Source organism: Globicephala melas, chromosome 11 (assembly GCF_963455315.2).
Source record: "Globicephala melas chromosome 11, mGloMel1.2, whole genome shotgun sequence".
In the NCBI taxonomy this organism is placed as follows: Eukaryota; Metazoa; Chordata; class Mammalia; order Artiodactyla; family Delphinidae; genus Globicephala; species Globicephala melas.
In genome coordinates this window covers 10,868,904-10,940,992 of record NC_083324.2, presented here as the reverse complement: position 1 = coordinate 10,940,992, position 72,089 = coordinate 10,868,904, and positions in this window count along the sequence as shown.

Below are 72,089 nucleotides of genomic sequence, written 5' to 3'. Positions count from 1 at the left end.
CTTTAGAAACATCTATTCAGGTTCTTGGCCCATTAAAAAACAAAATCATGTTTTTTTTTTTTTGCTATTGGGTTGTACGAGTTCCTCATATATTTTGGGTATTAACCTCTAGTCAGATACATAGTTTGCAAATATTTTCTCCCATTTTGTACGTTTTCTTTGCATTTTGTTGATTGCTTTGCTCTGCAAAAGTCATTTCAGTTTTTGAAACTTTTCAGGATTTCGAATTAAGAATTTTGGCCCTGTGTTTCCTGAGTTAAAGGCATCTTTTTGTGCTCCCATGGTCTTTTGCACACATCTTTATCATGGCCCTCGACCCACTGACTTGAGTCTATGTGCATATACTGCTTATGTCTTTTTGTAATAGACTGTAAGCAACTATGTTCTAATCTCTTTTGTCCCCCCCTCAGTGCCTACTGATTAGGTGTTTATTGAATTAATGAATAATACATCAGGTGATTTAGATGTTTAGGAGAGAAGCACTGGTACAAGTTAGATGGGGAAAATTGTTAGGATCAGCTTATGTGTTTATACCAATGTTTCTCAACTTCTGCACTTTGGACGTTTTGGTCCAGGAAGGTCTTTGATGTGGGGGCTGTCCTGTACGTTGTAGGATGTTTAGCGACATCCTTGGCCTCTGCTCACTGGATTCCTGTAGCATCCTTCCCTAATCTCTACCATGTGATAATCAGAAACATCTCCAAACATGGCAACGTGGTTCTGGGGGAGAAAAATCATCACCAGTTCAGAGCTGCTGGTATTCACCATCTTGGCCTTGAGAGTGGTGCGCCCCTGGGTTAAAATATGATTCTGTCATTTATGAGTTGGGCAAGTCAACCTGTAAGATCGTCTAGTGTCCCACTTGTAAAATGGGGAAAATCATAGTATATACGTCCTAAACTGACGCTGAGGACCACACTGAGAACCTGTTAAGCCTCCTGGAAGACAGTGAGAGCTCGGCAATCCGCAGCACTGAGGAGGAAAGTGAGTGGCTCTTGATCTAAAGCTGTATCTTCTTATCTCTCACACATACCTGTGTGTCTGTCTCTGTATATGTCTCTGGGTTTCTGTATCTATGTCTTTCTGTTCCTCTGTCTCTATCCTCCCTGTCTGTCTCACTGTTTCCCCGTGTCTCTCTCTGTCCATATCTATTTCTATGTTATCTTTAATTCTTAGTCTCTCTGTGTCTTTCTGTCCATATCTATGTCTATGCTATCTCTAAGTCTCTGTGTCTCTGCTTCTCTCTCTCTCTTTTTTGAGGGAGAGACCACATTCACACAACTTGTATTATAGTATATTGTTATAATTGTTCTCTTTTATTATTATTATTGTTACTCTCTTACTGTGCCTAATTTATAAGTTAAACTTTATCATAGGTATGTATGTATAGAAAAAAACATAATCTATCAATAAATAGGGTTCAGTACTCTCTGTGGCTCCAGGCATGCACTGGGTGTCTTGGAATGTTTCCCCCATGGATAAGGGGAGATAGCTGTCTTAGAAGTTCACAGACTCTGGAATCCAGCTTGTTTCACGTCCCAGTCTCTCTGTGTCTCTTTTTGTGTCCATGTTTTTATGTCTCTCTATCTCAAAGTCCCACTTTATGTCTGTCTATGTCTCTGTGTCCTTCTGCCTCTCTATGTCAGTTTCTCTCTCCCTCCCTGTCTCTGTCTCTCTGGCCCCGTCTAGAGGATTTAGGACAGTACACCAATATGGTAGAGAGAGCTGGAAGTGCCCCTTGGGTGAAGTGGGCAGGGTCAGATCACAGAGACCTTTGCTGCCTAGTAGTATAAGAGGGCAGAAGTTCCTGTTAAAATAGCAGACTAGCAGAAATGTCTACGCTTGATCTGACAACATTGGGGAAATACTGAAGTTTCCTGACAGGAGGATAATTCTATTTCAGGAGGTTTTGGAGTTGGAAGAGATGGGTGTTATGGGGGTGAAGCAGGATGTGATTGTAGTGATCTAAACATAAGGCCATGAAGGTTGGAATCAGAATAGTGCAGTTGGAATGGGCAACCCAGGAAAGAGTTGAAGGAAGTAATGGCAGAACTTTGTAACTGGCAGTGGAGGGCGCATGATAAAAATTGAGAGAGTGTGGGCTTTTGAATCAGACAGATCAAAGATGAATTATTGATTCTGCCCCGTGCTAGTTTGGGGAGGTCTTTCAAGCAATGCAACAGCACTGAACCATGACCTTCCTCTAAAATGGAGACGATAATGTCTGTCGTGAGGGGCTGTCACGATGGAGACTTTGTGTGAAGTTTAACAGGAAGTATCAGGCACTCAGAAAAGGTAGCTACAATTTATAGAGATCAAAGAAGGAGGGAGATGAGAGTTGAGTTGTTCTGGAGCGTGAAGGAACAGCCTGGATGGTGAGCAGAAGCGATCTGCTTTTATGTGGAGCAGCCTCATTTAAATCTGATTGTAGAGAGAAGTACATTTTCTAGAGCAAGAGAGACTTGGAGCGAACCAGACTTACATTTTACAGCTCTGCTGGGCACCTGTGTGCCCCAAACCAGGTCATTTATAGTGTTTACGAGCCTAGATTGATTTGGAACACTCTGGTTTGCGCTTGAATACAAAATCCGCCCCTTTCTTCCTAGTGGCACCATGAAATACAGCTGAAGAAATCCCTGATATTGTTGATACTATGGTGCAGATATAGAACGTGATGAATGAGAGTCACAGTTGGTAACCAATATTAGATCACGATGACAAGGAAATTCATTGTTGGGAACTTTCCTATAAAGGGCGGATAGTACTATCAGTCCATTCTCTGAGTCAGAAGCTTACTTTTTGAGAAATTATCCTTTCCACCTCTACTCTGCCTTTTCATGGTACTGTGGTTGGATTTAATGCCTCTCTCTTGACACCTGCTTTTGCACAAAATGCCTTTCACTTTTCTAATGCCGTGCCCCTCGTTTGTGATCATTAATTCAGAGTGCTCGGGCTTGTTGGAATTTTCATTTGGCATCATGATAAATTGTGTACTGGGGTATTTCTTGGTTCTGTGTGTTTGTCGATGAAATTGGCATGAGCTTCACAGTGATTTTGGCTGTGTGCCTGGGACAGTGCATATATAACAGCTTTAAAATCTACTCTATCTTTCTCTGACCTGCCCTTTCACGTTTATTTGCAGGGTTTCATGTGGGATTGGGATAAATCCAATCTGGTGATAGCTATGGTTTTTGCCTGCCCTGCATTCCTTCCCTTTGCTTCTAATAAGTTCTACTGTGCTCTTCTTTTGGAAGACCACTGCCAATCCCATGTTGTCCTGGTTTTACTATCAATCTTGATCCCCCTTGGAGGGACATGTCATTCATTTTGTCTCAGGATACTCTATTCTCCAGTCACAACGTTTGGTTTGTGGATTAGCATTTTCATTCATTTATGCAGCAGGATTTACTGAGCACCTACTATGTGTTAAGTGCTACGTTTTGTTGTGTATACCACAGTAAGTAAAATAGGGTCTCTGTGCTTAGAGAATTTACGCTCTAGTTGAAGAAGACATAAAACAAACCTGTAAACAGGAATACAATTAAGTGTCAGATAATGGTTTTACTTAAAAACATAAAAAGCATGTGAGAGGCTTGAAGCGTGATTGAAGGCAGGGATGGTGGGTAGCAATTTTAGAAAGGGGGTTCATGGAAGACCTTTATGATCAAGTGACATTTGGTCTGAATGAAGTGAGGGAGTAAGCCACATCGATATCTTAGAGAAAGGTGTTTTGGGGTAGGAAGAACTGCAGGTGCAAATGCCCTGAGGCTGTAGCAGGGAGGGCAGTGTGACTAAAATAGCATGAGTGAGGTCCGAGTGATGGGGAATGAGGACAGAGAGGTAGGTAGGGGCCAGATTGTCGAGGAGCTTATGGTCTGTGGAGAAGACATTGATTGACTGGAATTGTGAAGGGAAGGCATTGGAGGGTTTTGAATGTGGCAGTGAGGAACACGCATTAATTAGAATGTTCCCTGAGATACGGATGCTGGGAGAGAAAGGGTCTTCTCTACCTTTAGAATAATAAGCTTTGAGGATGATATAAGATCGAGCAGCTTTTAATCCTCTTCGGAGCCGTGTGGAGAAAGGCAAGTTATTGCACTGAAATCAAGGAACCAATACAAAAAGGGAAATAGCGAAAAACTGAGGTCAAAGAGGGACAGAAAGAAAAAGAGTTGTACCAACATAAGACCCGACCCTGGATCCAGCTATTCCTGAGGTACCTCTGCTTATGTGAACCAGTGCATTCAATTTTTTCTCTAACTTCTGTTGAGTGTGATTCCAGTGAGAGGTATCTGTCACCTAAAGAGTCTTGAGTTACGATCATTGTTTGCATGGTGGCCATTATTGATATCCAGTCTTAATTTATGGCTCCTAAAAACCCTCACCATTTTACATTTTCTTATTTGAGTATCAAAGGAATAAGGTGAGGCAAGCAGACAATAAGTAGTACCTGGCATAGCAATGAGTAGAGAGGTCAGGGGCACTGCACCAAGCGACGCGCTCGGTGTTAAATAGATAACAATTGTCAGAGCCAGAATTTGAAAGATGTGACTATAAAATCTATACTTTGCCCATTATTCTGTTAGTTTAGTGGTTACTGTTGTGGTTTTAAAATAAGTCCTCAAATTATTTTATACTCCAGCTTTCGAGAGATGGAGAATAATTCTCCTCTCCAGTGTGGGCTGGACTCAGTGATGCGCTTCTAGTGAATAGGAGGAAAAAGAAAGCACAGAAGCGTGTGCAACTTTCGAGTTTAGGTCATAAAAGGTAGTGTGATTTCCTTGCTCTGTGTTGGATCACTCACTCTAAGGGAAGCCCACTGCCTTGTCATCAGGCCACTCAAGCAGTCCTACTCTGGAGACCCATGTGGTGAGGAACTGAGACTTCCAGCCAATAGCCATGTGAGTAAATTGTCTTTGTTTGTTTTTGTTTTTTGAATTTTATTTATTTTATACAGCACGTTCTTGTTGGTTATCTATTTTATACATATTAGTGTATATATGTCAATCCCAATCTCCCAGTTCATCCCACCACCCCCGTCCCCCTCCACACCCCTGATGTCCCCCTTTGGTGTCCATACATTTGTTCTCTACATCTGTGTCTCTATTTCTGCCTTGCAAACCGGTTCATCTGTACAATTTTTCTAGATTCCACACATATGCGTTAATATACGATATTTGTTTTTAAGTCTTTCTGACTTACTTCACTCTCTATGACAGTCTCTAGGTCCATCCATGTCTCTCCAAATGACCCAGTTTCGTTCCTTTTTATGGCTGGGTGAGTAAACTGTTTTGTAAGCTGATCCTCCAGACCTCGTCAAGCCTTCACCCTTTGGTGACCACTGGTGTGATTTCTGATGAAAGATAATGTCAAGGGATCAAGTGTATATGATACAACTATAAATTCCATTTCAGATTTGGTTTCTGTTGTCTACAGAAGAATGCTTTGACCACAGTGATACAGTTGAGTGCCAAAAACACCCCAACATAATGGTTTATCTCTTGGGAACTAGAACACTAAGGAAAGGGCAAATAGCATGTCCCATGCATGGGATTCTGCGTTTTGGATAATTTTATGAGATTGGTAGATTGGGAACAAAACCCTAGATCTCAATTTAATATGTAAACAAAAATTTAACCAATTGATTGAAGCATTATATACAATATGAAGAAATGGGAATGATTTAAATACTTAACACAGGGAAGTGATATTATGGTATGTCAAAGAATACCTTGATTGGTTATTAAGCAAATGTTAACATTTATAATGTGGAAAAAATGTAGCGCCATGGGAAAATGTGTGAAAGTCACAGCAAGTGAATAAGCAGAAGATAAAATTATAACTATATTGATTATATTAATGTAAATATTAAATATAAAGCTAGATAAGGATATAAACGTATAATTAAAAGAAGTTATTGATTAGAAGAATTCTTAGTGTTTGGATCTCTACTTATAATATCACTTGTGTACTTTTATATTTTTTGATTTTTAAAATTTATTTTTTATACAGCAGGTTCTTATTAGTTATCTATTTTATACATATTAGTGTATACATGTCAATCCCAATCTCCCAATTCATCCCACCACCACCCCTCCACCGCCACTTTCCCCCCTTGGTGTCCATACGTTTGTTCTCTACATCTGTGTCTCTATTTCTGCCTTGCAAACTGGTTCATCTGTACCATTTTTCTAGATTCCACATTTGTGTGCTTTTAAAATGTTGCGTTCCAGCCGGACTTAATTTTCCATATATGTGCTTATTGGTGGGACACTTGCCTCTGATGATCTCAAGTCCATAGTTCTATTAATACAGTGTGAGTTTTGGATTTCTTCCTTAGCTGTAATTTGTAACTTCACTATAAAGCATCTCCTTTGGGCATTATCCTTGGGTTAATTTCCTGAGATTTAACAACTATGTTTGGGGTCTGAGTGTTTTCATGTATATGAAATCTCCTGCTTTAGCAGAAGGATTGGGTCCAATATTTGAAGAGTTGTGCTTTAGAGTTTTCCAAATTTTAGTTACCCTCAAGATTATGGCCACAGTCACAAACTACCTGCACTATGACTTATATAATGATTTTTTCTTTAAATTTATTAATATGTTCATATGTTGCTATTGCCCCTCACAACCTCAGGCATTAATCTGTTGTGGAAAGTCGGATGATGAACCCAGATGTGGCCTCAGGATCCTAGGGAGCCCCATTTTCCAAGCTCCCTTCTCAACACAGCTGTGTGACTAGATCTCATGAATGAAATGTGAGTGGATTGAGATAAATGAGCTTCTCGGTCACCTTTAGTTCTGAGATCTGAAATGGACAGCTTTATGAAATACAAATAGAGATATTTGATGAAAAGTTAAATACTAATACGTTTAGGGTGTTTCCAAGTGAAGTCACAGGTTGGCTTTTTAGCAGATTCTCAGAGATCTTCATTTCTTTTCACTCCATTGCCCCTTGAGTTATGATGGCTGTCTGAGTGCAGGGTTTTCTCAGGGCACTTTGGAAATAAAAATTTATCTGATAGATAGATGGTTTTTTTTTTTTTTTTTCCAACTTTTTACCAGCTCCCCGTAAGAGAATGAGGAATCTTTCTCCATTTGCCATGTGACTTTGCTGCTTCCTTAGAGGGAGGAGAGTACTTCCCCATTTCATTAACATTGAATTTGGTCATATAACTTGGTTTGATCAACAGAATGTGAGAGAATGTGACAGTAAGCAGAGCCTTACGTGTGTTTGTGTGGTTTGATTTGGACTCTTGCATTAGAAGAACACGTTCCAGGCAGCTGGTTCAAGGAGAACTAAGGGACATGTAGAACTGATTAGAATGCATTGCTACCTGGAGCCAAGCCCAGCCAAGCTCAGTTGAGTCACAGCCTGCCTGCAGACTCATGAGTGAGAAATGAATGCTTATTTTTGTGACCTGGTAAATTTCGGGTCTTTTTATTACACGGCTACATTGCTGACAAATACACTCAGTACATACAGTTGTCTGGAAAAAGCAGTTTCTCTGCGAGATACTGGGAGTAGAAGTAAAAGAAATAGCCCTCAAAGAAACTGTCAGTTTTCACAGGAAAAAAAGGAAGAGAGTAAGAAATGAAAGCATGTTAACAAAGATGATAGATACATGTATTTGATAAAGAGAAAACCAATAATAAGTTCTTCCTGGATAAATACATGTTTATTAAAAAGTTGCAGCTATCATTGGAGACTTTTATGTGTGCCCCTGGGTCTGGGCTTGACATATTTGTAGATTATGTGTGCCGGTGTTTTCTTTTCACCAGCCCGAATAGCCAAGGAAATACTGTACTTAGGAGGGAATATTACCTCTACTTGTTGCTGACAGGAGCCAGTGGGTAATTCCGCCTGCATTAACTTACTGAAATGCTGTTCTCAAATATTTCATTAAAAAAGAGTTGTTTTTTGTTCTAAAAAGGGTAGAAGACTTGAAGGGAAAATAAGCCACCTCTTTTAATAACAAGAAGGTGGTTTGGTTCATATTTGTAATAACTTTGCATATTGTTTTCTAAATTTCATTCACTCAGAATTGTGGTCAGTCACATCCCGTCTGTAAGTTACACTGACTGATAGCTTATGTTTCATCTGAAGGTAAATTAATTTTACAGTTACAGCAGAGGAAATTCAGGCACACTGTTTGTCATGGACAGTTGTCCTCTGATACTTGGGTCTGCTCTTCCGCATTATAGAACTGTTTCTGGGAAGTTCCTCAGTTAGGGAACACATTTCCCAGCCTCCCTTCTTTCCAGATGTGGTCCAGAGACTAGATCTCACCAGTGGAGTGTGAGTGGAAGTGAGGTGTCCCTTCTGAGCCCAGAGTTATAAGAACTGTCTGTATATTAAACGCATTCTTTCTCCTTTTGCCAGCTGGGCTGGAAGCCACCCCAAGAACTTAGGGGATGGCGGTGCCACAGTCGGAAGTAGCCTGGTTTCCTCATTCACCAGGTATATGAAAGCAGGTCACTGACCAGGAGCACCCTCCATAGACTGTTACCTGAGCAAGGTGTGAATTCAGTTGTATTTAGGCTCCTGGCACCTTCAAGAGCATCTGTTACAGCAGCTAGTGTCACCAATGCAATAGGATTACTATGAGGTAGCTACAAAAATCAATACTTACCAAAGAAAAAAAATCATTTTTATACCCACTTCCACTGGGTTCCAACCTTGATAAGGGTATTGTGCGTTGGGAAATATTCTTCTGGTGCTTGGACGGACAGATAAAATGTCATGTGAGCGATATTTCCTTTCTTGTTCTTAAGCCCTTGCTGCCAGTTGACTGGAGTATTCTGTTTGCAATTTTAATGTTTGTCACCTGCTGTTGAGACGTTGCTGACCTTGAAATGCTACGAAGTCATGTCAGCGTTCCCTCTGATTCTCGGGAGGACAGCAGTCAAAGCGCGGACACTCTATTATTCATAAAAAGGACTGACTGACAGGTCAAGCGAGACATGTTTCTCCTCGGCGTGCTTTCAAAGTGGCCTGCTATTTAATTGAAAGTGTCCAGCGCTCTATCATTCCAAAGTGCTTGTGTCTTCTTTTGTCAAGCTGTGGACACCGCTTACAATCCAACCTGCTCACCCGGGGGAACCTCCAGAAGGAGGATTCTAGACCTGCCCTGCTGTTTCTTTTAAGTCCTTTTTGTGATTTTTTTAGAAACGTACCTGAGGAAAAGGATTAAGGGTTGGGAATTCCTCTGTGCAGGATACGTGACATAGTAGTTAGGGTTAGTCCTGCTAACTGCTGTAACATAAAAGTCCTTTCCAGCGATCCCGGTGGGGGTCATCTTTTGTACTTGAATTCGGAGGCTGGCCTGCTTCCACCTTGTTGTACTATCCTACTCTGGGGCCTTGAAGTTCTTCCAGCTGGTAGACGAGCAAAAGGGGATTGCGAGTGGGAATCTTCTTTCACACTGAGCATTTTGCAAAACCATCCCTTCCAGCAAATGAAGGCAAACAAAGTCGTTTTTAGACTGTCTTTTGAACCACACCCTACTTCCTTATTTTGCTGCCAGGATTTCTGGCAGAGCCCAAGTTTGGTGGGACCTTTTCTCAGCTGCTCTTTTGTTCCGAAGGCCTCTCTGACTTCTCATTCTGATTACAAACCTGTTCATGGGCCCCACGGAACTGAGCCCTGGCTGAGTTCATTATGACACGGGAAGTGCTTACTTATTTTATTAGCAGTGATGAATAATTTTCTTTAGTTGTAGACTAAGAGCGTGTATGTAATATGCATTTCACTGAGCCTAGTGATTGACATGCTTTCTCATACAGATAGCAGGAGGCTGCAGTTTTCTCTGTGCAAGGAGCCCAGAACCTGCTTTGATTGCTGGAGTTCGTGCTGGGGGATCCGCATGGAGTTGGCTATTGAGTGCCTGGTGGGGAAAGTCTCCTGGGAGCTGACCTTCCCAGTGGGCTTCTGTATATTAAATTCTTCACAGTTTGAGAGTCTCAGAGGACCCTAGTGACTGAAGGTCTTTTGAATGGATAATAGCTAAGCTGTTTGATGTTGGCTGAGACATGACTGCTGTCCGGCTTCCTATGATGCCTTCACACTGCCGCCTGTGTCCTGAGATGTACAAAAAAGAGTTGTCCGAAGTGTGTTCTATGTTGCTATCATTGTGTCCTAAGTGGTGCTTCCATATATTCCTTCCAGCTCTATTCTGTGTTCTCTCTTAGCTTGTGACCTTCTCTCTCCTTCTACCAGGTAGCTTAATGGTAAAGTGCATGCGTTCTAGAACTACTCAGTCAGACAAGGGCCAAGGTTCAGTCCCACTGCTTCCTGGCATGATGCGGGACAAGATTTTTTTTTTTACTTCTGAAACTGAGTTTTCTTATCAGTGTAATGGAGACAATAATACCCACCTTATGTGGTAGTTATGCAGATGAACTGAATAAATGCATGTAAAGCATTTAGCATAGTTTGGGCAGTGGCTAAAGGGAGCTGTTATTATCGGTCATGTCCTTGCCTCCTTTGTTTCAGCTCTCCTGGCCAGGGCTTCCCTTGGCTGGAATTTCATCTCTCTGCTATCAGCTCACGGATTCACAGAGTATTTGGAGTGGTAGCTTTTCCTAGATCAACCCAGAAGCTGGAAATTTCTTTCCCAAATGCGTCTGCATTAGGAAATCTGATGATGATGGTTTAAAAAAAAAAAAAGAAGGTAATCTTTCCTGAAGTCTAATTATGTGCCAGGCTCTGCACAAAGCATTTTGTGTGTGGGTCATACATCATGTGATTCCCTCTAAGACTCTGTGTATTAGGTATCATGTCTTCCCATCTTACAGATGAGAAAACCAAGGCCAGACTGTTCAGTACCTTGTCTAACACGCTACAAACAGTGAACAGCAGAGCCAGAATGTAAACCCAAGTCTGTCTGACTCTCTGGTGCCAGTTAACTGCTGTTGATATCCTTCCTGAAAAAGTGGGCAGGACTTGTAAAGCAGTCCTTAGTCTCTCAAAACCCATTTCACCTTTTCATCCCCCTGGCACAGTCAGGAAACCGAGACCACCCCAGGCATTTCAGACTGAGGGGATACAGCCCAGGGAACCGGTTACACGGTATTGGAAGGCTGAAAGAAAAACACCCTGAAGTGGTGTGGAAGTAGAAACTGCAGGAAGCAGTAACTGCAGGAAGCAGGAATCACCCCAGGGAAAAAGGGGTGCTGTGGAGCTCCAGGTACTTGAGGGGGAGGAAGTGCTGCAGGGCTGGGTGCTCAGGCTCAGAGCTTGCCGTGTGTCTCGATACTCAGCCCACTTGGGGGCGCCATAGACTGGGGATGTTATAGGGCTATTATCCTGAATCCTGAGAAACACAGAAGCTAACTGATGCTGTTGGAATAACGCCGACCTGGGCTGAACACAGGAGAGAGTCGCTTTCCCACCCTATCTCCTCCCAGGCCCTCCACTGCAGACCCTAACTGGAGGCTAGTGAGCCGGGGCACCCGGCAACCAGTTTGCAGACTCCCAGGCCATCATGGCACAGTAGGATGGAGAAGGTGGGCTTGGGCTGAGAAAAATGGGCAAATAACAGGCACAATGCCTGTTTCTCCGGCTGGCGTGGAAGTCCAGGTGGACATGGCAGTGGGTGTGGGCAGCTGCCTGTGAGGAGAATGAAACCGACTGGGGTAACTGAGGAGAGAGTAACTTTTCTCCTTCAGCAAGCACCGTGCGTTCAATTTTGTCATGATTGGTATTATTTTAGGGCTTTAAGTAAAGTGCATTCTTTCTGCGGTGGCAGTCTCTGTCTGTGCGGTCTTAAACCAAGGGGCACGTCAGCCTCCCGGGGCACTTCCCAGAGTAATTATCTCTCTTGAGCCATTTTTCCTTTCAGCCACAGGTCATCCTAGTAAAAGTATAAGAAACTCCATCGCTGGCCCCGTACTGTGTCTCATTTCCTGGGAGACGTTCCTTCTCTTTGAATTACCCATTTAGTCTTGTGAGAAAATGCTTTAGGGGGAAGGACAGAGCCTGGCAGGTAATAGGGGAGAGGAGGGAGCCTGCAATTTGAAATGCTGAATGGCAATTTTACCTCGGCCAGGCTTGTCACAGGGTTGATGAATGGTCCCCGGTAGCATGCTTGCCGGTGATGTTAAAATCTCCCTCAGGTCCAAGCAGAGTGTCGTGTCTCACCTCTCTGCATCCAGAGACGGTAGGTGGTGCTGTGGCGTTAAAGGATGAAAGGAGAAAAAATGTTACAGAGAAAAAAACAAAAATGATGGAGAAGCAGGGGGTTGTGTGTGCCTGGCTGAAAGAAGGGCAAGATGAATATGCATCCTCATTCAGTGCCTCTCCAATGCAGGTGAGCACTTTTCCGTTTCAGAGCTGGAGGTTGCATAGGAACTTGCAATTACAGTTGCTAGCTACGTCAGGCTCTCGCAAATAAAATTGCAGACATGTCAGGCAGCATCCTGCTAACTGGACATGCGGGATGTACGTCTAACCGTAGAAGTTTGGCCGCTTCGTTCCCCCATCTTCTGGTTTTCTTCTCCCATTTCTTTTTTCCCTCCTCACTGCACTCCCACTCTCATTTGCCTTTTTTAGTCTTCCCCTTTGTTACACCCTTTCGGTTCAGTTCAGTAAATTTTGTACCTGGCATTGTTTTCTGAGGCATGGTGGGGTCTCTAGGGGAACAGGATGTAAAAATAGCTTTGTTTTCGTAGAAAGGAAATGACCATTGCTTGTGTACCCATTGAGTCTAGGAACTGAGCTAGGCACTTTTACACTCACTTTATCTTGTTTAACCATTTAATTTATTCACTTATGTAACCCATGTTGCTTGAGCACTTGCTGTGTACTGGTGGTGGAGGGGGGAAGGCATGACCTGTGCCCTTGGTAATGGGGAGACTAGAGCATTGAAAAGCCACTGACTTTGTGTATCTTTGCTGCTTCATGATCTGAATCCTGATGCTTCAATAACATATTTTATGTGGCTTCCCTCAGCATCCTTGCAGCTCTGGAGTCTGACTGCCTGGGTTAAAATCCTGACTTTTCTACTTCCTAACTATCAGAAGTTGGGCAAGTTATTTCATTTCTCAGTGTTTCAGTTTTCTGATAGGAGAAAATGGGATAATAGGTCCTACTTCACAGAACAGTTTTGAAAACTAAATGAGAACACACACAAGTTTAGGAAAATAACTGGCATATATTAAGTACGTGATAAACTTTAGCTTTAGGATAAACTTTAGCTTTCATAGTCCTCATCACCACCTTCAAAATTATTAACACAGTTCCCACCTTTGGAAGACGTACGGTGGCATCTTGCCCCTCCCCAGGCCCCCAACTATGCCTATGCACCAGATGAAAAGGGAGAAGTTTGGGAAAGCTTCATGGAAACGGCTGAATGACAGCTGCCCTGTGCTCTGAGGAAGTTCAGAGGTGAATTTCTAAGCTCAAGAGGGTCACGCACTCTACAGAGAATCAGATGCGACCTATGTTCTTTGTTCCCTGTCAATTTCATATGCAAACGTTCTGCAAACCCTTTTAGTGGGATCATATAATCCCTGAGGTCAAGAGTGGGTATCATCAAAATTAATGCACAGAAATCTCTCATATTCCTATACACCAATGATGAGAAATCTGAAAGAGAAATTAAGGAAACACTCCCATTTACCATTGCAACAAAAAGAATAAAATACCTAGGAATAAACCTACCTAAGGAGACAAAAGACCTGTATGCAGAAAGCTATAAGACACTGATGAAAGAAATTTAAAATGACAGAAACAGATGGAGACATATACCATGTTTTTGTATTGGAAGAATCAACACTGTGGAAATGACTATACTAGGCAAAGCAACCTACAGGTTCAATGTAATCCCTGCCAAACTACCAATGGCATTTTTCACAGAACTAGGACAAAAAATTGCACAGTTTGTATGGAAACACAAAAGACCCCGAATAGCCAAAGCAATCTTGAGAAAGAAAAATGGAGCTGGAGGAATCAGGCTCCCTGACTTCAGACTATACTACAAAGCTACAGTAATCAAGAGAGTATGGTACTGGCACAAAAACAGAAATATAGATCAATGGAACAGGATAGAAAGCAATAAGTGAGGCTGGGAAAACTGGACAGCTACATGTAAAAGAATGAAATTAGAACACTCCCTAACACCATACACAAAAATAAACTCCAAATGGATTAAAGACTTAAATGCAAGGCCAAACACTATAAAACCCTTAGAGGAAAACATAGGCAGAACACTCCATGACATAAATCACAGCAAGGTCCTTTTTGACCCACCTCCTAGAGAAATGGAAATAAAAACAAAAATAAACATATGGGACCTAGTGAAACTTAAAAGATTTTGCATAGCAAAGGAAACCATAAACAAGATGCAAAGACAACCCTAAGAATGGGAGAAAATAGTTGCAAATGAAGCAACTGACAAAGGAGTAATCTCCAAAATTTACAAGCAGCTCATGCAGCTCAATATCAAAGAAACAACCCAATCCAAAAATGGGCAGAAGACCTAAATAGACATTTCTCCACAGAAGATATACAGATTGCCAACAGACACATCAAAGGATGCTCAACATCATTAATCATTAGAGAAATGCAAATCAAAACCACAATGAGGTATCACCTCACACCAGTGAGAATGGCCATCATCAAAAAATCTACAAACGATAAATAGTGGAGAGGGTGTGGAGCAAAGGGAACCCTCTTGCACTGTTGGTGGGAATGTAAATTGATACAGCCACTGTGGAGAACAGTATAGAGTTTCCTTAAAAAAATAAAAATAGAACTTCCATATGACCCAGCAATCCCATTACTGGGCATATACCCTGAGAAAACCATAACTCAAAAAGAGTCATGCACCACAATGTTCATTGCAGCACTGTTTACAATAGCCAGGACATGGAAGCAACCTAAGTGTCCATCGACAGATGAAGGGATAAAGAAGATGTGGCACATATATACAATGGAATATTACTCAGCCATAAAAAGAAACGAAATTGAGTTATTTGTAGTGAGGTGGATGGACCTAGAGACTGTCATACAGAGTGAAGTAAGTCAGAAACAGAAAAATAAATACCAAATGCTAACACATATATATGGAATCTCACAAAAAAAAAAAGGTTCTGAAGAACCTAGGGGCAGGACAGGAATAAAGACACAAATGTAGAGAATGGACTTGAGGACATGGGGAGGGGGAAGGGTAAGCTGGGACGAAGTGAGAGAGTGACATGGGTGTATATACACTACCAAATGTAAAATAGATATCTAGTGGGAAGCAGCCATGAAGCACAGGGAGATCAGGTCGGTGCTTTGTGACCACCTAGAGGGGTGGGATAAGGGAGGGTGGGAGGGAGATGCAAGAGGGAGGAGATATGGAGATATATGTATACGTATAGCTGATTTACTTAGTTATAAAGCAGAAACTAACACACTACTGTGAAGCAATTATACTCCAATAAAGATGTTAAAAAAAAAATTTACAGGGGCCAATTAAGTAGAAGGGGATGGTCTCCTCCTCCCAGGTACTTGAATGAAGGCCTCAGGGGAACACTTTTTCCATGATCAACTGGCCAAGGTTCTAATTGTCTCTTTCATTTCACCCATTACAACATCAGTTTAATACAGTCACAAGGCTTCTTTCCAAATTCTAGTAATAAAATCAATATAAAATGGAGTTTCCAATCCATATTTAATTTAATTGTGATTTTCCTTTATTTGTGTTTTAAAAAAAATCTTTTCTAAAGCTCCATGAGTGGTCTGCCCAAAGTGTGAGTGCCTGATTGGTTGACAGATTATTTTACAACTAGTACTTACTGTCTGTTTTTATTAAGGGCTGAGTGGCTTTTAGAGAAAAAACAATAAGGTAAAAAAGAAAAAAAGGGCTTTGATTCATTTATTTCAAATAGAAAATTGTAGAGAAAAAAGTTATAAAGTCAGCGACTTTGACAGTATGTACATTTCTTGCATCATATTAATTGGTAGTCATAAATTGTAACAAGTGGACATACGATGCAGAAGTGAAAAGGTAAAGATGTATTGAAGAATTTTAAAGGTATTATGCAGTGGGTGATAATCTTAGTTCTTATATAAGTGAGTTTTTAAATATAAAGCGAAAATACATAGAATGTCAGGACTGTGACTCCAGTGTATATTTTATGAAACTATGGGGATTAGTTCTTATGTAAAAAGGCAGGTGCTGCTTTCTCCATTACTGTCTTTATATTGTTTTTATTTTTCCTTTTAGAATAGTTGGATATTTTTTAGAACTATAAAAAATTTAGATGACTTTTCCGAAATTTTGTTGATATCCTTTGTCATACATTTATATGCCACATACGGCTTTCCTTCATTATTTCCTGTTTTATTTACCCTTGGTTGATATTTGATGAAATAAAAAAAAACAATTGGTAAAATTCTTATTTTAATCTCCATGGAACCAGTAAAACCTATCACCTGCATTCTGTTCTGATTGGGTTAATTTTAAACAGTTATGCAGTATCTAAGGAGACAGAAACCCTGTATAACTTATAATGAAAATAAAGAAGTCAAAAATTTAGGAACTTTGAGCAAGATGGGCTTCTGATTTAAAACATGCTTTTCAAACATCAATTGTCTGAAAAAATTTTAATTACCTGATATGGATAGGAACCTAGAACTAAACAATCATATATAATCTGGGCCATTGGTTTATAATGCTTCATGTATTTGATATGTCCATCTGAAGTTTGCTACACAGCAATGTGTAAAACATAAGAGAGATGAACTGATTAAATAAATTACCCTGCTATTGGCCAAAAAAAAAAAAGAGTGGGTATCGTGGAGGCCATAAACTTCAGGTTCAGGACCCCCCACTTTGCGATCACTTCCAGGTTGGACATTCTCTATCAAAACAGCATGAAACAATATACAAGAGTTGAGCAGGTGCTGGTAGCGCCCCGCCTAAGTCTTTTTTGCCGCACTGGGGCACCCCTCTCCCAGCTGCTGTGGGTTCAGGCTGCTAATGGCTTATACATACGCTTCTCCTCTGAGATTGTCCTTGACATGCACCTCCAACCCCTGGTCATTCCCACAAGGGCTGGCCCTCAGCAATGACTGACTGATGAAGGCATATAATATCCTAGTTGCCTTGCCTCTGAGTGGTTCATACTCTGTGATACAGTTTATGCTTCTGAGCTCCTCACGGGATCAGACTGAGATTTCTCATGGAAGCACATTTTTTGCCTAGATTTTCCCCCTGCCCACCTCCCTCACAGTCCTGTAGGTTTCTCCTGAGAGTATTCTTTCAGTAAAGAACTTGCATGTGAGTCTCTGAATCTGAGTCTCTGAGTCCTGGACCTGAGTTAGAGAGGAATTTGAGATAGCTCCCCAGAAGGTTCAGAGTGAAGGCAATAGATGAGTGGGCGGGGCAGCTCCTCCCTTCCCTGCATCTCTGCTACTTCCTTCCTCTTTCCTCACTGCCTCTGTTGTCCTATGACATCTCAGTTTGTTCTAGATGTTTGGGACAGTTTTTGGGGAGCTCACCAACAGCACGTGGCATAAGTGGTCACCTTGGAGCCCTTTCATTACAGACCAGAAGTTCTCTCTTGAGCTGTAGAAAGTCTTTCATGCAGAGGCGATCCTTTAATAAGGCTGCCAAACAGTAATGGTTAATGTATTGGGGCCGGGGAGTGAGCAGTTTCCTTTGACAGCCAGAGACCGGACCAGGCAGATAAGAGAGAAAGTACAGAACCACGTTTTGGTGTTTAATTTGGCAGCCCATAGCTCATTTTAATTACTTGGAAATAATTATCTCTGGCACGCAGGTTGGTTTGTCTTCGTGTAACTTGTGAGTCTTTCTTGCATGTTTAACTAAATCAAGCAGGTTGAAAGGAAGGGCTGAAGCCAAATGACATGTTCAGTGGTAAAGTGCAGAAAGTGCAGAAAGCGGGGGACCTGAAAGAGAAGACTTGAGGCATTGTGTCTTTGTGTCCGAGGCAAAGAGCACTGGCTGTTGAAATTAGAAGCAGGAGAGTCTTGAGGCTATTTTAGGAGCCAAGCTGTCAGAGCTGAGTGAGGGGGGTGGCATTGGGGGATAATGGAAAAGAGGCAGTCACCAAGGGGGACCCTGAAGGACAGCAGGCAAGAGCATGGGTTTTGGGGTTGGGGAGATAGGAATTTGAATCCTCATTCTATCACTTACTTGCTTAGTTGCTTTGAAAGATGAAATGACTTTATCAAAGTTTGTTTCCTTATATTATAAAATTAGAAAATGTCTTTGGTGCCATATCATCTTCCTTCTGTGTGCGACTTCTATCATAAATGCTGATTATCCTGCTGCTGCTAAGGGCTAGGGAGAGAATGGCATGTGGGTCACTTCTTCCCTATCTGGTGCCATGCAGACATTACTAATCAATCACAATTTTCTCTATCATCAAGCCTGACTGTGGCCTCAAAGTCTTTAAATAGCCCTTCTACCAGATACTCCCAATCTAAGTGAGTTGGCATGCTCAGTGAAATAATGACTTCTGCTTTACAATGTTCCTCTTCTTTGATGTTTGGTATTCCCGTCTGTAAAATGAGTGTGAAGGGTTATCACTTTCAAGTTTTTCTAATTTGGTAGTCCAGTATTTAAAGAGACAGAGAAATGGATCATCAGAGGTGGGATTATTTTGGCTCCCATGCCTTGTTTGATGCTCTGCAGATAATAACTCAGTTGCTAAAGCTGAGGCTGCTTACAAGAGGGAGGAGAAGTAGTCCAGGAAATTGGGGTCAGGAAATAGTGAGGATCCATGTTCTCATCTCCAATCCCCCGTCCCCTCTGGCCTGGTTCTCTTACCGCATCCGCATCCATAACCTAATATGCCAGCCCCCACATAGTCCCAAATGGTCCCTCTCTGAGAACCATGTCATGGGTGAAGGTTCCCATCAGAGGGAGGAGCTGCCTCAATTTCAAAGCCTTCTTCTGCCTGGATCCTGTGTGTTCAGTTACTCACTGGCCTCCATGACTGGCCTTGAAATCTGTGAGCTGTAACTGGCCTGACCCTGACTTTCTGTCAGTAAGCCTTGCATTGTTCTTAAAGGTTGATTTGACTTTTAAATAATATAGTTAATATGCCTTCATGGCAGTAAAATTAGAAAATAGCGGTAAACCAAAGACACAGTTTGCTGTTAAAAAAGTGGTCATCTATTTTCTGTCTAGACTTTTTCTGTGTATATGTGTATAGTTAAGATAATGTTTTATGAGCCTATTTCCATGTTTCTAAATATGCTCTCCTCTGTTGAAAATGTCATCATCCAGGTTTGGTTTCTTCTGTTGCTTGCACTTTCCTTTTGTGCAGTTCAATGAAACTTTTATTGAGTTCTGTGCCGTTGCTTAGTCTCTGTGACCCACCGAGCCCAGAGCCTGGTAGGGGCAGATAGACATGAAAGAACTGATGAGGATACAGCTGGATCAAGTCTAGTAGAGATGGACACAAAATTTTCCAGGGGCTGAGGTTGCTGAGTGCTGAGCTGAGACTAGAAGGAACAGGGATCCTTCAGGGAGAAAGTTATCAGCAGAACATGTGAGGATGCACCAGCCCTTGAAGGAGTGTGACTTGCTGAGGTTAGGCTGTGCAGAGGGGGTGGAGTGGGGAAAATAAGCCAGGGCTGCAAACATTTGGTTCACGACTAGGCCCTCTGTCTTGCAGTAGGCCGTCAATTAACATCTGATGAGTGAATCAGTGTTCCTAGGACTGACATTGTCTCTATCTTCTTTTCTGTACCTTGGCCTCAGCATTAAATTGGAGTAGGGTTGCACGTACCCAGCCAGGACTGGGGACTGAGGTTGCCTGCATGGCTCGTGCTTCATGCAAGAATGTGTCAGCGTCCTTCCTATGGCTCATTGGGCCTCCATTATCATTCACGTGGACCACCTGGCAGCTTCTGCTTCTTCATTGGTTTGAGTTCACTTTGTCCTTGCCCCTAGGTACAGCCTTCATCCATTGATTTACTGGAGTTAGTTTGTGAGTATCCTGGCTTCTTCACCCCTCGGGGGTAACTTGGAGGTTCTCTGGCTCTCATTAAATTCCAGTTAGTCTGCATAGTAACATGCCTTTTATTGACTGTTTTTGTTTACCTGTCCTGTTCTCTATTCTCCCACTGGTGTTTGCTAGGATTCTGTCCCAATAAACTAATTGAACCTAAATTCCATCTCAAGGTCTTAGGAAGAGGCGACACTTTGTGACTCAGTGGGGTAAGCCAAAGATGGCTGACTGGTCTTTCTGTAATCCTGTCTTAAAATAACCTGAACCAGAACCAAGTTCACACACCTTAAGTATTTCCTTCCAGACCCCTTTTCTTGACTAATGGCTCAGGATGAGCTTAACTAGTATGTATCCCGAGATGGAGTATTGCAAGAACAATCCTGTTTCCATGCATCATAAGGTAACATAGATGTCATCGAAAGGGGTTTGCTTGGATCTGAAGCAATAGAAAAGCCCCTGTTGGCTTCATTACTGTGTCTGCCAAACACTTTTATAAAAAAAAAAAAAAAAAAAAAAAGATTCCAGAAGTGAAAATATTAGCATGTAACTACGTCCTGGCTGGTTGGCAAAGAGGAGCTTGTATGTGATTTCCATGAAGGATGTAAGTTCCAAACGAAGAAAATGGTTCAGTTAGTTAAAAAAAAGAAAGAAAAAAAAATGAAATTTACATCTGAGACATGAAAAATTTTAAAGGTAGTTTATTTCTTTCTGCAGCACATAGAATTCTAATATCCAGGGCCCATATGAGGACAGGTTGAAAAGTGAAGGGTGTTCATTTTGGTCTGGGAAAGGACATGACCGAAGTTTGTAAACCAATGTGTTTACATAATAATCTCATTTAATTCCCTCTAGCACTCCCTGAGATAAATAGCCTTCTTCCAGTTTGGCAAATGGGAAAAAGAATCCAGTGAGAGCATGTGCTCAAGCTGGGTGTGCAACCCTGGTTTATGTGACCCTGATCTTGATGTCTGTGGTTTGCCTACCTCATCTAAGTAGTTTTCCTAAAACCTGAATAATGAGTTTTTAGACATACATTCCTCACTGTTTGAATGTGGCACCCTTGGCGTAGAAAAGAGGTCAAAGTGGATGAACCAGTGGAACTTATTCCCATCTGTTTAACATATTTATATCACGAGCATTTTTGGTCTTGTGAGCTAAAGTAAGACAATTGGATTTTCCTCCAGGTGTAAAGAGCAACTCTTGAGCCTTTTTGGAAGGGGCAGTGACCTGGTCTGATTTATTTTTTAAAGGAGGGCTTAGTAAAGTCTTAAGTATTGGATAGTAAGTATTTTAGGCTCTCTAAGCCATACTGTCTCACAAGCAATTAATTCTGCTGCTGTATCATGAAAATAGCCATAGACAATACTTAAACAAATGGCTATATTCCAAACAAACTGTGTTTTTAAAACCAGGTGGCTGATTCAGGTGTTAAAAGGGCATGTTGACTACTGGGTGAAGATTATAGGTGGGGAAAGGATGGAAGCATGAGACTGATAAGGAAGCTCTGATAGTAAATCTAGTAAAAGATAATAGTAGCTTGTGCCATGATGGTATTAGGTGAGATTAGGAGAGAAGGACAGGTTTGGGATATAGTTCGGAGTGGAAGCCTGAAGGGCTTGCTGAAGGATTGGATGTGAGAGTTGAAGAAAAAAACCAAGAAGGACGCTTGTCTTTGGAGGTCGGACAACTGAGTGACGGGTGCCATTTCCTGAGATGGTGAAAACTGGGGGGAGGAGCAGGTCCTTTACTTCTAAATTCAAGCCCAGATCTGCTTTAGCATCTCTGGGTGGGGTTTGGGTATTGCTTGTTTTATCGCAAATGCAAAACGCAAACTTAGATGTGAATGCACTCCCAACAGGATCACGTAAAAATGTTTTTAAATTGATTTTATTTGAGCTTCAAATATGACAGTGCATCACTTCATGCTTTGCATCAGATATACTTTGGCAGATGTAACAACCCTCTTCTGCCCCCCACTTGCCACTGGGGAGTTGCTGGAGTGAAAAGATACCAATAATTCAGTGTTGTTGCCCCCCAGCAGGTAGCACCTTGCTATATTTGAAACAGGTGCTCAGAATATGTTAGAAAACACTGAGCTGTTATTTTGTTTTTATTTTTTTAATTTATTTTTTTATAGAGCAGGCTCTTATTAGTCATCAATTATTATACACATCAGTGTATACATGTCAATCCCAATCGCCCAATTCATCACACCACCACTCCCACCCCCCCACCACTTTTCCCCCTTGGTGTCCATACGTTTTTTTCTTTACATCTGTGTCTCAATTTCTGCCCTGCAAATCTGTAACATTTTTCTAGGTTCCACATATATGCGTTAATATACGATATTTGTTTTTCTCTTTCTGACTTACTTCACTCTGTACGACAGTCTCCTGATCCATCCACGTCTCAAAAAATGACCCAATTTCGTTCCTTTTTATGGCTGAGTAGTATTCCATTGTATATGTGTACCACATCTTCTTTATCCATTCACCTGTCGATGGACATTTAGGTTGCTTCCATGACCTGGCTATTGTAAATAATGCTGCAATGAACATTGGGGTGCATGTGTCTTTTTGAATGATGGTTTTCTCTGGGTTTATGCCCAGTGGTGGGATTGCTGGATCATATGGTAATTCTATTTTTAGTTTTTTAAGGAAGTTCCATACTGTTCTCCATAGTGGCTGTATCAATTGACATTCCCAGCAACAGTGCAAGAGGGTTCCCTTTTCTCCACACCCTCTCCAGCATTTGTTGTTTGTACGTTTTCTGATGATGCCCATTCTAATTGGTGTGAGGTGATACCTCATTGTAGTTTTGATTTGCATTTCTCTAATAATTAGTGATGCTGAGCAGCTTTTCATGTGCTTCTTGCCCATCTGTATGTCTTCTTTGGAGAAATGTCTATCTAGGTCTTCTGCCTATTTTTGGATTGGGTTATGCATTTTTTAAATATTGAGCTGCGTGAGCTCTTTATATATTTTGGAGATTAATCCTTTGTCCGTTGATTCATTTGCAAATATTTTCTCCCATTCTGAGGGTTGTCTTTTTGTCTTGTTTATGGTTTCCTTTGCTGTGCAAAAGCTTTGAAGTTTCATTAGGTCCCATTTATTTATTTTTGTTTTTATTTCCATTACTCTAGGATGTGGATCAAAAAAGATCTTGCTGTGATTTATGTGAAAGAGTGTTCTTCCTGTGTTTTCCTCTAAGAGTTTTATAATGTCCGGTCTTACATTTAGGTCTCTAATCGCTTTTGAGTTTATTTTTGAGTATGGTGTTAGGGAGTGTTCTAATTTCATTCTTTTACATGCAGCTGTCCAGTTTTCCCAGCACCACTTATTGAAGAGGCTGTCTTTTCTCCATTGTATATCCTTGCCTCCTTTGTCATAGATTAGTTGACCATAGGTGCGTGGGTTTATCTCTGGGCTTTCTATCTTTTTCCATTGATCTATGCTTCTGTTTTTGTGCCAGTATCATATTGTCTTGATTACTGTAGCTTTGTAGTATAGTGTGAAGTCAGGGAGTCTGATTCCTCCAGCTCGGTTTTTTTCCCTCAAGACTGCTTTGGCTATTCGGGGTCTTTTGTGTCTCCATACAAATTTTAAGATTTTTTGTTCTAGTTCCGTAAAAAATGCCATTGGTAATTTGATAGGGATTGCATTGAATCTGTAGATTGCTTTCGGTAGTATAGTCATTTTCACAATATTGATTCTTCCAATCCAAGAACATGGTATATCTCTGCATCTGTTGGTATCGTCTTTAATTTCTTTCATCAGTGTCTTATAGTTTTCTGCATACAGGTCTTTTGTCTCCCTGGGTAGGTTTACTGCTAGGTATTTTATTCTTTTCGTTGTAACGTTAAATGGGAGTGTTTCCTTAATTTCTCTTTCAGATTTTTCATCAGTAGTGTATAGGAATGGAGGAGATTTCTGTGCATTAATTTTGTATCCTGTAACATTACCGAATTCATTGATTAGCTCTAGTAATTTTCTGGTGGCATCTTTAGGATTCTTTATGTATAGTATCATGTCATCTGCAAACAGTGATAGTTTTACTTCTTTTTTTCCAATTTGTATTCCTTTTATCTCTTTTTCTTCTCTGATTGCTGTGGCTAGGACTTCCAAAACTTTGTTGAATAATAGTGGTGAGAGTGGACATCCTTGTTTTGTTCCTGATCTTAGAGGAAATGCTTTCAGTTTTTCACTATTGAGAATGATGTTTGCTGTGGGTTTGTCATATATGGCCTTTATTATGTTGAGGTAGGTTCCCTCTATGCCCACTTTCTGGAGAGTTTTTATCATAAATAGGTGTTGAATTTTGTCAAAAGCTTTTTCTGCATCTATTGAGATGATCATATGGTTTTTTTTTTGTTTTTTTGTTTTTTTTTTTACAGTGTGCAGGCCTCTCACTGTTGTGGCCTCTCCCGTTGCGGAGCACAGGCTCCGGACGCGCAGGCTCAGCGGCCATGCCTCACGGGCCCAGCCGCTCCGCGGCATGTGGGATCCTCCCGGACCGGGGCACGAACCCTTGTCCCCTGCATCGGCAGGCGGACTCTCAACCACTGCGCCACCAGGGAAGCCCGATCATATGGTTTTTATTCTTCAATTTGTTAATATGGTGTATCACATTGTTTGATTTGCATATATTGAAGAATCCTTGCATCCCTGGGATAAATCCCACTTGATTGTGGTTTACGATCCTTTTAATGTGTTGTTGGATTCTGTTTGCTCGTATTTTTGCATCTATATTCATCAGTGATATTAGTCTGTAATTTTCTTTTTTTGTAGTATCTTTGTCTGCTTTTGGTATCAGGGTGATGGTGGCCTCATAGAATGAGTTTGGGAGTATTCCTTCCTCTGCAATTTTCTGAAAGAGTGTCAGAAGGGTGGGTGTTAGCTCTTCTCTAAATGTTTGATAGAATTCACCTGTGACGCCATCCGGTCCTGGACTTTTGTTTGTTGGAAGATTTTTAATCACAGTTTCAATTTCATTACTTGTGATTGGTTTGTCCATATTTTCTGTTTCTTCCTGGTTCAGTCTTGGAAGGTTATACCTTTCTAAGATTTTGTCCATTTCTTCCAGGTTGTCCATTTTATTGGCATAGAGTTGCTCGTAGTAATCTCTTAGGATGCTTTGTATTTCTACGGTGTCTGTTGTAACTTCTCCTTTTTCATTTCTAATTTTATTGATTTGAGTCCTCTCCCTCTTTTCCTTGATGAGTCTGGCTAATGGTTTATCAATTTTCTTTATCTTCTCAGAGAACCAACTTTTAGTTTTATTGATCTTTGCTATTGTCTTCTTTGTTTCTATTTCATTTATTTCTGCTCTAATCTTTATAATTTCTTTCCTTCTGCTAACTTTGGGTTTTGTTTGTTCTTCTTTCTCTAGTTCCTTTAGGTGTAAGGTTAGTTGTTTATTTGAGATGTTCTTGTTTCTTGAGATAGGCTTGTATAGCTATAAACTTCCCTCTTCGAACTGCTTTTGCTGTATCCCATAGGTTTTGGATCATCGTGTTTTCATTGTCACTTGTCTCTAGGTATTTTTTGATTTCCTCTTTGATTTCTTCAGTGATCTCTTGGTTATGTAGTAATGTATTGTTTAGCTTCCATGTGTTTGTGTTTTTCACGTTTTTTTCCCTGTAATGGATTTCTAATCTCATAGCGTTGTGGTCAGAAAATATTCTTGATATGATTTCAGTTTTCTTAAATTTACTGAGGCTTGATTTGTGATCCAAGATGTGATCTATGCTGGAGAATGTTCTGTGCGCACTTGAGAAGAAAGTGTAATCTGCTGTTTTTGGATGGAATGTCCTATAAATATCAATTAAACCTATCCGGTTTGTTGTGTCATTTAAAGCTTGTGTTTCCTTATTTATTTTCATTTTGGATGATCTGTCCATTGGTGTAAGTGAGGTGTTAAATTCCCCCACTATTTTTGTGTTACTGTCGATTTCCTCTTTTAGACCTGTTAGCAGTTGCATTTTGTATTGAGCTGCTCCTATGTTGCGTGCATATATATTTATAATTGTTATATCTTCCTCTTGGATTGATCCCTTGATCATTATGTAGTGTCCTTCCTTGTCCCTTGTAACACCCTTTATTTTAAAGTCTATTTTATCTGGTATGAGTATTGCTACTCCAACTTTCTTTTGATTTCCATTTGCATGGAATATCTTTTTCCATCCCTTCACTCTCAGTCTGTATGTGTCCCTACGTCTGAAGTGGGTCTCTTGTAGACTGCATATATATGGGTCTTGTTTTTGTATCCATTTAGCAAGCCTGTGTGTTTTGGTTGGAGCATTTAATCCATTCACGTTTAAGGTAATTATCGATATGTATGTTCCTATGACCATTTTCTTAATTGTTTTGGGTTTGTTTTTTTAGGTCTTTTTTTCTCTTGTGTTTCCCACTTAGAGAGTTTCTTTAGCATTTGTTGTAGAGCTGGTTTGGTGGTGCTGTATTCTCTCAGCTTTTGCTTGTCTGTAAAGCTTTTGATTTCTCCATCGAATCTGAATGAGATCCTTGCCTGGTCAAATAATCTTGGTTGTAGGTTCTTCCCTTTCATCACTTTAAGTATATCATGCCACTGCCTTCTGGCTTGTGGAGTTTCTGCTGAGAAATCAGCTGTTAACGTTATGGGAGTTCCCTGGTATGTTGTCATTTTTCCCTCGCTGCTTTCAAGAATTTTTCTTTGTCTTTAATTTTTGCCAATTAGATTGCTATGTGTCTCGATGTGTTTCTCCTTGGGTTTATCCTGTATGGGACTCTCTGCACTCCTGGACTTGGGTGGCTATTTCCTTTCCCATGTTAGGTAAGTTTTCGACTGTAATTTCTTCAAATATTTTCTGAGGTCCTTTCCCTCTCTCTTCTCCTTCTGGGACCCCTATAATGTGAATGTTGTTGCATTAATGTTGTCCCAGAGGTCCCTTAGGCTGTCTTCATTTGTTTTCATTCTTTTTTCTTTATTCTGTTCCACAGCAGTGAATTCCACCATTGTGTCTTCCAGGTCACTTACCTGTTCTTCTGCCTCAGTTATTCTGCTATTGATTCCTTCTAGTGTAGTTTTCATTTCAGTTATTGTATTGTTCATCTCTGTTTGTTCTTTAATTCTTCTAGGTCTTTGTTAAACATTTCTTGCATCTTCTTGATCTTTGCTTCCATTCTGTTTCCAAGGTCCTGGATCATCTTCACTATCATTATTCTGAATTCTTTTTCTGGAAGGTTGCCTATCTCCACTTCGTTTAGTTCTTTTTCTGGGGTTTTATCTTGTTCCTTCATCTGGTACATAGCCCTCTGCCTTTTCATCTTGTCTGTCTTTCTGTGAATGTGGTTTTCGTTCCACAGGCTGCAGGATTGTAGTTCTTCCTGCTTCTGCTGTCTGCCCTCTCCTCTTACCACTTCTATTCAGTATTATATTAGAGTTCCCTTTGTTGTCATATCAAGAGGAGTTGAGTTTCTATAAAGGTAGTCCAGTCCCCAATACTTTATGGAGCTTCTGATCTCAAAGGGACAGAGTGCTTCCAAGACTCTGAGGACCCCCACCTTCACCACAAAATCTTCACAGAAGAGGGTCTGCCATTTACTCACGGAGCTGCTGCAGGTGCTCATCACTGTTAGACTCAGGCATGGCAGTGATCCACTGAGCTGTTAAATATGGTTGTATACCTTATTTAGAGATCATGTGGTTCTGACTTATATATAACGGGTTTGGGACTTCACATTATCTTTGACTTTCTTTCGTCAATACATTCAGTGTAAATGTAATTACAACACTTCAAAGTAAAAGAGAAGTAAATAATTTCCTTTACTTTTCTCTTTTCCTGTTGTGAATTTTTGTGTGGATGCTGTGTGTGTGTGTGTGTGTGTGTGTGTGTGTGTGTGTGTGTACGTGTTGAGCTGACAAAAATGCTTCCAGTGGTGTGCATCCTCAGGGAATATATGTATCCTGAGCTATGTGATCCTGAGCTAGGAAAAGTGTGGCTGGGATACCTTTTCCTCATATTTCAGAAACAAAAAATTGGGGACCAATTATACATGCTTTAATAATTTCTGGGAGATCAAACCCATATAAGTAAAGTTAGGTCAAGGGGTTATTTTTTTAATATCACAGTAAAATTTTGTGAATTTATAGTAAAATTGTCTTGAGTAGCAAGTAATCCCTCCAGCTCATGATGTTGCTGAGATCTTTAGGAAGGCTGTTATAGCATCAGGTGTAATATGTCTTCATACTCAGACTATTACCGTAGCAGTGATGACTTCTAGAAGACTTTGGTTTCTGGGGGTAACTTAAAATATGACAGAGACCGTATGAGGCAGAATCTCTTAGAATTTATTAGTATCATGACTCCATACATTCCCTAGGAATGAAGGAATTAATGCTCAGGTCCATTCCTGATGCAGAAAGAGAAGTGTGCACAAGGATTTTCTAATAGAACTTTCCCAGGTGTCTTTCCAGTGGTTGGTTCCTCCACTATCATGGTAATTGACAAAAACAAAAGCGACAGGAGGAAAGGTTTCTGGATCAGCCTTTGCAGGGAACTTGTCCACACAGTTTTGCTCTTTGTTATTGTAAATGGCCCACGACAGATTCCTCAGCACCCCATGCTGCACACTGCAAACTCTGAAATTCCTAGATTTCATATGCCATAGTATAGGGGGAGACACATATACTTTGCTCTTAACACTTAATTCCGTGGCTTACACCTTAACACGTTATACACTAAAGTTCCTGCTTCCCCGGACAGTAAATTATCCTAAAGTTTAGAAATATGTTTACTTAATAGATCTATTCTAATATGATTAACTGGCAACAAAAAGAACAAAGTACAGACTTTCTGCAGCAAGGTAGAGCTAGGTGAGAACTGCAGATAGAAAGCACATGAAAGTTGAGTTACGAAATCTTCATATACTTAACATGAGACTGCTGTATGATTAACATTTTTCTACTTACCAATAATACAGTTTGGTGAGTTGCATATTCATAATCATTAGATATTTTAAAAGCTGCCAGCTCACGTGAGTAGGCTTAAAGTGTTCATGTAATTTCTTTTGGACTTAGACTACTTTGTAGCATATTTTGGTTCCGGTCACTTCTATTAATCCACAGGGTCATGTTACTTTCTCATTTTACCCTCCAACTGATGACTTCCTTGGAATTTAGCTACTAACCTTTTTCTTCTTGGTCCATACAAAGAAGTACAGAATGGATCAGGTTGGTTATCTAAGTTAAATTTGTTTTTTGGTGGTAAGAACACTTAACGTGAGATCTACCCTCTAACAACATTTTCAATATACATTACAGTCTTGTTGATTATAAGTACAGTGTTGAACAGCAGAGCTCTAGAACTTTCTCATCTTACTTAGCTGACCGAGGGTTTTTACTTGGTTGAGACAGCCTCACTTTCCACGTGATTTTTTCTCTGTGTTGCGTGAGGATCTTTCGGTAGAGGAGATTATCATTAGAGTCTTCCCTCCGGGAAGGTGTACATTGAGCCCTCAGTAGTTTTACAATAATTTTTCTAAATGAGCTGTAAATCTGCCTAGTTGTAGATGTGTATATTTGTTCATTTGTATTTATTTTCAGTCAGTAATACACTCACATGAGTTTTTAGAATAAAAATTATAGTGTCACACAGCAAAAAGATTCTCTCTCCCCTCTGTCCCCCTTCGGCCCCTTATTCATTATCCTCAAACAAAGGTAGTATATTCCTTTTTTTTTTTTTTTTTTGCGGTACGTGGGCCTCTCACTGCTGTGGCCTCTCCCGTTGCGGAGCACGGGCTCCGGACGCGCAGGCTCAGCGGCCATGGCTCACGGGCCCAGCCGCTCCGCGGCATGTGGGATCCTCCCAGACCGGAGCACGAACCCGTGTCCCCTGCATCGGCAGGCGGACTCCCAACCACTGCGCCACCAGGGAAGCCCAAAGGTAGTATATTCTTTTATGTGCTTCCAGAGATGTTTTTAATGTATATATAAGCAGATAAAATCATACTTCCCTCTCTCATACATCGCTGACATCATACATACTGGTTTAACATTGTTGTTTTTTTCTACTCAATAACACGTCTTGCAACACTGACGCTTTGCATACAGTACCTAAAGAGACCTCACTTACAAAAAATAACCTTAGGTAGTTCTACCCTTAACTAGTCCACATTCCTTCATCTTAGGTTGAAACTTATCACAATAGATTGTAAAAAAGCTGGCTTAAATCCGGATCTGTCTAAGCCATTTCTCTGGTCTCTCAGTAGACCTCAGTTGCACATGAAAATGAAAAGGAGCGTGGTAGGGTAACCACCTATTACAAAGACAGTGAGGCTAGTTCAGCTTGATTTGATTTTAGGGGAGCCATGTTCTAGAGAGGGGTACTATAATTTTAAATGCTCTCAAAACATTTAAAAATATTTCTAATGGAATTGTTTAAATTTATTTTTCTAAGTATATAATTTCTAAGAAGTATAGTTGTATGATATATAAGTTTCAGGTGTACAACATTCACAATTTTTAAAGATTATACTCCATTTATAGTTATTGTAAAATATTAGCTATATTCCCTGTGCTGTACGATACATCATTATAGCTTATTTATTTTATATAGTTTGTTCCTCTGAATACCCTACCCCTGTCTTGTCCCTCCTCCACTTACCTCTCCCCACTGGTAACCATGTACTATATGTTGACACTTAAATGTGGAGTCTAAGAAATAAACTAGTGAATATAACAAAAAAACCCCACAAACTCTTATGGAATTTTTGCAGACAACCAACATCTAGGCAATGGTCTCTCTTTAAAAAATCCTCTGCTCCATTCTTTCTCCTGGAAGATTTCCCATTCCACATGTTCAGGGATTACTAATAGCGTAACTATGTAACAACTGCAAGCTCTTGCCAAAACCTGAATGTATGTTCCTTGGCTGTGAGCCTTGCTCTCCTAGCCTTCTGAGCCACAGATGTCCTCCTCAGCTATCTCAGGCTTCTAGTCCCTCTTAGCTATAATTATGTTATCTTTATTGGATAGATGAGAATTTGCTCTTAGAGCCACTGTGTGTGGTTGGGCAGGATGTTCTGTGCACAACTCTAGAGAGTGTCATTCATGATGTAGCCTCCCCTAGGTTAGTATATTTATGCTAATAACATGTACTCTATTATATACAATATAGACAGATAATACTTAAACTCATACATAATTATATTACACACTGTATACTAATGTATTAAATAAAATATGTAATTATATTAAAAAATATACATGATATATAGTGTATATAATATTTATTATGACATTTTTCCAGTTTGCATTAGCAGAGAGTAAAGAACAGCAGTGACCTTGTTCTCTGTGGTAAAGAAGATATGAGCAGGAGAGGAACTGATATGTTCTACTCCTGGACTGCCACCTACCATCATTTCTACGAGGGCTCCAAGCATGAAGCATAGCAATGTCCTGCTGTTCTTGCTCTACACATGCAGGGAAAATTCTGCCTTATTTTCTTCCATGACATTCTAGTAGACCATGGTTCTCTGATGTTAATTTTGTGTTATCTTCCACACTAGCCCCTTTGTCGATTTGTCTAAGCTGTGGGGACTGTACTATGTGCTGAGTCTTGTACTGAAGGCTGGGTGAGTTCTACAGGCACCTGCTCTCTAGGAATTCACCTACAGTGTTGATCAGTGTGCAGCGTAAATACGTATGTGGCACAGAGGGAAGCCAGAGTCACATCCCAGCAAGTCTGCCTTTTGAGTTGAGTCCTAAAGGATATGGAAGAAATTTCAATGGGAGAAGAGTGTTAAGGGCATTTAAGGCAAAGTTATGGAGATCATTGATGAGCAGTGTAACACAGGTGAAAGAGGATGGAGAAGATAAACCTAAAAAACTGAGCAGAGTAAGGTCATGAAAGGCCTTGAATACTGTACTTAATAATGCAGAAATTTTCCTGAAGGCAGAAGGGAATTTTTGTGGAGGTTTAAGTTGTGATGTCATAAAATGAGATGTAAGTTTTAGACAGATGACTACCAATGCTTTCTGAAGATCATCTGACATTTAGGACTTCTGCTGCCAGAGTGCAAGAGACAAAAGCAGAATGGCTGAATTAGGGTAGTAACAGTGGTTACAAAAATAGGAGATATATTCAAAAAACAATTCTAAGGAGAAAGAATAAGTCTCGGTGACATTAAAAGTACATGTACGTTAAAAAGAAGTTAACCTCCAGAGCGCGTCCCCTAAAAACCACTTTGGGTTTTTTTTTTTTTGATTTTTACTCCTTATCATGCTGAATGGACAATTTTTAATTCTATTGTCAAAATTTATTTTTAAATGTCTTTTGCCATTTAGCCATTTTTCCTTTGAGAGGTTAAGTTTTAGGGATCATACCCACAGTTTCTCAGGATCTCTTAAATATACTATTCAAAGTTAAGGGTAAAAAACATTCTCAATTAAAATACCAACTAACTATTTTATGGATTTAGACAAGTTGCTACTAAAGTTCACATAGAAAAGCAAACACGCACAAATAGTGAAGACTACTAGAAAAATATACCGTAATGCATTGATAATTAAGACAGCATGTTGTTAGCACATGGATGGACTCATGTAATAGAACAGAAGCTCCAGAATTATACCCAAATGCACATGGAAACTTATGACAAGAGTGGCTTCTTAAATCAATAGCATAAAGATAGATTGTTGAGTAAATGGGTCTAGAACAACTGGGTGGCTCTTTGGAAAATGGATAAAGTTAGAATCATATCTCCCGTAATACCCAAGAATAAACTGCAAATAGATGAGGAACCTAAATGTAAAAAATTAAACCATTTAAGTATTAGAAGGAAATATAGGGGAATTCTTCTTTAATCTTAGTTTAGGAAAAGACTTCCTTTTTTAAAAAATTGAAATAGATTTAACATAAGATGTACAATATGTTAACTTCGTACACTTATGTATTGTAATGACTGCCATTATAATGATAATTATAATGATATATAAGCACCTCTGTCAAGTCATAATTATCATTTCTTTTTACTGGCTGGAATAATTAAGATCTAGTCTCTTACCAAGTTTGATTATGATCCAACGTTGCCTATTTTCACTATATTGTGCGTTAGATCTCTAGGATTTATTACTACTCATTGCAAGTTTGTACACTTAAACAACGTCTGTCCTATCCCTCCTCCTCTGTCCCCTGGTAACCACCATTTTACTGTCTGTTTTTACAAGTTTGGCTTTTTTAGATTCCACATAGGGGTGATATCATGTAGCATTTGTCTAACTTACCTCATTTAGCGTAATGTCCTCAAGGGCCATTCATGTTGTCACAAAGGTAAAATGTCCTTCTTTGTCATGACTGATACTCCATTGTATGTATAAGTATGTATACATACATGTGTGTGTGTATCTTCTTTATGCATTCATCCATTGATGGGCACTTTGGGCACTTAGGTTGTTTCCATGTCTTGGCTATAGTGAGTAATGCTGCAGTAAACATGGGAGTGCATATATCTCTTCAATATCCTGTTCTCATTTCCTTTTGGTATGTACTCACAAATGGAATTGCTAGATCATATGGTAGTTCTATTTTTAATTTTTTTGAGGAAACTAAATACTGTTTTCTATAGTGGTTAACCAATTTACCTTCCCACCACCAGTGTACAATGGTTGCATTTTTCTCTACATTCTTGCAGCATTTGCTTTCTCTTCTTGATGATAGCCCTTCTAACAGATGTGACGTGATATCTCATTGTGGTTTTAATTTGCGTTTCCTGATGATTAATGACGTTGAGCATCTTTTCATGTACCACTTGTCTATTTGGATGTCTTGTATGGAAAAATTTCTGTTCAGGTCCTCTGCTCATTTTAAAACTTAGATTTTTTTTGTTGTTATTGAGTTGTGTGGGTTCTTTATATATTTTGGATATTAACCACTTATCCACATATGGTTTACAAACATTTCCTTCCATTCTGTAAGTTTCCTTTTCCTTTTGTTGATAGTTTCTTTTGTTGTGCTAATTATAACTCAAAATTCAGAGGCAATAAAAGAACTGACTACATAAAGTTTTGCTGCAAAAAAAAAAAACCAATGTAAACAAAGTAAAAGGACAACTGAAAAACTGGGAGAAAATATTTGCAGCATAAGCTGTAGAATGATGTCCCTAATACATACAGAACTCTTTAAAATTTAGTGGCAAAGGAGTAAACACTTAATAGAAAAATCTGAAAAAGATGTAAGCAATTAACTAAAAAAGAGAATAAAATGGTCCTCAAACAAAAAAACTTTAAATGGTACTCAAATTTTAAAGTCTCTGATAATTAGAAAAATGCAAATCAAAACAACAACACTGGGCTTCCCTGGTGGCGCAGTGGTTGAGAGTCTGCCTGCCGATGCAGGGGACACGGGTTCGTGCCCCAGTCCGGGAGGATCTCACATGCCGTGGAGCGGCTGCACCCGTGAGCCATGGCCGCTGAGCCTGCGCGTCCAGAACCTGAGCTCCGCAATGGGAGAGGCTGCAACAGTGAGAGGCCCGTGTACCACACACACACAAAAAGACAAAAAACACTGAGACAGCACTTCTTACTTATGAAACTGACAGAAATGGGAAAATCTGACATCACATTCTCGGTGAGATTGTGGGAAAACAGGCAATTTCCATGCATTGCTGGTGAGAAGTCAGGTTGGTACATCTTTTCTGGAACGAAAATTGGCAATACCTATCTGCATATGCAGTTACCTTTCAACCCCTAAATCTTTTTTTTTAAAAAAAAAAAACATTCTGACTCTTGTTCTTCTAGCTGCTTACCAACCCCTGATCATGTAGCTTACAACTCAGTGCTCTGGATGGACTGAGAGAGAAATGGGCCTCTTTGGCAATGCCTTGCACAGTTGGGGAAGCGGGGTGCTCACTCATAAGCTCTCACTTTTCCCCAGTGGAGGGCTCCCTTGGGACTGAGTTGTACTGCCTTGGTGGATAGGTGATGTGGATAAGGTCAAACTGTTCCTCTTACCCTCTCCAATGCATCCAATCTTGGATTTTTTTTTTGCTCCACTGGTGTGTTGGAACTTCCCTACTGGACTCCTGGACTTCCACAAAGACTCCATCTAATCCACAGGTGATTGTCTCAGTCAGTGTTCTCCAGGGGCTCTCCTGGCCACAGCTGAGAGGGGCTGGAGCCAGTTAATGGGTCACTTCAGGGTCTAAATCTAGGAACAAATTCTCTATGCTTATTACCCAGTGCACAATGGCTGAGATTCCACCCAGTCCCTTGGCATATGGTGCTGGTTACCATAGCTTTCTCAAGGCATTTTTGTCTGTGGTTGGATGACATATGATGTTGTTGAGAGGAGGTTACAAGTAGGAGACATCTTATTTGACCATTAATTCTGCTGACACTGCCGTTCTCATTCATGTTGGAAGGATAGTTTTGCTAAATACAGAATTCTTGGTTGACAGTATTTTTCTTTCAGCATTTTGAAGATGTCATCCCAGTATCCTCTGGTTTTCATGGTTTCTGATTAGAAATCAGCTGTTAATTAAATATTTAATATCCCTTTTGTGTGATGAGCTGTTTCTTTTTTCAAGATTTTGTCTTTCTAGTTTCATTATGATGCTTCTAGATGTGGATCTCCTAATGTGTGGACTTAATACATTAATGTATCTCTTACTGTGTGGACTCCTATGTTTAAGATAGTTGGAGCTTTTTTAAGCTTCTGGATATGTAGATTGTTTTTTCACAAATTTCAGAGAATTTCACCTGTTACTTCTTCAACTATTCTTCTCCTGTCTCTCTCTTCTGTGTCTCTCGTAGTCCCCTTGTACATATGTTGTTATGCTTGACGGTGTCCCACAGGTCTCTGAGGCTTTGTTAATTTTTCTTCATTTTTCTAATGTTCCTCAGAACCTATAATCCCAGTTCTATTTTATATTTTATTTATTTATTCTGCTATTTCGCATCTGCTGTTGAACCCCTCTTGTTGTACCTATTAATTTCAGGATTTCTATTTTTTTTAGATTTTGATCTCTTATTGTTATTCTCTATTTGGTGAGACACAATTCTCATACTTTTCTTTACTTCTTTGAAAGTATTTGAAATGGTTGAAGTCTTCATCTAGTAAATCCAAATCTGAGTTACCTCAGAGGCATTTTCTGTGGAGTGCCTTTTCCCTCTGTGTAAGGCTGTAACTTTCCTGTTACTTTGCGTGCCTTGTAAATTTTGTCGGAAACTGGTCATTGTAAATAATGTGACAACTCTGGAAATCAGATACCTTCTCTCTCTAGGGTTTACTCTTGCTCTTTATTTAGTGACTTTCCTGAAAAAATTACGTTAAGTCTGTATGCTTTACATTCGTGGCCACTGAAGTCTCTTGGTTAACTTAATGGTCAGCTAATGATTAGACAGAGAAAGATGAGGCTTTCTCAAGCTTTTCCTGGGCATGTGTACAGCCTTGCACATGCCTATAGCCTTTTAAATTTCCAGGTATGTTGTAGAGCTTTTCAAAGCCTCTCATGGACATCCCATTGCCCAGCTCTTTCTTTTAAACTTTTTGGTCAATTTCTTATTTTTTTCCCAACTATTATTACCTTGTCAGGCAGATGCTGTGTGAAATCATTGCCAGTGATTTTTTTTTGGACAAATATCCTAGAGAAAAGGCTGTACTGAGCAAGCTCTGAGTTTTAGGTCAAATAAAGACAAGTGCTGTGAATGAGGGTTTACAAGTTGTTAGATAAATCAAATAATGACAGTTTTCCAGGAATTAGACTTTTAAGGAAACTTCAAACATGTTTTTTTCTCCTCTAGTGGCTACAAGGCTGCTGGTTTTCATGGCTGCCATAATTGTGAGGCTGTTAGTTTTCAAGGCTAAGATGAAAATGTAGAGAGGGGCAAGTGGGTAGGGAAAATTATGAAACCTCAAAGTTCACATTTTTTAAAAGCTGAGATTGAGCTACTTTTTGGGGGGTTAAATTTACCTTGGATTGTTAACAGCCTTTGGTTAATTTCCAGAGTTCTGAAAACGCTGGTTTTGATAATTTCCTCCACTGTCCTCATTGATTTTATTGAGGAGTGGAGTTTTTGAGGTCCTTCCTCAGCCATTCCATAAGTTTTTTCTTACAAAGTTAACCTGATTTAAGGATGGGGTGGGGAGAGCATTCTAGCAAAGAAAGCATACTTACAAAGGCCTGGTGATACTGTGCTGGAAATTCTATTTTATACTCAGCTTTGTCCCTGGTTGTCTTGGTGTTCTCTTGAAGAACAAAGACCAGAAGCCTGGAAACGTCTTTCCCCAGACTTCCTTGCCAGCAGGATTCCTTTCTTGACATTTAGACTTCAACCATGAGAGGTGTTGTGTGAGATCTGAAATACAGAAGAGAAGGAGAAGCCGTCATTCTCTGGCAGTTACTGTGCACAGGGCGTAAGTGTGATCAGACGACAGATGAGAGATGGGCCAGCAGATTCCAGCTGTTCTCCTGAGAATCACCAGTTCTGTAGCTGATAATCAGGATGGGTGGTTTCTTCTGATTCCTTCACTTTCTGATTTCTTAAATGTTGGCATCCATTTCCCTAATCTTTGCTCCCTAGCCTTTTAAAAGTTTGTTTCTAATTCCAATACTAAATTCTTATATGCTTAAAATAATTAGAATGGCTTCTGTTTTCTTACAAAACATCGACTGATACAGATTTGAAGACGCTTAGTGAGTTGATTAAAATGAAAGAAAGCCAGTGTGGCTGGAGTTTTCAGAATATGGGAAGAGAATTGTCATTTCAGACTGGAGGGGTCAAAATCCATAGTCCAGCTAGTTTTATAAATGAGTAAAGTCTGGAAAAAAAGGAGTGGATAGTAGGGAATAGGGCAAATTGGAGAGCAAGCGTCCCATCGAAAGAGGACTCAGAATTTTTGAAATGAAGTAAGAAATCAAAAATTTTATGTCAGATGAGCTATGTGTAAATATTAGGTATATATTTAATTTTTAAAACAGAAGGTACTAGCCCAGATCAGATTTCTGTCTGTCTGGTAGGTTGCCAGATTTTGAACACTGGCAGATCAGGCAAGATCTGTTAGGATATTTTCTTAAAATTTTTCTGCCATCAACTCTCTCCTAGTCCTTTCAATTTTCCCATTTCCTTTATCTACCACATTAGGCTCCAAAACCAATCTAAAATACCAGAAGTTGGGAGGAGAGGCTGAGTGTCTAGCAAAGTGAGGTTTGAAGAAAAATACCCCCGTTCATTTCTACCTGTTGGCCTTGCTTTGAGGCATATTTAGAAACTAGTTTCATTAGGTCCTTAACTATTCCTGCGTTAAAAGAGGATTTTAAAAGATGCTTCAGGATAACCTGTGCAGTAAAGGTGGTTTGTAGCATATCTAATTCTTGTTCGACATCTTTAGGCAATAGCATATGGAATTTTATTTTGGAGGTGAAAATAAATGTGATTAGTGTACATTGCTACTTTTTTTTTTTTTGCCAAAAATATTATGTAAGTTTAACATCATTAAATGGCTATTGAAATGTTACAGCCATTGACAGTGGGCATTTTATGTAGTTAAAAAACAATGTGGGCGTTTCTGGGGGGATAATGAAAGTGTAGTGGAAAAATAATGCACTTCAGAGTAGGAAGAGCTGGATTTCTACATCACTTTTCTATGTACTAGAGCACTTGCAGGTTTCTTACAGTCTCTGAGCTCCTGTAAATGGGGATAAGGGGAAGAAAGAGGACTAATGAATTGATTAAAAATTTTCTGAGAATCTACTTTATCCCAGCTATTGCCCTAGACATACTTAGTCTACCCACATGGAATTAACAGTCTAGCAGGGAGACAGATGAGAAATAAATGAATTGTATTCAATTACTTGATTATAGTCGTGATAGGTGTTAATGGAGGAAAACTACAGCATACAATGAAAGCAAAACTAATGGAGAATGCTTGTGCCTGGCGAGTACTAAAAACTATCTGTGTGTGAAAATTGAAAGCCCTTTTTTTGGTGTTAGATTTGGGAAAAGCTGTTTAAATAGCATAATACCTTGCATATCAGATTTCAAGGGGTTATCATTACTTAGAGTCCTGATGCCATTTCCATAGAATGCAGAGTTAATGCTGAGTAATGACTTGGATATGAGAGATCGTGTGAAAAAATACTCCTGGTAATATACTCATTTTTAACTTGTTGCCTCTGACCTGTCTGGTCCTTACTTTTCTTTCTCAGTAGTGGTGTTTGGTGGGACGTGTTAAGGCTCCCGATTAAGGCATTCCCATGAAATTCTCAGACGAATTCAAGTCCACACTAAAGAATGGAAACAGGTACCCAACAGGCATCTCTTCTCCACACTCTCTCCCATTGCTGCTTCATTCTGTTCTCATAGCAGAGAGCTCTCCTCTGCTTCTCTGTCTCCAGGTTATAGGAGGTTCCAGCCGGCTGCAGACACTAATTAACTCCTCTCTCCTGGGAGGGTCAGTCTTGGTCAGTTCTGCTTTGATCAGGTACTTACCCAAATTGAATCCATAACGGGCAAGAGAGGTGGGATCACTTGGTGCCACGTGGCTCCCACCACCTAGAGAGTAACTTCCAGGGTTTATTTACCTGTCTAGTGGGAGTAATAATAGTACCTCCTTTACCAGGAATGTTGCAAAGCTTAGATGAAGTAATTGACAGTACCTGGCACAGAGTAAGCATCAATAAACGTGAGCTTATTGTTTTTGTTGCTGTTTGACGTATTATTTCAATCTTTGTAAGAGACATCTTTGCTCAGAATCATTGGACCCATTTCAGGAAGTTTAGAATAAAGGAAGAGGCTTATTCTGTAACTAACGCTTAAGCAAGTTTGGGAATATGAGTCTGAACTTGTCCTCATTACCAGAGTATGGGTCTTAGAAACATGGCTCACGTAATTAAATTCATTATACTCTATTCTTTATCATTCTTTTGAAGCAAACCAGATGCGAAGAAGGCAAATGTGAAAGCTTATCATTCCCAAGGGTAAAACTAAATATTCAAGCTAGATGTTTGGACGTTTCTCAACTTCTAATGAATAAAATAGGCATTGATAGTAATATAATTGTTGGGGCCCATTGAAGTTTGCAGTTATTAAAACAGTAATAAAAAGAAACTCATCATAGCCATTACATGATTTTCCCACATTTTAATAGGCATTTGCCCCTTTGAATAAAGCTTGTCCATTAAATTCTCAGATGAATAAAGTTAATGTAAATGAACATTTTTAAGTCAGTACACACTGGCTGAAAATGTTTTTTTTTTTTTTCTCTGTTTCCTATTTTCTCAAGTTTTTGTCTGATTGGAAAAAGCACTTGTGTTATAAAGTCAGCCTACCATGGTAAAAGGTTCCAGCATATCTGTGGTATATCCATATTAAATAATTAAACATAGGTAAAAATGAGCTTTTGGCAATTAGGTGAAAGTAGTTTTTGTTCTTCTTGGTAATAAAATGGTTGTGATTCGGATCAGTACAAGTCTGTATTGAGCCAGGCCTGCTGTCACCTCAGGGCCCTTGCACTGCCTATACTTCTGCCTGGAGCCCTCTTCCTAGACGTTTGCATGGCTCCGCCCCCCCCAGGTCTTTGCTCAGATGTTACGTCCTCAGTGACATTTACTGTGCCCGCCCTGTTAAAAGCTGTATTCTGCTAACCCAGCATTCCTCACCCTCCTTAAACTGATGGATGTTTCCTAAAGAACTTACTACCTTCTAACATGTTAGATCCTTTACTTCTTTATGATGTTACTGTCTGTCTTTACACTGTTTTTGTCTCTTTTCCCTGATGTATCTCCAGTGCCTCAAACCATACCAGGCACAGAGTTGACCTACAATAAATATCTAATGCAGGAAATATGTAATGTACATATAAATATTATATATGCATATTTATCTGTAAGTTAGTAGAGCTAGAATATTTTAGTATATGTTTTCATATTACTATTTTTTAAAATAAATTTATTTATTTATATTTGGCTGTGTTGGGTCTTCGTTGCTACGCATGGGATTTCTCTAGTTGCGGCGAGCGGGGGCTACTCTTGATCGCAGTGCGCAGGCTTCTTATTGCGGTGGCTTCTCTTGTTGCAGAGCACGGGCTTCTAGGTACACGGGCTTCGGTAGTTGTGGCTCGTGGGCTCTAGAGCACAGACTCAGTAGTTGTGGTGCACGGGCTTACTTGCTCTGCGGCATGTGGGATCTTCCCGGACCAAGGCTCAAACCCTTGTCCCTTGCATAGGCAGGCAGATTCTTATCCACTGCGCCACCAGGGAAGTCCCCCTATTACTACTTTTAAACTTTGATCCATCCATGTATCCGCCCACCCATCCATCCATCCATGAATATATTCTGAGCACTTAATACTTTTCTCTGGAGCTTTATTTTGCTTTGGAGAGGAAAAAAAAAAAAGGAAGGAGGGCGGTATTCCTGTCTCGATTGAGCTTATGATACTGTTTGGCAAGAGACAATTAAATATTTTCTATTAAATGGGATCAGAGGTATTAAAGGTGAAGCACTGGATACTATGGGCGAAGATAGCAGACGTGGACATAGACTTAGGCTTCCTTGAAGAGAAGAGCGGAGTGATAGGTAAGAGTTATCCCAGTGAAGGCGTGAGGTGTGTGAGGGATTTGGAGCAGACAGAATGCATGGCAGATGTGAGTCAAGCAGAAGAACAGCGTTTGCATAAGCCTAGAACAGAAGAGATTGGAGTGCTTCCAAGGAAAAGAAAGTTGAGTGTTGTAGACTGTAGGGTAGGCACGTGGAGAATGATGAGAGAAACAGAGGCCAAGTCTTCAAGCTCGTAAGACCCATGGACATGTTTCAGTTTGTCTTGGCTATTCATGCGTTTTAAGCAGCAGAGAATGATGCTCTGTTATTCCACGAAAGACGACTGCTCTGTTTGTACGTCTCATCCTTCTCCCGTGAATGCCAAATATAATGCCTTAGGATAACTGCTGGTGTCAAATATGGCCTATAAAAGCTGTTGCCTGAATACCATTTTAGAGTATGTTTGCTCTCTTTGCCGGCCAAGAATCTATTTCCTCCTCCTCTGATCATGAAACCTAAAGTCTCCTTTGGGGGACTCTTTTCATCCCTGCTTTTAGTCCTTGACTGTTGAGTGGGGCTCCACTCCAGAGGCCGGAGGTGGAAGATGTGAGCCTGCCCTCTGAGGGCACTGAATCCCCATGCTTACAGTGGTTCATTCGGATGTGAACACATGACCCAGGTTCAGCCAATCAGTGTGATTTCACCTAGGTAGTTAGTTCAGGATGGACAGAGTGGTGTAATTAAAGTGAATTCCGGCATCATTGGGAGGAAAAGCTCATTTCTTACTAGATTTGAACCTTCGAAGCTTTGGCGGTCTTAAGCTGCTAGAAGCCATCTTGGTACCGTGTGGAGCCTGACAGTTAAGTCAAGAAGGGGAACAGCAGCAGTAGGACAGGACTGGGATCCTGGGGCTTGATGACATTGTCTGACGCTTAAGTCAAGCTTTGCATAAAGCCTGAAAAAAACTGCAGTTTTCAGAAGCATGAATTACTTTTACAGTTTCATTTTCATTTTTGCTTAAGCAGTTTGAACTGCGTCTTTCTTGTCTTTGCAGAGCTAAGCATCCTGACATACACTGCAAGAGATTTATTTCTCTGTTGTAGGCCCCCATGCTGCTGTTTGCTTAAATGGGGTGCTGACACTGGTTAGTAAACATTATCAGCACTTGAAGTGAGCTATTTCAATACAGTGACTTGAATTCCCTCTTGTTCTATGCAATTCATCATTGCTAATGTGAAGAAATATTTTCTCCTTTATCTTGTCCGTTACTCTAACACATACCAAATTCTTTGAATTTTCACCTGCTCCATACTTGTTATTTTCTGAGATGATTATCTGAGAAAACTCCAGATAACACCAATGATTCTTTGCTTTTTCCTGGAACGGTAAGGAGAGTGGCATGTTGATGAACTCTGACGGTCCTGCACTGAGCCCCGACCCGAAACCTTGTTAAAATCTCATTCAGATGCACGCCACACTTTACAGAGGAATTCCTAGTATCCCCCAAGCTCCAAATCAAACTACTGTTTACTGTAACGGAAACAATATTTTCTCATCCGTAGTGGAAAGGTTCCATTTTGTAAGAAATCTTAACTGGTTGGATGTTGATCAATTTCAAGTCTTTTTTTTTTTTTTAAGAGAAGTTAGTTGTAGGTAATTTTGAGTTATTCTTTCTGAAAATGAATACAGTTAATTTCATTATTCATTACTTTTATTATGAAAATGTAACTTCTATACATCATTGTTTACTTCAGTTACCTCTGAAATCAACTACTTAGTCATTGGTTCATTCATGCATTTATCCATACAACAAAAGCTCGTTGAACACCAGTTGCTGCTCTTGGTATTATGCATACAGAGAGAATTGGTAACGATCTTTATTTTTAAGGAATGCATATGGATGGAATTCCTAGTGATTGTTTTAAAGTTAGGGAATGGAGTTCTAAAGAGAATTTTTTTTTTTTTTTTTTTACTGTGGCTACTACATAGAGTATGCCCTTATGAGAGACACTGGATAATAATAGTGGTCCTCAAACTTTCAGTTATAGGTCCCTACCCTTAGAGAGGTTGGGGAGTGGAGCCAGGAATATATATTTCCAGCCAGCTTACCAGGTTTCCATTCCACCTGGTCAGCGGCTCGCGCTTTAAAATTTGTGTTTTTATAGGCTTGTAGCTATATTGAAAAAAGGAACTTGTGAGGGAAAGGTGTAGAGGCATTAGACTAGAAGAGAGATAAGGGCAAAACCTCTTTGCCTAGAATCCAAGACCATGGATAATATCCTGGTTGATAAGTACAGCTTCATCTTTCACTGTACCCCCAAACAACCTAACAACCCACTGCTTTAAGTAAAGTACCTGCTAAGAACATTTCAGTATTTTCGCGTATGAGACTCCTCTTCCCTTCTCTCCCACCCATAGAATGCCATTTGCCCCCATCTTCCCCTAGAGTGTCTGATTTTTGCCAATCACCAAGAACCTGTCTAGCCTTAGTGCTCCTCAAACTTTAATTGGCATACATGTCACCCAGGAATATTGTTAAAATATAAATTCTGGCTCGGGTCTGGGCAGGGCTGGAAGCTCTACGTGTCTAACAAGCTCCCAGGTGATGCTGATGCTACTGGACCATGAACTATACTGGGAGTAGCAAGCTTCCACCTTACAGTAAATCCTTTCTTCTCACCTTCCCTCCTGTCCTGGTAAATGTCCAGTGTTATGTCTATTTCCTAGCATTAGTAATTTTTCCCTATGCATACTTCTCTAAGAGAACTAATATTTACTTTTTACCTACTGAATGCTAAGCGTTTCATGTGTATTGTCTCAATTCTCTCATACCCTGATGAAATGGTATTATCACCCCCATTTTATAGATATTAGGAAATAGGTTCTGAGAGATTAAGGAATTGTTTTTTTTCTTTTTACCAAAGATCATACACAGTCTTTAAAAAGTTTTTGAGGTTATGGTCTGGATTTCCTATGTCTTTAACTCTGAAACAATACACAAGGCAGGGGTTTACACGTGATGGGAGTTCAGTAGACTCACAATATCAGTTGATAAATAATGAACACTCCAAATAATAATTTTAAGTATTTGTGATGAATTGGAAAATACAATATAACATTGAGTGAAAAATATCAGGGTATCAAATGATCAGTAAGACCATCCTAATTGTGTCAAAAGTGCATTGGTATGCACAGGAAAAAAGAGTCTGAAAGAAAATAAACTAACAGCTATATATAGTGGTTATTTTGTGGTGGGAGAACTGGTAGTATAGGATTTCAGCTTTTATGCTTAGCTGTAGCTTCTGATTTTTTTTCAGTGAACAGATTTTGCTTTTATAACCGGAAAACCCGATAAAAATAATAAGGTATAGTGAAGCTATTGCTAGGATGAGGGTGAGACTTGTCTGGGAAAGAATAGAGGCAGACATATCAGGAAGATAGATGTCTGGCATATTATGGGCCATTGGTGCTGGCTCGTAAGTGGGGGTCAGTCTTGAAAGAAGCAAACCCCGTGTTTGTTGTAAACTTGTTTCTAGTTTTTGTTTTAAACTTATTTCTAGTTTCTTTGAAACTTAAGAGTGGTATTTATTACGTTAAAAATTTTATTGGAGTATAACTGATTTACAATGTCGTGTTAGTTTCAAGTATACAGCATAGTGATTCAGTTATACCTATACATATATTCTTTCTTTTTCAGATTCTTTTCCCATATAGGTTATTACAGAATATCGAATAGAGTTCCCCATACTATACAGTAGGTCCTTGTTGGTTATTTTATATATGGTAGTGTGTGCATGTTAATCCCAAGCTCCTAGTTTATCCCCCTTCACCTTTGCCCTTTGGTAACCATAACTTTGTTTTCAAAATCTGTGAGTCTGTTTCTGTTTTGTAAATAAGTTCATTTGTATCATTTTTAAAAATTAGATTCCACATATGAGTGATAGCATGTGTTTATCTTTCTCTGTCTGACTCACTTCACTTAGTATGATAATCTCTAAGTCCATCCATGTTGCTACAAATGGCATTATTTCATTCTTCTTTATGGCTGAGTAATACTCCATTGTATATATGTACTACAGCTTCTATTACATTTTAAACTTATTTTCACTGAAGTTATATACGTGCAGAAAAGTTCACATTGCGTAAGTGTGCTTCTGCATGGATTTCTCCAAACTGAACGTACCCATGTGAGCAGCCCGTAAATCAAGAAACAGAACACTGCCAGCATGCTCAGAACCCTCTTGTCCCCCCTCTGGTCATCCGCTACCCAAAATGCCCACAGCCACCAGGGTAACCACCAACCCAACTTGCAAAAGCATGGGCCTGGTTTGCCTGTTTTTTACTATATAAACCAGGAATCAGAGTTTATATAGTAAAAAAAAAAAAAAAAAAAGTGTATACTACTTTGTGTCTAATTTATTTTACACAGTGTTATGTTTGTGAGATTTGTTAACAGTGCGTGTTTTTATGGCGCTTTCATGTTCATTGTGGTGTGGTATTCCATTGTGTGAATATAGCGATGTTTATTCTTGATGGGCATTTGGGTCGTTTTCAGGTTATGGTGATTACGTATAATACTGTTAGGCATATTCTACTATGGATTTTGGACAATGGTGTTTTTTAAAATATGTTCTGACAATTATTTGAAACAGATTCTTCTGATGGATTTTGGTGTATAGCAGTGTCCAAAAACTCTCAATGTGCCCAAAGAATTATCTAGAAAGCTCTGGAGATGTTTGAGGTGACAGCTATGTGGCAAGACTCTGCAACCCGTACTTTCAGTAGATGTTGTACGGATCACATTTTGAGGAACACCTTTATGAAAAGAAAGAATATGGGGCTGAGAGGAGGTTCCAGTCTTGTTTTTTATTCTACCAGCATGGTCTTAGGGGAAATTATGTGACCATGTTACATTTGTTTCTCCACCTATAAAAATGCCTCCCCAAGTTGACTGGTTCAAATCAAAGAAAAAAATACTATATAAAAATGTTATACACATGAAGCACTCTGTAAATAAGACATTATTTTTTTAATCACCCAGAGCCTAAAAATGAGGGTAAATAGAGAAAATATGGAATTAATAATCATACCATATACTTAGGCGAAATGCCTCAAGGTTTTTTCTTCTGTTGTTTGTTTTTATGAACTCCTGCTGCTTCTATAAAAATTGTGACAGCACAGAGAGGTCTGATGTCTATAGAAAATTGACTCCTTTTATCCCAGGATATGGAAGCATTTTGGAAAAAGAACATTGTTCATGGATAGGCCCAAAACACACTGAATCAGCAGGGAGTCAGTGGCAGGTTGATCAAGGAGGTAAGGAAGAAAGCTGAAAGCCAGACTGAATTAATGTATCGTTTCACATTCCTCTAACGCTATACCAAGATACAGCACAGGAATTTATACGTGATACGAGCTCAATCCATTCATACTGATCAGCTAATAAACAAGGAACCTTCTCTGATGCCTAATTCCCTGCCTCTCTTCCACTTGCTCTGTGCTCTCGCCTCACTGAACTTCTTTCAGAGTCCTAAATATGCTCTGCTCTTTCCAACTTTAGCATTTTTGCCCATCTTGTAATCTTTCCCTGGAATACCACTCTCTACCATTCTCCGCCCAGTGGGTACCTATTTATCCTTAACTTAAGGGTCACGTCCCCAGTGGGATCTCTGGCTACATAATGTTACGTTACCCACCTATCACCCTAAATGTCTTTACTAGAGCACCCATCACGCTGCTGACTCTTAATAGCTGATTTCTCATGCAACTATAGGCTCCATAAGAACAGAGATTATGCTTGCCTCATGGGCTGCTGTATCCTCAAAAGCCCATAGCACAGCCAATTATAAGCTCAATAATTATTTGTGTGTGCTGCTTCCTCTCTTTTAAATGCCAAGAAAGAACAGATCCTTGGAAGCTATTGGTCAGGACACCCAAGAGCAGTGGTACTTGAAAATTGCTGCTGACTCCATGCAAGAATGACTTACCTAAAGGACATGTGATATCTATTGATATTTGCTTTTGATACCTGGCAATCGCTTTGTTTTTTTGAATCAGAAAAGAGGCAGCTTATGTTTATGTTGATTGGAAGGCACCTAGAGTTGCTGGATATGTATCCTTGTAAGTAAACCTTACCTTTCATCATAATTTCAGAACTCTTTCCAAAGGGAAGGGATCAGAAGTAGCATTTCACTTAAGGCAGAGGGACGCACATCAGGTCATGAACTCAATGACTCACCCATGAATATAGGCAGTTTTGGACTCTGAACTCAAAATGGCCATTGAGATCACAGCCAGAATGAAAATCATATTTAGAGAGGTTATTGTTATTTGGATCTGAGAATCAAAGCCAGCCTTTGTTCTTTTCTTTCTGTGTCATTTGCTACTTCTACCAAAACTTTGGCCGTTTATTTTGAGGAATGGCAGAGATGGGATCCCTGGGTTATCCATTAATCATCCGTCCACCCATCCATCCACTAATTCACCTATCCATCTACCCTCCCAACTCTCCACCCACCCGCCTACCCATCTACCTGTCTATCCACCCACCCATCCATCCATCCATCCGTCCATCCATTGGCTAAATAGATGCAAAGTCACCTATAGTGTTACACATTCAAGCTCTTGAGTTGAGAAGAGGCATTATGCTTATTTCAGAATTTCCTTTTTTAAAAAATTAATTCATTTATTTATGGCTGCGTTGGGTCTTTGCTGCTGTGTGCGGGCTTTCTCTAGTTGCGGCGAGAGGGAGCTACTCTTAGTTGCAGTGCGTGGACTTCTCATTGTGGTGGCTTCTCTTGTTGCAGAGCACAGGCTCTAGGCATGCAGGCTTCAGTAGTTGTGGCATGCGGGCCCAGTAGTTGCGGCTCGCAGGCTCTAGAGCACAGGCTCAGTAGTTGTGGCGCATGGGCTTAGTTGCTCCACGGCATGTGGGATCTTCCCGGACCGGGGCCTGAACCTGTGTCCCCTGCATCAGCAGGCGGATTCTTAACCACTGTGCCACCAGGGAAGTCCCATATTTCAGAATTTCTTAAGGCATCAAATTTATGTAAGGCACAGTGGTAAAAATGATGGCTAGACAGGAAGAGAAAGGGCAGAAGTGCTGTAAGCTTCAAAGGGAGAATTTTAACATTATGCTGGACTTAAAATGTTTGGGTTTAAAGTATATTCAAAATTTCCCAAGAAAATATTTGGGTTTAAAGTATATTCAAAATTGCCCAGCAGGGCTTCCCTGGTGGTGCAGTAGTTGAGAGTCCGCCTGCCGATGCAGGGAGCGCGGGTTCATGCCCCGGTCTCGGAAGATCCCACATGCCATGGAGCGGCTGGGTCCGTGAGCCATGGCCACTGAGCCTGCGCGTCCGGAGCCTGTGCTCCGTGGCAGGAGAGGCCACAGCAGTGAGAGGCCCACGTACTGCAAAAAAAAAAAAAAAAAAAAAAAATTGGCCAACCTTGCCCTGTCTTACCTTGATGTGCTTTCTGGCTTGTTACTCATTCCGCTTAGTGGTTAATCGCTCAGACTCTGGAGTTTGACTGCTTAGGTTAGGGTTAGTTGAGTCCTAGCACGGTGAATCCGTGTAACTGGTCAAGGCATTTAATACTTCCATGTTGTAGTTTGCACATCTGTAAAATATCTTGTGAGGAGTATAAAATGAGATAATTGTTGTAAAGTACATAGGCTCAGTGCCCGACATATAAAAAACTCTCAATAGATGTTTTTTATCATTCTTCAAGAGTTTTCATGACCACTATATGCCAGACAGTGAGCTGATACCAAGAATAAAGTACAATCTCTGTATTTGTACAATTTCCTATCTAATGAAAGAGGGAAAAAACCCAAATGATTATCCAATATTATGATAAACCCTGTAGTAGAGACAAATGGGACAAAGTGTGCTGTCACCTCTGAGAATGGAGCTGTGTCTGATATTTGATGGTATATCAAAGGGGCAAAACAGATGTGAGAAATGTGTTTTAGGCAAAGAGAGTTAGAGCTCTCAAATGGTCAGGGAGGATGGATGTGGCTGGCTCAGTGGTGTATGGGCGGTGGGACTGACCAGGTATGGGGGGGACCTTCAAAATTCCCACCCTGTGGAGATGATTGTGAAGGGCCTTGCATGCCCAGCTGAGTGTTGTCACTGGTGGCTCTGCTGCTTCTATCGTAGGGATAATAGTTTCAACGTTTGTTCCTGCATGTATCTTGGGATATGTTTGTCATTGTATAGAAGGCCTTGCCTTGAACTTGGAGTTTGGAATCAGCATTACATTTATTTCAGAAGGTTTTTTTTTTTTTTTTTAAGGTTGAAAACTGAGATGTACATGAAATGTGGCTCTATCCTACCATTGCTTTAGCTCTAAGTTGTCTGTTCCAGTGCCATCATCTGACACCATTTTTTCACGGATCTCAAAAAGCATTTTCTGTTCTAACAATCAGAGCAATCTAGAAGCACCTTCTATGTGCAAGGAATTGAGAGAGTTGACATTAAATCACACTGACCTTTCTAAGTTCTCTCTCTCTTTTCTGTACTTAGTGCTTTTTCTTCCATTTAACTTTTCCTTCTATTTTAAGTACTTTCTCCAGATTCTCTTTCTTCCCCTGCCACCACTCCCACCCCCAAACTCATCCCTTTTCCAGCTTCTATTAGGACTCTGGTTTCAAGCCACGTTCCCCAAACATTTGGGGATTCTGTGGGGTTAACTCAGAGCCTGTGTTTGTGGAACTCCAAAATTCATGCACCGACTTTCACCCTGCCTCTCTGACTTGCTTTATACATTCAATGTCTAAGTAAGATTTTGTATGGAGAAAAGGTTCTGGGGTTACAGAAAGTTTAATATCATGGCCTTAGGGACCTGAGTCATATGTCATTTCTCATTTTCTTTAACCACTTCATAAATAGTAAAATAGATTTGACTAGGGCCCTTTTCAAATACATTTGTGTCTGTGTATTTTTTTTATTTTTCACGGTTGCTTTCTTGAATTGTTTCCTTCCTTTATGATCTCGCTTACAAATGGTGCTATTTGATGTGCTTTCTATGAAAATGTGTTGGATTGCTGTTTTATAATCTTTGTCTGAATTACACGAGTCAAATGGCATTGTTGAATCTCACTTTTTAAAAGTTGTCACTGGCTGGTGTTTTGAAGCTCTATGTACCGATTACATAGCAGGTTCAAATGGCATGATAATACGTATATTGAATGCTTTCCAGACGTCGTATAAAAGACACATTCCATAAGGCAGACACATTCACATTGTCTCCTCTTCGGGGTTATAAGGCAGGCCATCCTGTCCCACAGTCCACATCCGAGGCTGTAAGGAGTATCAGAAAGAAGAGGAAGAAGCAGTCATTCCATATTTGTTAGATTGTGAAACTCTGTAGTGAAATGATAACTGCGGGTCATTCTCTCACCAGCTCCCTGTGTTTTGATAGTTTGACAGGGGAGAAGGGATCAGAGTGGAAGGAGTAGATGGGATTCATTCATGAGTGAGAAAAACGACTCCTGTCCTCCTTTCTTACTTCAGCCAAATAATTAAGTTTAATATTAATGGAGTGAGCAAGGGGGAGTAGAGGGAAATGTGTTACAGAACCTTCTTTAAATTTTTTTAAGCAAATAGATGAAATGCAAAACAGGATGAATGTCTCCTTGACACTCTGTTGTTTACTTCAAGCTTAGAGGTTGTTTGGTTTCCCTTTACTTGTGGAATCAAGCTCTACATATGCATTACTTTGAGATCTTTCCCTGTAACACCGATCCTCAGACATTTTGTTCCTTTGCTGAGCCATATTGCATTTGTCTGCACCGTCCTTTCCTTTCCCACAAAGCCATCAAGTTCTTTACAGGTCCTGTTCTTCCTTTGTGCTTAAATATGCCTCTCAGAATAGTTTCGATCCAAATATATTCTGCTATTGTCTCTAAGAGGTTTGCATGTTGTTTCTTTTGAGCACATAGGTGTATTTGTGTGTGTGTGGAAGAATTCTGAAGCTGATAAACCCAGCTCTGTGTATATGACTGTGGTGACTTAAGTATTTCTTACAGCAAAATATAATTTCAGAGAGTTATTTATATTCAAAAACCCAAAGTGATTACTTTTGGGAATTGAGCCTGAGGAACTGACTCAAAATGTGGACAAAACCAGTCCATGAAAAGGTGCATCAAAAAAAAAAAAGGTGCATAAAAAAGTTTGTTGCAGATAAATTTCTGAAGGCAAGAAATGGGAAGCAACCTAAGAGTAGGGTGATGGTGCTTTCAGTTAGGGTGTAAGCCACTCAGTGAAATATCATAAATCTATTTAGATGAGGACTGAGAAGATTGCACAGCACCATGAGTATACCAACATGCAACAGTACCTGTAAACTGTGATTACAGTTGAGTACTGTTATACTAGAGGAGAGCCACCGGCGGGGAATATGCTAAGGTATTAATAGCTTTGTGGCAGAGAAGTACAGTCATATTAAAACTCCGTCCCTCTCCCCCAGTTGCCTGAAGGCCCCTTATGTGCCAGGAATTACGTGAAGTGTTTCCCTGTACTAACTCTCACCCTGCTTTAACATAGCTGTAATGACCCCCATTTGCAAATGAGGAAATCTGAGGCTGAGATAGGTTAGGTGACTTTCCCAAAGTCGTAATTTCTATAAATGCCAGAATTGGTCTTCAAATAGAAGGTGGAATGCATTTTAGTAAGCGCGTGGCAGGAGCAGAGCTACAGTGCTGGTAACGTAATCTGGATTCAGATATCATTCCTACCAACCAATACGTGGTGTGACCTTGATCCCTCTTGCTGCATTTGTAAAATGATGAAGATTGAAATTGAGCATCCACAAGGGGTCTTCCCATGTTGAAAGTCTCTGAACCTAGATTTCTAGTTCCCTGGTATACTTCTCTTATTCAAAGATTAAGGTCATTCCCTGAGATTTGAATTAATAGTGTTTACTACACTCCCTCATTTCAGATACTACACTCATCAACTGGAAATTGCATATCTCATAGAGGGGGCAGTGTTATGATCAAGAGGTAGTGTGGCTAGTATGCAAATTGGAGAGGAAAGGACTTAGTGAAGTTCAGACCCCTTTGCCTTTGTTTGTCTAACTCAAGGAAAGGAATGTGTGAGAGGTGAGATGATTGATGTAGAGCTTCAGAGCTCTGGCTGCTGCTTGAGTATGGCTCATCAATTCCAGAAAAGATTTCCCATTTAGCTGGGTATATAGCCTCATGGCAGACAGCTGCTGGCACAGCTGGGGCACCAACCCTCACTCATCATGTGGGAAGCAATAGGAATTGTTCCTAGCTGGTAATATTCATGTCCATCTGTTTAGATAACTCAGAACCCTCCTGGACCCCAGTCAACTCCATCCTCCGGTACCTCCCTCTAACCTCTTCCCCCCCCCCCCACCTCCCATCTATTCCCAACCATGCTTGTTTCCTTATTTTTTTCAGAGGTCCTTTCTGTTTGGATAGTACCATGCTACTCTCTGTATGGTCTTAGGAAATTGCCAGGTGTACATCACAGTTGAAATCATATAATCCTAAAGTCAGGCAAGAGCTGGAGACAACACATTGCCCACTGTGCTCATTTCATAGCCTAGAAGGCTACAATTTGGAGAGGTCACCTCACTCTCTAGTGTTCATATAACTAGTCTGTAACAGAGAAAATAGTTGGTGTTTCAGGCTGAACATTCTTCTCCTCATATACTTCTGGGATTATCTCCCAGTGACTCTGGTGCTTCTCCCAATATACTTTTAGAATTTTCTACCAGTGGTCTTAGAACTAGCATTCATGATAAAATATTGACCATTATCATCTTGGGCATTTTCTAAAGTGTTCTTGTGAATGGACAACGCTGAAGGCATCCTTGAACAGAACTGATTAGCGCAATATCTCTTTTGGAACTTTGTATGGGTATGACTATCCCTTGCAAGAGAGAAATGGTCTAAAGAGAATGTTAGGGGTCACTAGGTTCTCTAAACACCTACAAAAAATTCAGTTCACTCCCTGAGCCAAAGGAACCACTCCCTGAGCTTGCAGTCTTAAATTCATTTATTTTATATAAATTTATTTATTTTTACTTTTGGCTGTGTTGGGTCTTCATTGCTGCGCGCGGGCTTTCTCTAGTTGAGGCAAGCGGGGGCTATTCTGCGTGGCAGTGCACGGGCTTCTCATTGTCGTGGCTTCACTTGGTGCACAGCACGGGCTCTAGAGTGCAGGCTCAGTAGCTGTGGCTCACGGGCTCTAGAGCGCAGGCTCAGTAGCTGTGGCACACGGGCTTAGCTGCTCCGCGGCATGCGGGATCTTCCCCGGGCCAGGGCTCGAACCCGTGTCCCCTGTATTGGCAGGAGGATTCTTAACCACTGGGCAACCAGGGAAACCCATTGGAGTCTTAAATTCTTGGTAGAATTTAAGCCCATGTGGTCCTGCATGTTGAATATTGCCTTTCTATTGAGCAACTTGGTCACGGCCTGTACTTCTACCTGAGGGCATGTAGGAAAATCAGAGTATGCTGGTATTTTTCTGTGCCTCTTTCTTCCAGTCCACTGTGAGCCTCTCAAAAGCAAAATACGTGTGTTGTTCATCCTTTGCTTTTTTACACCTGACCACTGGCTCCCAATAGGCATTCAGAAAAGTCCTGTGGGATGGATGGTTGAATACAGGAACACCACAAATTATAAACAGTGAGATAGTTTTCCCAAAGAGTAGTAACTGGAAGAATCCCAGGCCTTAGAGCAAAATCAGAGTCCATTTAGTGCAGGCACAAAGTTAGACCAGAATCTGCAGTCAGTGCACATCAGAAGTTAACTGACACTTGCCATCTCTAGGTCTGTGTGTTCCCTAAGGCCCTGACTTTTCTCTGGCGGAAGCTGCCCCGTAGTTTTCTCTTCCACGTTTTGGCCCATTACCTGGGATCTTGTCACTATCCCCATTGGCCTGTCGATTGTTGAGATCCGTACGTCTCAAGGTTGCACTAAGGATCCGTTTTCAAGCTGGATTTCCCAGAATTTTAGGACTCTCTGATGCTGCTAGGCATGGAGTTTTTGCTGGAGTAATCTTAAGTCAAGGCTAATTAGTATGGGTGGTGGTTTTGGGGATGGTCCTTGTTCAACAAACCTAAGTTCCAGACCTGGTTTCACCATTAATTATTTTTGTGATTTGGCCAAGTCAGATACTGTCTCTAAGCCTCCATTCCACATCCAAAAAATAGGGAATGGGGCGAATCAGGCAAAGCTGTTCTTCATCCCTAAAAGTCTGAGATCTGTGACTCACAAAACCTTGCCCCGTTTGCTCTAAGTAGTATGAGGGTTTAAAAAATAACTTAAGTCCTCCTTATTTAACTGGATAAAACCCAAGTTCAGATGGTTGGCGTCCCCAGAATGATATACTCTTCACATACGAGAACCTGATTTGCTAAGCTACCCCACTGTTTTCATCGTATATGTGCCCAGTGGATTTATTAAAGAGGGGAAGGTTTGTATGAAAATACTCTCAAAATAAGGCCACTTGCTGCAACTCTCCTGGACATGCTAATTATTGACTTCAACCTTGCGTGGTTTGCAATGGACAGCTGTGTATGAATATTAATTTTTCTTTGAGGACTTTTAAAAAAGATTTTTTCAGTAGTTTTGTTTTCACAACACAATCAAGAGAGTTAGTGCTTCCAAAAAAAACCAGCAATTAAATGTGTACCGTGTCTCAGCCTGTAAAGTGGTGTGCAATTTCTGGAAACAGGACATTGCTTTAAATGGAAAGAGTTTCCTTTGTCATATTATTGATTGAAGCAGTTATAACCTCAGCTCTTCCCTCTTTTCCAACAGTTTCACTTCAGAATCTTTTTTTCACTTTCTTTTGATGTTACCTTTCCACGTGGTCCAGACGTTCTTTCTTGCCCATTCCTCAGACTTATATTACTTACAGATCCTAATTTTTCCAGCCTTTATTCTGCTATTTGCTCTTTCCTCTCTTTTACCTGTTGGATTCTTTGTAGATCTTGCTGCTGTAATTTTCCATACCATCTGGTTAGGATGTGTGGCCAAAAAATTACCTGAGCTCCAAAGATTCATGCTGCCCTTTTAGCTGGTAAGTGGTTTCCTGGGCAGGACTGTATTTCTCAGCACCCTGTGCAGTAGGCAGGACTGTAAGACTAGGTCTGGCCAATGGAATGTGAGTAGAAGTGATGTGTCACTTCCTGAAGAGATTAAGAAGCAGGCTTGGGACTTCCCTGGTGGTCCAATGATTAAGACTCTGTGCTCCTAATGTGGGGGGCACGGGTTCGATCCCTGGTCTGGGAACTAAGATCTTGCATGCTGCATGGCATGGCCAAAAAAAAAAAAAAAAAAAAAAAAAGGCAGCCTTGTCTTCTCTCCATGGTCTTTCTTTGTTTGCCATCTCAATGAGGAAGGCTTGAAGGAATAGAGGAAGGTGGGGCATAAATAGAAAAGAGGTGGTTCTGATACATACAGGACCATGTTGTAGGTCAGATACACCAACATTGGGCTCTCTGTGAGAAGGAAATGAATTTCTACCAATATTATGTTCCGTCACTGAGGTTTCAGGGTTCATCTGCTATGGCAGCTCACATTACGTTGATTGACACAAAATGTTACCCGATCTGCATCTTTAATCCCAGGTTTTTGTTTTCCGTTTTCTGCATGATGATTTATCTCAAGATGGAGAAAACCTGATGCTTACCAGTGAGGGATACCCAAGTGAGCCTTAGATCACCGGGCCTTTGGGACTGTATTGGAAACTTGGCGGGCAGAGAGGAGCACAGTGTAAGGAATTAAATAAGCAAGACTGCCAGAGTTTACTGGGATGATTTGTTGACGTTTTATTGCAGAAAGAACTAGAGGATTTAACACTGATGTAATTTCTGGGTGTCAAGGTTGGATCTTGCTGTTCTCAGATGTGCCCCAGTTTTGCTTAGGTGGAAAAGTCTGCTGGATTATTTTAAATTTGTGAGGAGTGGATGCCAGAGATTTTACTTGTTATAGGGGAACTGTGTGTCATGTGGGTACAAAAGAGTGAAACATAGAGTTAGGTAAGAGGGAAAAGACCTAGATTCCAGGTCTAGCTCTACCCCTCTGCCTGTATTAAATTGGTCTGGTTTCTTTCCTTTTTTTTTTTTTTTTTTTGCTGTACACGGGCCTCTCACTGTTGCAGCCTCTCCCGTTGCAGAGCACAGGCTCTGGACGCTCAGGCTCAGCGGCCATGGCTCACGGGCCCAGCCGCTCCGCGGCATGTGGGATCTTCCCGGACCGGGGCACGAACCCGTGTCCCCTGCATCGGCAGGCGGACTCTCAACCACTGCGCCACCAGGGAAGCCCCGGTCTGGTTTCTTAATTGATCTGTGCCTCAATTCCCTTATCTGTACCATTGGTAAAATAGTACGTCCTTAGAGTGTTGTAACACAGACCAAGTGATAAATTACTTCCATGCTTATTAACACAGAGCCTGGAATACTGTGTCAAATTCGAGCTGTGTATCAATCTCTTTGTTGGTACATGATTATAACTGTGCTCACTGCTGGGTCCGCAGCATCTAGAGCAGTGCCTGGCACACAGGGCTTCAATAAATAATGGTATCTGAAGGAACAAATACACGGCTTCTATTCTGTTTTTCTTTTCAGGTATTAGTCTGTTGTAAGCATTTTCTTATAAGTTATTTGCAAAAACATGATTTGAGAATGGTTTCTGTGATCCATATTTAATAAACTCATTTGGAGCTCGTATATCCAACTGTGTGTATCAGTGATGGCAGTAGGTAATCACTTCTTCTAAAGATGCTTACGTTGAGCAATGTATTTTTGCGGTTTCCCTTAGGGCAGTATGTCTAGAGCCTGCAGCATATTCTTTTGAACACCGACAAGGGTGGCAAATTGTCTTCCTTTGCAGGTGAATTAGATTATTGGACATAGTCACAAGTCACTCCTGACCAAGCTGTTGAATAAGAAGGATGATATGACTTGATGAAAAAGTAAAGCGCCTAATGTTGCATACGTTTAAAAATGACTCTGATTTCAGAAAAAGAAACCCCAAAATTGCACTAAGCGGAATAATTCATATTGGAACAAATGGGCGGCCACACAAGGTGGCTGCTTTGAAAAAAAGACTCCTTTGAATGTATATCTTCCACAAGTTAAAATCATACGTCAGGTCTGTGGAAAAACATTCAATTTTAAAAAGGTATTTCTTGGTTCAACCTTCACACAGTTTGCTTCTGAAAATAAGATCTATTGGTTTGGCTTTTGGGCTAAAAATGCCTGAAGGGGGAACTCTGTTGAGAGTTGAATAGATAAAGTTTTCATCAGTAATTTCTGGTTTCCAGAAGGTTAAATGACTGAGAACATTTGAATACTGCCAAGTGAAAGACTGTCAAGAATAGATATTTGGATTCCTACTATTTGATGTTTGATCCTACAGTGATAGAGAGATGGGGTAAGACCTTTACTTTCTGGAAAATGAAAACTTAAGAAGTGAATGGCAATATCATTACCAGTGGATAATGCCTTATAATGGAGTTTAAGTGCTTGGAGATTGCTGGGTGGGTTTTCCCGTTGCCTGATACTCACTGCCACCTTTAGAAATTACTTTAATTCCTATAACACTTTGCGGTTTACAGAGACATTTCATGTTCTGTATACTGCTTGATCCTCCCCATAGGCTAAGTAGGTATGATCATCTCTAATTTCAAATCTTATCCGAGGTGGAAAGAGCCTATGACTTGCTGAAGGTCACGCAATTAAATACTGATTAATCTAGGGCACTAAATACTGACCGACCAAGGATACTAAAAGAAGCTAGCAGAGTACTTCTCTTTAATGTGCTTTGAAACATCCAAATATTTTGACTTATTGGTTTTATAAAACTGGCTTCAAGAGGTACAAAATAGCATAAAAATCTCACCTGAACCATGCGTAGAGGAATATGTAGGTAGAAACAATGAATGTGTTTGTTTGCTTGAGTGCTAACTTCATCAGAACACAAGTACTTAGATGTGGTAAACCAGAAAGGGGACCCACCTCACCTTTCCCATTTGATAATTGGGCGTTCACAGTCTTTAGAACGGATTCTTAAGTCCGTTTCCTCTCTAGGTTAGATGTATTTTATTGTATCGTCAGACGAGAGTAATTTATTTTTTGACTAAAATTTCCGATGAACCTGTTTAGAGAATGGGGTATTTTTAAATGACGTTTATTCGCGACACAGTTTCCCCCAAATGCAAAGAAGATTCCCCTGGACACGTATCTTATGTTTCCGTTGGTAAGACTGTTGATCAACACCGGTGATGATGAGCCGGGAAGTCTTTTCAGCCTCACCCCAACCCTTTTCATTAACCCCTACTCTTTCTTTTAGAAACGTAGACACAGCCCAGTCATTATGTGGGCATATAATACATTTTAAAATGTGGGAAATGGAATAGTATATAAGCTTTCTTATAGGAGGGTAAAAACCATTTTGTTCTGGGAGCCAGTAGCTTTTCTCTTCGAGAAATAATTTCAACTAGAGTGGAAGTTTTGCCTCTCTGTTTCATAAAACTGGTGACAACTACAGTCATTTCACAAAGCCACACAGCTTTAAAAGTATTATGAGAAATTTTTCTTTGCCTTGAATACTTGGTTTGAAAGCATCATCTTTCCACAGGGGGCTTCAGTGATATCTCTAATACTTTATTTCTTGGAAAATAAATCTGAAACAAATATAAAAAGATGCTGAGATTAGGTAGATCTTGTAGTACATACATGATTGTTATATTTAAATATTTCATTACGGATTTTTTGAAATGCTGCCTTTTTTTCCTACAAAATGTTTTCATTATAAAAAGGAATATTAACCCAAGTATCCAGAAATTAAAGAGGATAAAACTCCTAATCTCAACAGCTTTACAACCACAATGATTTCATGTCATGACAATTCTGATAGTCTAGTAGTCTGATAGGTATGTGTGTATTGACATCATTTAATCAAAATACATTAAATGTGTCCCATTTTTAAATTTAACATATCATAAGTGTTTCCTCATTATTCTGCATCTTTTTCACAAATATCAACTTAGGTAACTGTTGAATAGATGTTTCAGTTCCCTGTACCATTCCCTGACTGTTACTCATGTGAATTCCTGCTGCTTTACCATTACAAGTAATGCTACCACAGGGAAATGTGAAGACAGCTTTCCCTGTGTCCATGATTATTATTATTATTTTTAATTAATTAACTAATTTATTTTTGGCTGCATTGGGTCTTCATTGCTGCGCGCTGGCTTTCTCTAGTTGTGGCAAGCAGGGGCTACTCTCCGTTGCGGTGCACGGGCTTCTCATTGCGGTGGCTTCTCTTGTTGCGAAGCACAGGCTCTAGGCGTGCGGGGCTCAGTAGTTGTGGCACAAGGGCTCAGTAGTTGTGGCTCGTGGGCTCTAGAGTGCAGGCTCAGTACTTGTGGCGCACGGGCTTAGTTGCTCCGCAGCATGTGGGATCTTCCTGGACCAGGGCTCGAACCCGTGTCCCCTGCATTGGCAGGCAGATTCTTATCCACTGTGCCACCAGGGCAGCTCCATGATTATTTTCTTAACCCTTTGATTTCTTGCTTCAAATGGCTATGACATCCTCATATGTATTTCTCTTTCTGGAGAATTAGTCTAAGCAACTTCCTCCAGGTGGGGGCCAGGTGCACTTCCGTTCAGAAGGTTCTTCACCTGAATCGTCGCCGGGCCAGCTGCTGTCCGTTACTGTGGAGCTTGGCTCAGGTAACACTTACTCAGAGTCCTTTCCTGACTGCTTCTTCTGGGTTGAATTGTGATCCTGTCGCCCCCCACCCCCACCCCAGTGGAATGTAGAAGTCCTAACCTCTGGTACCTTTGAATGTAACTTTATTTGGAAATACAGGCAGACCTCAGCAATATGGCAGGTTTGGTTCCAGACCACCAAAATAAAGCAAGCTTCACAGTAAAGCAAGTCCCACGATTTATTTTTGGTTTTCCAGTGTATATAAAATTATGTTCACAGTATACTGTAGTCTGTTAAGTGTGCAATAGTGTTATGACTAAAAAGCAATGTACATTCTTGAGTTAAAATATACTTTATGGCTGCAAAGTGCTGGCCATCATCTAACAATGCAGGCTTGCCACAAACCTTCCATTTGTAAAAAATGTAGTATCTGCGAAGCATGATAAAGAGAAGCACAGTAAAACAAGGCATGCCTCTATGGTCTTTGCAGATGTAATCAAGTTAGGATGAGCTCATTAGAGCTGATATTAATCCAATGACTTGTGTCCTCGTAAGACAAGGGAAATTTGGGCACAGAGACACACAGAGGGAAGATGGCCTTGTGAAGATGGAGGCGAATATTGGAGTTACCTTGTCATAGAAACCTCAAGCCAAGGCACACCTTTGGCTGCTGCAAGTTGGAAGAAGCAAGGGAAGACCCTCCCCTCGAGGCGATAGAAGGATCATGGCCCTACCATCACCTTGATTTCTCTCCTCTGGCCTCCAAAACTGTGAGAGAATAAATCTGCGTTATTCTATTTTTTTTTTATAAATTTGTTTGTTTATTTTTGACTGTGTTGGGTGTTGGTTGCTGTGCGCGAACTTTCTCTAGTTGTGGTGAGCGGGCTTCTCATTGCGGTGGCTTTTCTTGTTGTGGAGCATGGGCTCCAGGCACACGGGCTTAGTAGTTGTGGCGTGTGCAGACTCAGTAGTTGTGGCTTGCGGGTTCTAGAGCGCAGGCTCAGTAGTTGTGGCGCATGGGCTTAGTTGCTCCGCAGCATGTGGGATCTTCCCTGACCAGGGCTCGGACCTGTGTTCCCTGCATTGGCAGGCGCATTCTTAACCACTGCGCCACCAGGGAAGCCCAATCTGCGTTGTTTTAGACCACCAAGTTTTTTGGTACTTTGCTACAGCAGCTCTAGGAAGCTAAGACACCCTTCTTCCTGAAGTAGCATCCAGCCCTCTCCCCAGCCATGTTGGGGGCATCCTCTTACTCTTTTATTGTCTTCATAGCAGTTTATGAAATGCCTCATGGTCAATCAGAGGTTTCTATGTTTATTCATTTCATGTTTGGTCATTGGCCTCTTCATTTCAATTTTGTGTGTTTTCCCCGCTGGAATATAAGCTCCTGGAGAGCAGGGGCCTTGTCTGTCTTTCTGTATTGTGCCTGCAAAACACATTTGTCATAACGGATGGGGAGTGAGAAGTATCAAACAGTGTGATGTATACTCATGTGGCCCTACCGTGCACCCTGGCCCTCTGATCAGATGGCTGGACACCTGCCTTTGAACTGGGAGCAATGTTATTTTGTAAGTGGTGACTGTGGATACTTGAAAAGTGGATTCTGCACACTTTTATTCAGCACAGGGCACTGCAGAGCCTGGTGCCTTAGATCAAGGAGCTTAAGGTGTCAAGAATAGGGATTAAATTACATCCGAGGAAAGCAGTGGAAGAATCCTTTCTTATCTCTATCAACTGGAGCTTCTGTGTTACAAAAATGCCAGTGATGGAGACCAGCAGAGGCCTTTCTTCCCTTATCGCTGTCGTTGATTGGGATTTTCCTATGGTAGGATAAATACTAAGGGAGTTTCTTTGATAACCCCATTCTCACTCGATTCCTTAATTTCGAACCAGAGAACCTCCTTGCAATCTCTGCTCTCACAAGTAGAAATGAATTACCCTCTGTAGAAACAGGAGCAGATGTATACATGAGGTGTGACCATCAGACTTCTGACACGGTGCTGGCGTAAGAATGAGACAGAAATATTTTGGTGCGTTCTTTGGGCAAAGTTTTCTCTTCCTGAGCGTGATGTGATATATGGGAAGGGGAAGTAACAAGGGGGTGGGACCAAGGGTTTTGATGTTCCACAATTAATACCCGGAAGCTGCATGGAAGTTTGGGTACATAGAACGGTCCTCCTTCTCAAGAATCCCTGATCACCAATGATCAGGCTGCATTTATCTAATAGGAAGTGACCCTCTTTTCTGCCCAGACTTTTCCCAGTTTCCCATCTGACTCAACCTAGTATAATCCCCTCTCTGAAGCTTGCCAAACTCGGGATGGCCTGAAGAGAAAGCTGTGTTGCTGACTGGGTGAGAGTATACAGAGTTTCTTTGATAGCACCCATTGAGCTAGAAAATCAGTAGAAACTATGATTGCCATTATATTGGCTTTAACATATGCTATTTCTTTAATAAGATCTATAAAACATATCAACATGCACAAGTTACTGTTAATTATCATCTGAGTAATAATACCTGGTTCATAGCAGGTGCTTTATAATTATTTTTTGGATGCATGAGTGGTGAAGTCCGTGATCATTGCATTCTTGGGGTTGGTTACATTCTTGACTGCTCTAAAAAGGGCACTGATTTTGTACTGATGTCATCCCACTTTGGAACTCATTCCCTTTGGTAATGAATGGGGCATATTTATTTATTATTATTATTTTAATTTATTTATTTATTTTTGGTTGTGTTGGGTCTTCATTTCTGTGCGAGGGCTTTCTCCAGTTGCGGAGAGTGGGGGTCACTCTTCATCACGGTGCGCGGGCCTCTCACTGTTACAGCCTCTCCCATTGCAGAGCACAGGCTACAGACGTGCAGGCTCAGTAGTTGTGGCTCACGGGCTTAGTTGCTCCGCGGCATGTGGGATCTTCCCAGACCAGGGCTCGAACCCGTGTCCCCTGCATTGGCAGGCAGATTCTCAACCACTGCACCACCAGGGAAGCCCCAGTGGGGCATATTTAAAGGACAGCTAACCCAGGGCAAAGAGAGGGACAAAGCGCCCTGGGCCTCCAGGAGTCAGCCTGTGTTCTTTCAGTTCTATGGTCTGTCAGGTGAGCCAAAGCTGAGAAACAAGCCACCTTCTTACAAGCCATTCTCTAGGGAGAAGTTAAAGTCAGACTTTAATACGTCCGGTCATGTCCCTCACTGATTAAACCACCCAGTGGTTTTCCGACTCACTTGAAATAAAACTAATGTCCTTACCTTCTTCTGTAACCTATATGATCTGCCTGGTGCCTAGTTCGCCATTCTCATTTCTGACCCTTTCCTTTTCTCTGCACCAGGAACACTAGTATTCCTCTGTTTCATGAACCATAAGCTTACTGTGTTACAGCTCTTGTACCTGCTGTTTTGTAAGCATGTTACTGGCGTGTCATTGGAAGGTTGTAAGCAAGAGAGGGCCATGATTTATATCATGAATGGATGAATGAATTTGCAGTGACTAGAGGTGGCTGGGAGTAGTAGAGGCATAGCCCTTCCAGCCCTTGTGTTATGGTACATTTTCACTTAAAACACCCAAAAGTCACTATTTATTAAATCAATCCCTTCAAAGGTGACTGAGCCTTTTTTCTTAAATTTATTTCTGGCTGCATTTGGGTCTTCGTTGCTGAGCGTGGGCTTTCTCTATTTGCTGCGAGCGGGGGCTACTCTTCATTGTTGTGCACGGGCTTCTCATGGTGGTGATTTCTCTTGCTGTGGAGCACGAGTTCTACGCGCACAGGCTTCAGTAGTTGTGGCTCGCGAGCTCTAGAGCGCAGGCTCAGTAGTTGTGGCACATGGGCTTAGTTGCTCTACAGCATGTGGGATCTCGAACCCGTGTCCCCTGCTTTGGCAGGTGGATTCTTAACCACTGTGCCACCAGGGAAGTCCGGTGCTTGAGTCTTCAATTAGGGTATGGAAAACAGAAGGGGATTTGGGTGAGGCCAGAAACAGAGGGGATATGAGTCCAAATTGTGAAAGGCCATTTAGACTACACCAAGAAATTGGGATTTATCCTTCTAAGTTAGTCCTTCTAGGTTAGCTTTGACTTTTAGGAAGACAGCTCTGGTGAGAGAATAGAAGATCGATGTGAACGGGAAGAACCTGGTTTTGTCAGAAAGGTAGGTTGTCTGAGGTTGCCAGCTGCAGAGTGGTAGCCTGGGGCACCTGGGCTGAGGATTGTGGAAGAAAAAATGCCAATGGATTAGCAACATCTGTCATCTGAGTGGGATGGAGGTGGTGACGTACATCCTATGTATTCAATGACACTGATCAAGCTATAGCCAGTAAGGAATTTTCAAATACCCCTGCCCCCGCTGCTAGCCTTTACTTTTCTTTGCAAAAAAGAGAAATTCTCAATGACTTGTATCTTCCTTATTATGTATGTATTTACTATCACCACAATTATCTAATTACTTATGGACAATAGACTAGAATAAGTCATATTTTATTATGGCTTCCTTTATATATCAATGAAATAATTTAACACTATTTGATCCAATAATAATGTAATGTAATTTTTTAGAAGTAGGAAATTCCTGGTGGGAAATGTCTTCCTGAGAGGGTTCTGGAAAACAAATACTCCCTGTGGTCACAGCCATCTCAGGCCCCCTGCTCTTTGGTCTTGGCTTATAAACTTCCATCTCATTTCTCTGAGCTCACGTTTTAAGGCTTAATAATAAACAGTGTTAGCTTGAACTGCCTCTTTGTAGCTTTTCTATTCTTTGTATATGGGTGAATAGATTAATTTATAGTGCTATTAATCTGTCACCCTTCAGCAGCCATAAATTCAATTTCCAACATTAACTTGTGACTCCTGAGGGAACAGGGTAGATCTCAGGCCACAAATAATGTTATTAAAGTTGGAGATGAATGTGTGAATGAATGTGAGGAACAAAATTAACGCTTGGAATTTTAGAAATGACTGTTTTTAAATGGACAGCCCATGAGTACTCTCTTCACATTGATACATTTAAGAAAAGCAGTGCAAGCAGATGCAGGATCGGACCCTTACCTAACTTTGGAACTTTGTCTTTTGTCTTGAGCCAGCTTTTACTTTACAGTCCTGAGATCCTCAGTTCGGTTGACAGTTGCTTTGAAGGTGCCATGCTGTTTCAAAATTATGTTTCCATTCACGCTGTTGCCTCTCTCTGGCATGATTTTCTCACCCCCTTGGCACACTTATCGCTTTGCAAAGCCCAGTTCATTTGCCATTTTGGGGAAGCGTTTCTCGATGGCCCTCTTTCTTCTTTCCTTCCTCTACCTTAAACGTTCTTCCATTGTTTCTCTGATCCTGCTTGCTGGTCATTTTTTGTTTATGCAACTGTCTTCCCTACCTGACTGTCAGCTTCCTGGGACGCGCATTATACTCTCTTGTGGTATTCTGCTGTGTACTGGGAGATCAATAAATACGTGCTGCATGGATTGGAAAGCCCAGGTCGCAGGTGTCGCAGAAGACTCTTAGCCATCTGAGTAAACAGTGAAAAACATTGGAATTAGCACCACCTTCTCAGCCTTCTGATGCCAGAGGCATGAAAGACCTCAATATGAAGAGGTTTTTAACTCGAGATGTTCCAGGGGAGTCCCTTTCCTCTTAATTTATGTTTGGCTGATCGTATAAAAGCACAGTTGCTTCTGAAGTGGAAGAGTAGATCAGGGGTGTGTCACTCGCTTACGGAAACGTCTTTCTCTTCCTAAGTGCCTGGGCATATGGGCGCTCTTTGCTTCTCATTGCGGTGGCAGCCCAGGGTCAGAGGGTGTGATTTCTGATGCTCTTTGTGTAGCCTCCAGCGGATCACGTTCTGCTTGCTCTTCCTGGCAATGTTTTATTCATTAGCGTGTTGCCCAATGGAAATTATCTTTTGACTATTAACGAGCTGTACTAACGTGAACCTCTGTACACAAAGTAAGAGCCCAAACTAAGGAGTGGGGATTGAGTGATTTATTTTTCCTTTCCTGACTTCAAAATGAGACTGGGGCAAAACTTCTGTTTAGGGACGCTTCCCTGTAATCAGAGAGTGCTTCCGTGGTCACCCCGTATAAAGTAGCACCCCATCCCTCTCCACCCCTTTACTCTGCTTGAGTTTTCTTCGTAACTCTTATTACCACCTGGCATGTTTGTTTATCGTCAGTCATCTTTTACCAGAACGTAACAAAAACCAAACAAAAAACCATGAGAGCAAGGAATTTATTCACCGCTGTAGCTGAGCTCCTGGAATGATGCATGGCACAGAGTAGGTGCTTAGTAAATCCATGCCAATTCAATGGAGGATCGTACTTACCACCACTATTCATAGAGTCCTTACCACGTGTGGGGCAATGTGGTAAATATTTGTGATACATTATTTCATGTCTTTCTCACACCATCCAACCAGTAGGGTGTTGTGCCATTTCCACTTACCCTGGAGGAAGTGAAGCTTAGAGAGATCTAGTGAGTTACCTGAGGTTTCACTTCTTCCAGGTTTGTTGCTCCCCCTAGTTTTTGGCACAGACGTTTCCCAGTTGCACCATTGCAAGAGTCTCTGGACTGGCCTTCATTGCAGCCACTTTTGCTCCTACGGTCTATTCCTCATGCAGCAGCCACGGGGATCTTGTGACAGGAAATCAGTCATGCTGCCTACCCCCACCCCCCATCCCCGTCCTGCTTAGCATCTTCCAACTGGCTTCCTGTTGCAATTGGAACAGAATCAGAATTCCCTACCATGGCCTGCGGACCCTAGAGGATCTGCCCCTGTTGTTTTCTCTGTCACCTCCCTTCACACTCCCGCTTGCTCATAGGAAGACACACTGGCATTCTTCCCGTTCTCACAAATACCTACCTAGTTCTGGCCACCGGACCTTTGCATATGTTCTTCCACCGGGTATTTAATGGATGGCTTCTCCTTCTCACTCACATCTCTGCCTAACTGTCCCTTCCCTTAGAGAGGCTATTTCTCTCTGATGCCCCTGTTCTCTCTTTCATGCTATTTTATTATCCTCATGGCATGAACCCACTTTCTGAGATTATCCTGAAGTTATTTGTTTCTTTAAGTAAATCCCTTTCCACTGGGGACTTTTTACTTGTGTCCTGCTATATCCTCACTCTCAAAATGATGTCTGAGTTTTGGTAGGTGCACATCAAATACTTGTTGAATGAATGAATGAACCCCTTGTAAATTATGGTTTAGTTTGCCACAAGGAGTTTGTATTCATAATACGAACACAGAGGGCCACACCAGGAGAAGGAATTCCAAACCTCATACGCCCACTGCAAGGTGTACACATCAGAAACAAAACAAGTTGGCAGCTGGATTTGGTCCTTGGCCAGCCAGCTGGAGTCTCCATTTTAAAAACACTTCTTCTTCTGATTTTATAATTAAGTATTTTTTTTAGCCAGTGAATACTTTTTAAGTGTGTGGGTTTCCTTTATATACACAGTTGCTCAGTGTCTATTAGGATTTTTGCACTTAACAAATCAAATCAACACACATGTGTAAAGAAGTTGGCTGGGATTTTTTTTTAAGTGGAGAGATTCCTAATTCCTGTTTTGTTTCCTTCCTTCGCCTAAGGACTTCTAAGTAATGCAGTGTGGTTAATTAGAGTGAGAGATAAATTGTTTGCTATTTTGTTAACTTTCTCATTAGAATGTGAATGACAGCTGCAAAGTCCCAAAGTCCCTGTTTTCTTAGTATTATTTTTGGATCCCCTACGCAGGTGTTCTTGTAGAACTATATTCAAATAGAATATTTGGAAGTACTACCTAGGGCTGCTTAAAAGAGGCTGTGATGTACCTAATTATCTCTAACAATAAAATTATTTTAGGAGCATGTCTGTTGAAAAGAAGACTACATTACCCATTATCCAGTGATAAATTAGAAGAGAGAACGTATATCCTAGAAATGATAATGGTAAATTTGTTCTCTGGGGGGAATTTTGGAATATATTTATTTTCGTGCTTCATGGGTACCCAGTGTAGAAATTTTTAAAAGATTGGTTACAACTGAAGTTTGTAATGACAGATTCACATCTGGCAAGATTTATAGTAGATTAACCTAGCTCTGAATCCAGACGATTTGAAAGTGAAATACGGTAGTTCTTGTTGGCACGAATTAATCTCAGCCGGGGCTCACAGTGGCCGTGCAAGAGTCTTTGGTGCTGCGAATCAACACAGGCCGCAGGCTAGGCATCGGTTCTCCAGTAAACAACTCCCAACCCCTGTGCAAATAACTGGCTGTAGCAAGAGACTTGTGAGGCCCAGTGAGAGTTACTGACCTCGTATAGACTGGTGTCCCAGGTAGTATTTTAAATTTACTTCGGTCTGAGAATAACTGGGTTCTAATATCTAAGGGCTGTCGAGTAGCCTGCATGAAATGGCATGGGATGCCAGACCTTTAGCCCAGCGACAGGCTGTATGTATATCAGCCAACCCTCTCTTACTGCCTCTTTTCTGCCTCAAGGTTTAGAGACTGGGACTGAAGAGATGAAATTAGACGGGCCTTTCACTCCCTGAGTTCTCTTGGCTGTAAAGTTAAGGCACAGTGACAGGTGGGAGAAACCTTTTGGAGTGTACATCTCTCTTCCTGGCAAGTCTTCAGTTTTATGATATGTTCCTTTTAGCATCTTTCAATATGTTAGTAAACCATTTGGTACACTCTGGGCATCCAGACTTAGTGCCAGGGAATAGAAGGATTGAGATCTATATGTATGTATCTATTTCTATATCTGTATCTATCTATGTCTGTGTATCCATAGCTGTATTCTTATCTGTGTGTATATAACTGTATCTATATCTCTGTATCTATATATTTTTGAATATCTAGTTCCTCATCCAAGAGTGCTGTCTGATGAGCCACTCCTCCGTTGAGCCTTGACTTAATGGTCAGTCCTTCGCCACCTGTATTAGCGTCACCTTAGGAACGTGTGAACTGTGCAGAGTCTGGAGCCCTGTCTCAGACTCGCTGAGTTGGAATCTCCATGGGAGAAGGCTTAGGAGTCTGCGCGCTGGGAGCAAGTATACATGCTGGAGTTTATCTTCCTTCCACTGAGTTCTCATCATCTCCTTCATTGGTTACTAGCCCACAGCGGATGAGGCTCTATTCCTCTTTACATTTTCAGTGAGTCGTACACGGCTAATGACGTTGTCGACTGAATGAACGCATGAGAGCGTTTCTAGTTCATTTGCTTCTATCACTGACCCTGGGATATGATATATTGAGATTACGCTTCTTTGGTTTTAAACAGCAATATAGCCTAGGGGAGGAGAGTAAAAGCAAGACTCTTTAGGAAAGACAGTTGAGGTCTGAAAACATGACACATGAAATGGGCTGGCCGTTTTTCCTTTCAGCACAGTTAGGTGAAATGACAGTGTCCGGCACATAGTAGATCTTTCATAAATATTTGCTGAATAAATAAATAACTGAATTGATAGAGGACTCCTGATATTGAGAGGTCGTTCACTGGAGTTAATGAGGGGATGTTAAGGTTCTAGCACTTTCTTAGGGGACGTGGCACTAGGGCTGAATGTTTGTATCTTTCTCAAATTCTTACGTTGAAGACTTAAACTCCAATATAATGGTATTTGGAGATGGGGGTAGTTGAGAGGTAATTAGCTTTAGCGGGGAGGGGACCCATTATGGGATTAGTGCCTTTATAGAAGGAGATAGATAGGAGAGAGAGATTCTCTCTCTCTACTATTTGAGGATATGGCAATAAGACATCTACTTGCAAACCAGAAAGAGAGCCCTCATAAGTAACCAAATGTGCCAGCACCTTGATCTTGGACCTGAAGCCTCCAGAGCCATGAGAAATACATATCTGTTGCTTAAGCCACACAGTCTGTGATATTTTATTATAGTACCCTGAGGTGACACATGGTCATGTGTAAGGAAGGGCTTCTGGTCAGGGTGTGTGTCTATCTGCCTCCTTACTGAAACTTCTGAGCCTAGGATAATCCCTGTCTTATACAAGGGGCTACATAAATGTTTATTGAGTTATGGAATGCCCAAAGGACAACAGCAATTGGGAGGATTTCTAGATCAGAAGAAAAACAGGGACAATCTCTAGGTCCATCCACGTCACTGCAAATGGCGTTATTTCATTCTTTTTTATGGCTGAGTAATATTCCATTGTATATATGTACCGCATCTTCTTTATCCATTCATCCTTCCATGGACATTTAGGTTGCTTCCATGTCCTGACTATTGTAAACAGTGCTGCAATGGACAGTGGGGTACATGTATCTTTTCTTTTTTTAAAAAAACATCTTTATTGGAGTATAATTGCTTTACAATGGTGTGTTATTTTCTGCTGTATAACAAAGTGAATCAGCTATACGTATACGTATATCCCCATATCTCCTCCCTCTTGCGTCTCCCTCCCACCCTCCCTATCCCACCCCTCTAGGTGGACACAAAGCACCGAGCTGATCTCCCTGTGCTATGTGGCTGCTTCCCAGTAGCTATCTATTTTACATTTGGTAGTGTATGTATGTCCATGCCACTCTCTCACTTCGTCCCAGCTTACCCTTCCCTTTCCCCTTGTCCTCAAGTCCATTCTCTATGTCTGCGTTTTTATTCCTGTCCTGCCCCTAGGTTCTTCAGAACCTTTTTTTTTTTTTAAGATTCCATATATATTTATTGGCATATGGTATTTGTTTTTCTCTTTCTGACTTACTTCACTCTGTATGACAGACTCTAGGTCCACCCACCTCACTACAAATAAGTCAATTTCATTTCTTTTTATGGCTGAGTAATATTCCGTTGTATATATGTGCCACATCTTCTTTATCCATTCATCTGTCGATGGACACTTAGGTTGTTTCCATGTCCTGGCTATTGTAAATAGAGATGCAATGAACATTGTGGTACATGACTTTTTTTGAATTATGGTTTTCTCAGGGTATATGCCCAGTAGTGGGATTGCTGGGTTGTATGGTGGTTCTATGTTTAGTTTTTTAAGGAACCTCCATACTGTTCTCCATAGTGGTTGTATAAATTTACACCCCACCAGCAGTGCAAGAGGGTTCCCTTTTCTCCACATGAGGTACATGTATGTTTTCGAATTATGATTTTCTCTGGATATATGCCCAGGAGTGGGATTGTTGGATCATATGGTAGCTCTGTTTTTAGTTTTTTAAGGAACCTCCACACTGTCACACTGACTGAAGTAAGTCAGACAGAGAAAGGCAAATATCACATGATATCGCTTACATGTGGAATGTAAAAAAATGGTATAAATGAACATATTTCCAAAACAGAAATAGAGTCACAGATGTAGAAAACAAACTTATGGTTACCAAGGGGGAAAGGGAGGGGAGGAATAAATTGGGAGATTGGGATTATTGCCATGTACACACTACTATATATAAAATAGGTAACTAATAAGAACCTATTGAATAGCTCAGGGAACTCTACTGAATACCTTGTAATGACCTATATGGGAAAAGAATCTAAAAAAGAGTGGATATATGTATATGTATAACTGATTCACTTTGCCGTACACCAGATACCAACACAACATTGCAAATCAACTATACTCCAATAAAAATTAATTTAAAAAATTTTTAAAAAGCAGTGAGAATAAAAATTCTTAGTATTTAAAATAATAATAATAAAAAAAAGATAGGGGCAACGGTGAGCAGCCAGGCCACCTCTGTCTCCTCATAGCCAATCTGCTTGCTCAGAGCTCTTTAACCGGCCCTACTCCTAGCAGGATGTCCTCTGGGTTCCCCCAGGACATATGAGAGGAAACTTGAAAGTGAGAGGGGATGTGACGTGAATGAGAGAGAGGCCAGGTCACGTGGGCTTTATAGCCACTCTAATAGGTGTGAGCTTTACGGACCTGTGGCTTTTCTGTCACCTTGGCCCCGCTTGGTAACCTTCCTCCTGGGGACTCGTTA